The 71,438-nt window shown below is 41.1% G+C and overlaps 5 protein-coding genes across 5 annotated transcripts; all 5 read left to right on the top strand.

Moving 5' to 3' along the window:
- Positions 1–3,680: 3,680 nt before the first annotated feature.
- On the top strand, positions 3,681–9,936 carry LOC139341439 (high-affinity choline transporter 1-like). The gene is made up of 8 exons (XM_070977982.1): positions 3,681–3,864; positions 6,429–6,545; positions 7,156–7,311; positions 7,517–7,665; positions 7,770–7,913; positions 8,261–8,414; positions 8,934–9,151; positions 9,376–9,936. Exons 1-8 carry the CDS (start codon positions 3,681–3,683, stop codon positions 9,934–9,936), a joined length of 1,683 nt encoding a protein of 560 aa, XP_070834083.1.
- A 2,740-nt stretch (positions 9,937–12,676) lies between these two features.
- On the top strand, positions 12,677–19,928 carry LOC139341578 (high-affinity choline transporter 1-like). Its single transcript, XM_070978138.1, has 8 exons — positions 12,677–12,860; positions 13,796–13,912; positions 15,219–15,374; positions 16,275–16,423; positions 16,546–16,689; positions 17,030–17,183; positions 18,926–19,143; positions 19,368–19,928. Exons 1-8 carry the CDS (start codon positions 12,677–12,679, stop codon positions 19,926–19,928), a joined length of 1,683 nt encoding a protein of 560 aa, XP_070834239.1.
- Positions 19,929–25,125: 5,197 nt separating this feature from the next.
- LOC139341420 (high-affinity choline transporter 1-like) lies at positions 25,126–31,644 on the top strand. Its single transcript, XM_070977956.1, has 8 exons — positions 25,126–25,309; positions 26,669–26,785; positions 28,197–28,352; positions 28,564–28,712; positions 28,824–28,967; positions 29,291–29,444; positions 30,642–30,859; positions 31,084–31,644. Exons 1-8 carry the CDS (start codon positions 25,126–25,128, stop codon positions 31,642–31,644), a joined length of 1,683 nt encoding a protein of 560 aa, XP_070834057.1.
- Positions 31,645–35,857: 4,213 nt separating this feature from the next.
- On the top strand, positions 35,858–54,221 carry LOC139341474 (high-affinity choline transporter 1-like). Its single transcript, XM_070978023.1, has 8 exons — positions 35,858–36,055; positions 43,763–43,879; positions 45,722–45,877; positions 46,764–46,912; positions 47,024–47,167; positions 47,490–47,643; positions 53,219–53,436; positions 53,661–54,221. Exons 1-8 carry the CDS (start codon positions 35,872–35,874, stop codon positions 54,219–54,221), a joined length of 1,683 nt encoding a protein of 560 aa, XP_070834124.1. The 5' UTR covers positions 35,858–35,871.
- A 4,383-nt stretch (positions 54,222–58,604) lies between these two features.
- LOC139341162 (high-affinity choline transporter 1-like) lies at positions 58,605–66,082 on the top strand. Its single transcript, XM_070977532.1, has 8 exons — positions 58,605–58,788; positions 59,948–60,064; positions 61,519–61,674; positions 61,873–62,021; positions 62,133–62,276; positions 62,599–62,752; positions 65,080–65,297; positions 65,522–66,082. Exons 1-8 carry the CDS (start codon positions 58,605–58,607, stop codon positions 66,080–66,082), a joined length of 1,683 nt encoding a protein of 560 aa, XP_070833633.1.
- Positions 66,083–71,438: the final 5,356 nt, after the last annotated feature.

The raw sequence follows: 71,438 nt of genomic DNA, 5'->3' as shown, positions 1-71,438 counted from the left end.
AACTACATCATCTGTAACTGGTCCCAGTGGGCCTCAGGGCATGTCGGACTGCTGACTCCTTCAAGTAGACTGAGATATCTCCCTCTGCAGAGAAACACAGTACATCCAGTACTTCTCCAGCTGTTGCATTTGTGATTTTATAGAGCACCTTTATTTTCGCTGCTTGTGATTTTTTGAGTTTTTATTCTGTTTTATCGTTCATTTAAGCTACATGCTCATTTTGTCAAAATCATGTCTATTCTGGCTTAAAATTCTGCAAGACTCACTTCCATTTTACAAAAAGCCATGTTATCTCTTTCAGCTTTAATGGTCACTGTCTTGTTTGCCCTCTGCTCCATCCTCCTCTGCTTCCTCACTATTTGACCATAAGATTTTGAAGGAACATAACATATAAAAGTGGTAAAAAAAAAAAAAAACAGAAACGGCAAATGCTTCCATAATGACCAACTATGCCCAATGTTGTCATCACCAAACACAATAAAGCTTTTAGTTTGACTGGGCAGATTCAAATTCTGTTTATTTGAACCATTTGGAAACAGATATTCTGTATTAGCCCATTCAACTTGACAGGTGCTTGCTGTGATATGGTTTGACCCACTTTCTGTCGTTACTGGGAAGACATTTAGCCAAAACAAAACAGGATTTCAAAAGAGAGAGGACATTTTACAGACCTCAAGGCAACATTTAGCATGAGAGCAACATAATATAAAAACAATGGAAAGTTTCTCCTCTCTTTCCTGCTTGTCTTCCTCTGCCTTTTCTTCTTCTCAAATCTTTCACTGGGCTGTTCAAGGATTGAGTGGAAAGGTACAGAGCGGTGGACGGTTGACTCTGTTTTCAAAAATTATCCTTGTGTGCTAGCCACTACATTTCACAGATAAAACAATGTGATGATACAGACACCTTCTGACCTTTTAACAGAGCAACTTTTTGAGCATTAGACAGGAATAACCTCACCAGCTGTTAGTTTTACTGACTCTTATTCTGGATTCATATGTTGGTTGCTGCTCTGTGAGAATCATGTGAAATATGAATTTGTGGATATAAAATGGAAATACAGCATTCTGGATATATCTCTTCATTCTTGGTTCTCGTCGGAGCCTGGCAGATGGAAAGTTACAGAAGGAAAATAAATGTGTACACTGCCAAGTAAAGTCAAGACACTGTACCTTAAACTGAGAGAAGACTGGAATTAGACATTGTGATGACCCATGTTTTACCAGTCCCGACTCATTGATGTTGAGGATGATATGAAAATTTCAGTACAAAAACAATTTTAATCATGAATCATTTCATGTGAGTGTTTTTTGCCACGTCAGTGTTTACAATCTTGAAAAAAAAAGGTTGTACACGCATGCACACAGAACGTTCACAAATCCAAATAATTTAATTAATTAATTAATTAATAAGAATGGAGTGTGAAATTATATGGATGTAGTCAGTTTTGTGAAGCATGTATTGATGAATGTCAGCGTATGTGTGAGTGCAAAACCCAGTCAAAGCTAAAAAGAAGACATGCTGATGCTAACAGAGCACAGACTGGGACAGCAGCCCTTTTGTGCAGTTGGCACCCTCTCAGCTCTCACTCAAGGGTTTGTTTGTTGTTCTGCGATGATTTCTGGGGTTCATTTTCAGAAAGAATTTGAAAGGATGTTGTGTGTGTTAAACTATCCACAAAATACAATATCTATCAGAAATGTTAATTAATATCATTGTCATTACATATCAAATTCCATAATATTAATTGCAAATGATACTTATAATAAAGCAGTGACCATATAAATCATTATGAGTTAGATACCAACATTCATGTGACATCAGTTTATATTTAGGTGTCTTAGGTGTCCACCTAGTGGCAAAAAGTATGTATTACAGCAATGACCTTGACTGCAGGGGTGTCAGCAGAGATGCATCATGATTGACTCTTTGAACAGTGTGAGAGACGACATAATTTGACAGTGTATCCTTAGTCATTGTTAATATGGAAAATGTAACTCACCAATACAGCACGATAACCCTCATATGCATTATACATTTCCAAAAAAGTTGGGACGCTGTGTGAAACACAACTGAAAACAGTACAAAGACAATATGTTGTCTTATCATATTAATGTTTGAGCTCATCAACTTCAGAGATTTTAGTAAATATACACTTAATCTGAACTTCCACTCGTGGAAAAATGGCTGCAACAAAGTTGATGGATGGATTCAACACGAATAAACCCAAATATTCACTTGTGTTTACGTGTCTCTGGATTGTAGCATCTTTGAAGTTGCAGACAAATTTCAGACCAGTCTTGAAAGTGCAACATGCAAAATCATCCAGTTTAAAAAGAACTAAAATCACTCCAAGCGACAAAAAGCCACATCACAGAACAATGGAGCGACAGTTCATTCAATGCTTCATAACGGAGAGCTCTCACACTTTAGCTACTGAAACACTGGATATCTGTAATGCTTCCTGATGCATTGATGAATCATGATCAAATTAAATGCAAAGTGAAATTTTAAAGTAAAGTGCAAGAACTGTGCAGAGAAATGGAAGGAAAACACCACAGTGAGCAATCTCACTATTTCTGCTGTCAGTTGTTTCCTTGTAAATTCAGTCTCTCTCTCTCGATGACGCTGTGTTTGTAAAAGTGTTGAGAGCTTGTTCAAAAGTAGAATTTAATTATTCCAGAATGATGAAGGATGTGAAGTGTGCGGTGTTAAAAAGACTCATGTTGCTGTGTCTGGGATGATGAAATGATTTTTGGGAGTATGCTGAGATGATTGAGACTCCATGAATCACGTTTCACTGACTGATCTGTATCATGTTTAGTATTGCTGTTTTTGAACATCTTCATTTATTTTTAGAGTATTGTAAAAGTGTAATCAAATCTCTCTCCCCTCCTAGCTTGTATCTCTCTCTCGTTCTCTCTATTTCTCGGTCAGAAATTTAGTGTACTGATCAGTAGTATACAATATATTAAACCACAATTCAACTGTCAGAACAAGGCAATCAAAAGGAACAAACACAAACTATTTAATAACAAGTGCAACCACTAGAGGGTCATGGAGGCTAAGGAGACACACAAACACACGCACAAACTCACGCATACACTCATAAATGCTATAAAACACAGATTTTGCAAATCTATTATCTATGTATCAAAATCTACATTTATTATTATTCTTATTACTATTATTGTATATATTTTAAAACATTTGATATCTGATACAATTTACAATTACAATCTACAATTTGTCGATTGGTAGACACTTTTAATCACAGTGACATACATATGAGATTTTCATACAACACAAGCAAGGATCTAGACGGGAGAGAACAACAAGAATAAGTGCCCTAATGCAACTTTCTGGTCCAACTGGACATAAGTGCTACCAAAACTGGGACAGTTGTGGAAGGATCAAAAATACCTGATCAAGCTTATTTGCCTTAAAGCTGAAATTATATTGTTTCTCCTGGGTTCAATTCTTAAATGCCAACATAAATCAGGCAACACAAACCTGAAACCAGCTATTTTCACCAGAGGGCATCTCTGTATCTTTAAAGTGGAGGAGGTTTTTGTTTTTCCTGTCTGTCTGGAATTCCATGGATCTTTTCAAAAACACTCAGCCAGTTAGTCGTTTAGTCAGTCAGACATCAGCAAGAGGAGAAGCCAGTCAACCAGTCCATCATGGCCGTCAACATCCCAGGAGTGATAGCTATGGTGTTTTTCTACCTGCTGATCCTCGGGACCGGTGTCTGGGCATCTTTCAAGTCCAAAAGGGAACAGAAGAAAAGTGCAGCCACTGGGATGGATATGGCCGTACTGGGAAACCGGGGCATCGGCTTGGTGGTGGGAGTCTTCACAATGACAGGTGAGGAGAGCACAGCTGACAAAACTAGGAAGGAAACTGTATCACTGGGAACTCCAAATAATTGTATCATTAGGAAGTTGTATGATTCGGATGAAAACACCGAAGAATTCTTCCTCAAACAGCCCGCAAAAGCCTCATGAAATATTAGATTTAGATCACATTACATTACATTTCAATTCAATTCATCTCAATTCATTCATTTACCTTAAAAAAGACAGTGGTGTGTTTGTGTTTTAACCCCCATAGCACCACATCAGAATGTTTTTTTCTGAGGCAGCTTTGGGCTTTTCCTGACACAGACAGTACCCACAGTGAGGTTAAATCTGTTGGTAGATGCTCAAGGGCAGACTGGAACAGGCTTATCTCAGCTAATAAATACAAGTGGGGAATCTGTGTCCATCTGGAAATTGGGAGACTCTCTTATGCTTGTTTGTAAGGACTGCTGCACAAGTCCTTACAAACACCAGAAAAATGGACCATATCACACCAGTCCTCAGATCACTACATTGGCTTCCTGTGAGTCAAAGAATAGACATTAAAATCTTACTGTTGGTCTACAAATCATTAAATGGTCTAGGACCAAAATATATTCTAGATTTATTAACTCCATATGCGGTATCCAGACCCCTCAGGTCATCAGGGACAGAACCAAACAAAGAGAAGCAGCTTTCAGTTATTATGCTCCTCACCTGTGGAACACACCTGAGGTCTGCACCACCTGTCAGCTCATTTAAATCAGGGTTGAAAACATTATTATTTGCTACAGCTTTTACTTAAAGTAAATGTATTTGCTCAATGGTTTTAATCATTCTAAATGCTAAATTATTGTCTTTTACTGGCTTCTGTTTTTAATTTTCCTTTAATTGCATTTTTTATTTTTCTATTCTCTTCTACTCTCATTCTTTCTTTGAAATGTATGATTTTAATGTATTTTTATGCTTCTGTAAAGAACTTTGAATTGCCTAGTGTATGAATTGTGCTATACAAATAAATTTGCCTTGCCTTACCTTGCTTCAAAGGCGCTGGCACAAGCAATCAAGCAAGAGCTGTAGCTCTTGAATGAAAGGTGCTGTACAAATAAAGTTTACTGTTATTGGGATGAAGAAATCGCAGCTTTCATCAATAGTTTTTACTCAAACAGCTCACAAAAGCTGAATGAAATAAAGGCTGTCAAATATTTGAGATAATTGGTTTTCAATTATTATGAGGAATGTGCAAATAAGGTTACAACTGAGGTTGTTTAGTGTACCAAAGCAGTTTAAAAACTCAAGAAAGACATGAACTTCACAAACAATAATTATTTGAGTTTTCTTGCAGAGTTAGATAAAATCTTTACAATTATTTTTTTGTTCACATAGACACGATGTAAATGACTCGAGAATTGGCTACATTTGCATGGACACTAATAATGTAATTATAATACAATTCAGGCCTTAATGCGAGTATGGTGGAGCCCATGTAAATACCATAATTCGATTATGTTAATGCAATTGAGCTCATAATCAGTTTAAGCTTAATCACATTAAGATACCTGGGGTACTGCGATTTTACTCTTATTATGAAATAATGTATCCAGCTAAATTGCTTTTCTTTCCCTCTGATCACATTGCACATGTACAGGAAGTAACACGCATCACAACTGTCATGTGAAGGACTGAAAAAACTTCCTCAGCCTTATCACGGATAACGGAAGTATAACTTGGTGCCGACGGATGTTGAAACTAATGGTACCCACAATTCCACACAAAGCCAAATAACAACAAGTAGCATCTAAATAGGATTTCAAAGAACTGCCAAATCATGTAAACACCTTAATCGGAGTAATGCCTCAATGGCATTATTGGTGTCCATGTAAATGTAGTCACTCGTTCTAATTGCACTACAAGGAAATGCTGAATGTTAATGAGACAGAAAAATATGAAAAACAAATGTTTGTCATGTCATGCAAAACAGCTGCGCTGAAGCTTCAGATAAACTTGAGACAAGCAGCATGATAATATTTAAAGTAAAAACTCCAATCGTACACAATACCAACTAACTTAGTCTTCAAGCCCTTTTTCAATTCAGGCTCTTTTAGTTCTCAAGAGAGCCTTTGACACATGGCAGGAACCAGAGGAGCCTCACTCTGACTGGGTGAACAGAGGGATTGCCAAGAAAACAACAGTTTAGCAACTCTTTGTAAATCTATGCATGTTAACTGCAAATTTTGTACAAGCCCAATATGGAAGATACACTGTGTGCAAAATGATAAAAATATGCCAGTTGATGCAGTGACCTTTCTTCACCCCCACTGTTGGGTATTACATCACACAGATCATTTCAAATGTCTGAAACAAAACATGTAATAACCACTTTTGTTTGGTTTTACTAATTATCTTCTTTGAAACATTAATTTGGACAACAGAATTTTTTAAACTGACAATAGGCCATGTTTGGGACATCATGAGCTGGTCCTCATGAAAGTTTATTCATGATGGTGAATTATCACCCAAGCTTTTGTCTTCTGTCCAAATAGCTGCTGTCTGTCCACTCAATGACTTGCTGTGTGTTCATCCATCCTGCAGCTACGTGGGTCGGAGGAGGCCTCATTGTGGGCACAGCTGAGATGGTGTACACGCCCTCCATGGGACTAACCTGGACAGTCATGATGTTGATGGCATACAGCTCATGTTTTATTATCAGTAAGAGCTTCAAGTTACATCTGACAGGATACTGTATGTCTGCATGTGTAATTAAAAAACATAGCCTGATAATCTCAAAAAACAGGAATTACTGCACATTAGAAAGGATTAATAATGATCTGAGCTACCTCACATATATATATATATGTTGACATGACGTGCTCCAAGTCACCAGTTCGCCAATTTTATTCACCTGTTTAAACAGTGAAGCTGCTTATTTGCAGAATATAATAAGCCACTGTTGCTCAAAGGCTGAAGAGCTCCAGTATGGCTGCTATACCAAAAAGAAAATGAATCTTCACACCTTTGATCCAGATTTTAACCTCCAACAATCCACTTTGAAATTTTAAAGGGACCTAAGCGAGTGGAAGTGAAGAAATGTTTTAACGGGAGGCCATCTGAAACTTAGCTGTGTCCAGCAAACATCAGCAAATTATTGTTGCTGCACATACTGACCCGCAAAATTGTCTGCAAATATCCGTTATGTCACCAATATACATGGGAGTCAAATTGTACTGTGGAGGATGAAGTATGCCACTTTACCGGACATATTCTTTTTCACCTTTTTTAAATCATTTTTCTAACATGATCTGTCCTTATTTCAATCAAGCTGGATTGGTGTTTGCGAAGCCAATGAGAGAGAAAAACTATGTGACGATGCTGGACCCTTTCCATATCAAGTACGGAAAAGTATTAGTAGCTGGACTGAGCGTGGCTTCAGTCATTATTGATGTGGTCACAGCAGCCGCAACACTAATTGCTTTAGGTAAAGTATATATGAATGCACTTTATATACATATATTGCATAGACATATTGCATAGTGTTTACACTTTCTTCATCAGTTCAGAGTAACAAATCTATACATGGATGCAAATTTCTACACTGTCGATATGACTTAACTACAATGAATGTGAACTGGTAATACTGAAAGACTGGCCATAAAAATTCACTGAAAAAATGTGTTTGACAGGAGGAACCATGAGTGTGGTCCTGGATTTGCCCTTTGCTATATGCATGTGGATCTCTGCTGCGGTCGCCATTATCTACACGCTGCTGGGAGGCCTCTACTCTGTGGCCTACACAGATATTATACAGCTTGTCCTCGTATTCGTCAGCTTGGTGAGTTTGGCTTTTTGAGGGAACTTACACAAGGTATGAAAATCTGCAAAGGATGCTTAAAGTTGTGTGTGTGTTTATCATTTACATTTTATTTGTCTCTGCAGTGGCTCTGTGTTCCCTTTATTATGATGAGTCCTTACACCATGGACATTAGCCAGACACTGATGAACAACACCTTACACGCTCCCTGGATTGGTCAACCTGAGCTGGAAAAGTCCTGGATCATGATTGATAACTTCTTATTCTTTGTAAGGAAGCAACAATACAGCCTACATCAAACACAGTTCAGTCTAGTTTTGATGGATATCTTCAGAATGATGATAGAAAACATAAAGACTTAAATAATAGACTGTTTTTCATTGTAACTAAAGAATCAGAGTGGCTGTAATTAAAGACTATTGTCTGAAACAGCATGTCTGTACATGTCAAAGTTAAATTAACTCTCCGATGACTGTAATTTAATGTTTAAGAGACAATCTCTTTCATTTGAATGAATGCTTCAGTGGTTATAGTGTAGCAGGCAGACGTTTTGCCACATTTACCTGATGCGGACACCACGCTTGTGATTGAATTAACTGTCTGATTTATACTGAAGGCTCTGGGATCTCTGGGATACCAGAGTCTCCATCAGAGGACCTTGTCAGCTTCTTCCACAACAACAGCCAAGGTCACATGCTTTGTTGCAGCTTTCATCTTACCGTTATTTGTGATACCTGGAATACTGCTCGGGGCAGCCACTGCATCCACAGGTATTTACAGCTTCTGTATACTGGGATAAACTGTGGAAAAATTCTGTGTATGTTTTGATCAACGCGGTTGAGTTAAACGGTTGAATTAAGTTCAAGGACTGCCGCCCATCTAGAAGGTCTGTGTACAGCCTTTATGGCAGCCACTGTTCCATCCACTCAAGTGTCTTTGAGCAAGGCTCTGAATCAGTAGTTCTGATGTCTGATGACTGATCTCTTTGTGGAGGGCCAAGAATTTGCTCAGTCAACCAGTAATCAACAAATCAACAATTAGCAGTTCTAACCAAAATAAAGAAACTTGCCAGATTAATGGTTATCTGCAGAATTCCAAACATGTTTACGCTCACCTGAAAATAAAAACAAGAATCAATAGTATTTTTTAATGGTAATAGGATTTATATGGCATTTTCTATTTTTTATAGTCTGTAGAAAAATACATATACATAGTTGTTTTTCTATTCTGAATCCTGTATACTTTTACTTTTATTTTGACCTCTTTATGCCACTGTGTCCATGCCTCAGACTGGAACCAGACTACCTATGGTTCTCCATCTCCATATGAACGTGGGGAAGCAGCTCTCGTTCTGCCCATCGCCCTGCAGCACCTCACTCCACCCTTCATCTCCATTATTGCAACTGGATGTGTGGCCGCCGCTGTGATGTCATCAGCTGACTCTACTTTGCTTGCTGGAGCTTCTGTCTTCACTGCTAACATCTACAAGAGCATCCTGAGACCTCAGGTGAGACAATGTACTTGTTAGTCAAACTGCTGTTTGCTATTGTGAAGGTTGATGTTTATTTTGAAAGAAAGGCAATGGAGTGCAGGAAAGTATCAATGGTATAAAGTGGCATGATGGAGAAACAAAGTAGGAGGAAGAGTGAAGAAGACTAGAGAGAGGTATCTGAGAGCAGGATAGTCTCAGTCTGTTAACCTCTTCTTCTTCCTCTCTTATCTCTTCTTCAGGCATCAGACAGAGAGAGTCAGTGGGTGATCCGTGCTTCTGTGGTGGTCGTGGGCTTGGTTGGTACATCACTAACCAGCATGAAAAACAGTGTCATACTGTTCTGGTTCCTTGGTGCTGAAACAACCTACATTATCATCTTCCCTCAACTCGTCTGTGTCCTCTTCTTCGACATCTCCAATGGTTACGGGGCTATTATGGGCTGCCTGGTGGGAGTTGCGTTAAGACTGCTCAGTGGAGACCCATCTCTAGGGTTAGCACCAGTCATACACTTCCCAGGATGCACTCTTGAGGACGGGGTTTATGTCCAGTACTCTCCAGTTAGGACCATCTCCATGCTGTCTGCCATTGCTGCCATCTTGTCGTTCTCCTACCTGGCTTATGTGCTCTTCAACAAAGGCATGCTTCCTGAGAAGTGGGATGTGTTCAAAGTGAAAGCCCACCAATCACCACAACAACTGACACCAACAGATGCTGCCACAGGACAGAATGAGAATGAGACATTGAACAGAGACAACTCTGAGATCGAGGCATCAGAGCCAATGATGAGCACAAAATGTTAGTGTTCCTGTGTGTACAGTAGAATCTGTTGTCTCAAATTAAAATAAAGACCAGTAAATATTAGTGTATAGCTCAAAGTTCAACACACTAATTTCTATATCCAGAACATAAATGTATTATGTGTATAATATCAATGTATAATATGTTTAATTCATCAAAGTCACTCTCACAGCACATTCATACAGATTCAGATTTTTCTCTCTCTGATTGGCTTCTCTGTGGTTTATTGTACATGCACATTAATTATTCTATGTTCTGAAAAGGTCTCAAAAACAGTAAGTGCACAAGATACAATGCAAATACACAATACAACAATACAGTCAAAGTAATATTTGACTTTTGTTTGCATTCAGGTTTCCTGTTTTTATGATGGTGGTTTTATGAGGTAATTCTTTTTTTTGTATTGGGTTTTTTGGTTGCAGTACTGCACTTGACCAATGTGACAATGTTGGGATTACAAATTAAAATTTAAGAATATGTTCCCAATTCAGTGTGTTGTGAATCAGTGTTCGTTGTTATGGTGTTGTGATATCTTTTTTTTTTTTTTTTTTTTTAATTTGAACCAAAATTGTGGTCTTCGATATTTATTCATTATTTTATTCAAACCATAGGTCTCTATGCCCATTGTGAGACCATAAAGCTCAAAGCCAAGCCATCCAATGGAAAAAAAAAGTCATTTCAGACTCTTGAATCTGAGACTGTGTCATTCTTTCGGTCACAGGTAAGGGTTCAAATGTAGGTCTGATTGATAAATTGAAAGCCCAGCTCCCTCTGAGCTCAGCTCTCTCTGCACCACAGTGATATTCACACAACCATATTACTGCTGAAACACATCTACTGAAGAGGTAAATCAATGCTGTCAATACTCAGTAATATCCAAAAGACTCTGAGATACATGAACTCCTTCACTTGGGGCAATAACTGACTCCCAACAATGGCCTGAGTACTGAAGGTGCCGACTCTCATCCTGACTGCTTCACAGTCGACTGCAAACTGCTCCTGTGCACAATGAAGGTCACGATCTGACAAACAACACAACCACATCATCTGCAACTGATCCCAATAGACCTCAGGGCATGTCGGATGACTCCTTCAAGAAGACTGAGATATCATCATTCAACCAGACAGGTGCTTGCTGTGACATGGTTTTTAACACGAGAGCAACAGAATATAAAAACAATGGAAAGTTTCTCCTCTCTTTCCTGCTTGTCTTCCTCTCACATGCTGCCTTTTCTTCTTCTCAAATCTTTCACTGGGCTGTTCAAGCTTTGAGTGGAAAGGTACAGAGGGGTGGATGGTTGACTCTGTTTTCAAAAATTATCCTTGGGTGCTAGCCACTACATTTCACAGATAAAACAATGTGATGATGCAGACACCTTCTGACCTTTTAACAGAGCAACTTTTGGAGCATTAGACAGGAATAACCTCACCAGCTGTTAGTTCTTCTTATTTTGGATTCATATGTTGGTTGCTGTTCTGTGTGAATAGTGCAAACTATGAATTTGTGTATATAAAATGGAATTATAAGATTCTGGATATATCTCATCACTCTGAGCTGTGCACACTGTCAAGTAAAAGCAAAACACTGTACCTTAAACTGTACAGAGTTACTGATTGACACCCAAGGTGGCAGAAACTAAGCACAGAACTAAGGGAGCCATTTAAACAAAACGGTTTATTTCCAACAACAGAAAATAGTGATACAGGAGTATAAATAACTCCAAAAGAAAAACAAAGTGTCAAAACACAAAAAAGCCCTACTCTGTGGCAAGCAGGTAGTAAAAAATACAAAACTAGGAACAAACAGGCAACTAGGAACTAGGCTAGGAACAAACACTCTGAAGACAAAAGGCTGGAGAGTCTACTATAAAGCTGAGAGCAATCTGGCAACGAGACTTCTCCGGCATGCCGTTGGGGAGGGATGAGGAGTAGAACAGTTTCAGGTGCGCCGTCTGCCCCGCTGAACAGCCTGGCCACACCTCCACTGTCAGGCTGAAGGGGGAAACTCAAAAGCAAAATTAGTCCAAGCCAAAAAAACAAAGAAACACAAAACAAAGTAACAAACTGCGCTACTTAACAGACGACCCATGTTTTACCAGTCCTGGCACATTGATGACAATGTGAAAATTTCAGTACAAAAACAATTTTAATCCAAGAAAGAAAAGAGCTCTGTGGTTTTAATTGAGTGTTTCTGCCACATTTGTGTCACAGACATGCATGAAAAAACAAACTTGATTTGAAACTTGATTAAAAAGAAGAGACACACAATTGTTGTTTATTTAAACTGAAGAAAATCCAATTAAAGCTGCAGTAGGCAACAATTGTTGGATTCCTGTATGTTAAAGCATTTGGTCTCGACCTGCTCTCCATGGAAAGTGTCATGAGACAACCTTTGTTGTGATGTGGTGTTATTTCAATACACTGAACTGAACTGAAGTGGATTTTATCGTTAAATTCAAGCTTATTCGTGATAAAGCTGAAATTATATTGTTTCTCCAGTTTTCAAAAACCAATAAAACATGAGGCAACATAAAAATGCAGGATGGCCTCTGTCTGCTTGTCAACTCACTGAACCTGAAGCCAGCTATTTTCACCAGAGGGCATCAACGTATCTTTAACGTGGAGGAGGTTTTTCTTTCCTGTCTGTCTGGAATTTCATTGCTCTTTTCAAAAACACTCAGCCAGTTAGTCGTTTAGTCAGTCAGACATCAGCAAGAGGAGAAGCCAGTCCACTAGTCCATCATGGCCGTCAACATCCCAGGAGTGATCGTCATGGTGTTTTTCTACCTGCTGGTCCTCGGGACCGGCATCTGGGCTTCTTTCAAGTCCAAAAGGGAACAGAAGAAAAGTGCAGCCACTGGAATGGATATGGCCCTGCTGGGAAACCGCAGCATTAACTGGGTGGTGGGAGTCTTCACGATGACAGGTGAGGAGAGCACAGTTGACAAAACTAGGACAGAAACTTTATCACTGGGAACTCCAAATAGTCATGATCGCATCATTAGGAAGTCGTATGATTAGGATGAAAACACTGTGCAGAATTGTTCCTCAAACAGCCCACAAAAGCCTTATGAAATTTACACTTAAAAATATTGGAGTTTAATCACTGGTTGTCGTATTATGAGGAATGTGCAAACCAGTATAGAGTTGATGTTGTTTAATGTGTGAAAGCAGAGTTAAAAAACACAAAAATTGTAGAAATAGAAATAGTGGTTTTATTTTCTTGGGTGATGCATTGTCTTTATTTTCATCCTCCCTGATTATTTTTACTGTTATTATCAAGGGGTTTTTGTTCTCCATCTCATTTTACATTAATTTTCTATCTTTGTTTTTGCGTTCATTTGATGTCTTCTATGTGAAACACTTGGTGAAACTCGTTCGACATTCTTTTTAACTTTAGGTTCTTACTGTTATTCAGTGTGTTTAGATTTCATGTTTTTCATTCGCCTTAACCCTCACACTACCACAACAAAGTGATTCTTGCCATTGCATCTTCAGTCTGTGGTCAACAGAGATAATACACACAGTGAAAAGTTTTTTGATTGAGAAGAATCTGGGCTCAGCGCCTGATGGTTAGCAGTCCAGCCAACGCTCCTGCCTTATTCTCCATCTTTTTTTAACACTGATTCTAAGATTTTCTGCACCACTTTTATTATTAGTTTTACTAATTATCTTCTTTGAAACATTAATTTGGACAACAGAATTTTCTAAACTGACAATAGGCTATGTTTGGGACATCATGAGCTGGTCCTCATGAAAGTTTATTCATGATGATGAATTATCATCCAAGCTTTTGTCTTCTGTCCAAATAGCTGCTGTCTGTCCACTCAGTGACTTGCTGTGTGTTCATCCATCCTGCAGCTACGTGGGTCGGAGGAGCCTTCATTGTTGGCACAGTTGAGATGGTGTACACGCCCTCCATGGGACTAACCTGGACAATCATGATGTTGATTGCATACAGCTCATCTTACATTATCAGTAAGAGTTTCAAATTACATCTGAGAGGAAACTGTATGTCTGCATGTGTAATAAAAAAAAAAAAAAATTGCCTGATAATCTCAAAAAACAGGAATTAATGCACATTAGAAAGGATTAATAATGATCTGAGCTACCTAACTTGACAATGAAAAAAAAAAAAATCACAATATCGTTGACATGATGTGCTCCAAGTCACCAGTTCGCCAATTTTATTCACCTGTTTAAACAGTGAAGCTGCTTATTTGCAGAATAAGCCACTGTTGCTCAAAGGCTGAAGAGCTCCAGTATGGCTGCTATACCAAAAAGAAAATGAATCTTCACACCTTTGATCCAGATTTTAACCTCCACAACAATCCACTTTGAATTTTTAAAGGGACCTAAGCCAGTGGAAGTGAAGGAATGTTTTAAGTCATCTGAAACTTAGCTGTGTCCAGCAAACATCAGCTAATTATTATTGCTGCACATACTAACCCACAAAATTGCATATATCCGTTATGTTACCATTAAACATGGGAGTCAAAATGTACTGTGGAGGATGGAGTATGCCACTTTCACTCATGGTTATGTAGCGCAAGAGGATCAGACCAAAATACAGATATATATACAGTAATTTCTGGACTATTGAGCGCACCTGAATATAAGCCGCACCAACTAAATTTAGAAAGAAAAAAAAGATCTGTACATATATAGGCCGCACTTGTCTATAAGCCGCAGGTACCCAAGTTGTAACATGAGATATTTACACAGAAAGACGGTACATGGAAAGATTTTTTAAATTTTTAATTACCGTAAATAAATGTTTTTTTTCCAGCAGTAGCACAGCTGTAAAACGACAGTAAAACTGCAATAACACAGCAGTAAAATGACAGCAAACGTGCAGTAAAAGTGCAGTAACACGGCAGTAAAACAACTGTAAAAGTGCAGTGACACGGCTGGTTAAAAAACATAACCAACCTACCAGCCGTAGCCTGTTAGCCTACCAGAAAAATCATTGGTCGCTATCTTCATCTTCCTCCTGTGCACTGAAACCACTGAAGTCGTCTTCTTCAGTATCCGAATTGAACAGCCTCAGAATGGCTGGAAAACTAGCATCTTCCTCGGTGCATTATCTCTTCCACCTGTCTGTCTTGCTCTTGCGTTTCCTGCGCCCCCTGGAGGCCATTAGCCCGTAAAAATCTATAGATTAGTCGCTTTGTTGTTTAGGCCGGGTTCACGCAGGGTCAGCTTTTTACTGGATATATTCTTTTTCAACTTCACTTGAATATTTTTCTAATTGTGACGCGATCTCTCCTTTTTTTCAATCAAGTTGGATTGGTGTTTGCCAAGCCAATGAGAGAGAAGAACTATGTGACGATGATGGACCCTTTCCATATCAAGTACGGAAAAGTTCTATCAGCTGGACTGAGCCTGGCTTCAGTTATTAATGATGTGGTCACAGCAGCCGCAACACTACTTGGTTTAGGTACAGTATATATGAATTTTATATACATACATTACATATGCATATATGTTACTGTGTGTTTACCAGTGGTGGGCCGTGCATTTCACTCATAGGCCTTCAGTGGTGTCCCTTCTGAATTAATCCACCTCTTAATACCATCATTATGACGCCATGGCTATAGAAAGCATCAATATTATACAGAAACGCAGTATAACAGGGCCTTGCATCACAGACACATATCTCATGTTCCGTGAATGAATGCCATTACGAAAGCAAGAAACCCAATTAACACAATTCAACAAGTCTCCTTTCGCTGCAGCCACAGCTGCACCACATAGTCAAAGCATCAATATTAACCTAATAAAATGACCAACATTTCAAAAAATGTCAATAAAATTCATTATACTCACCAAAACTTTCGATTATGTATACACAAACTTCATCCTCCCTTCTTTCCTCAAGAAGAGTTCAGTTACTCTTTCTGACCATCCAATCAAAGGACATGAAAATGCTGACATCATTGTACGCCTGCCAAATGGCTCCGGTGTTGCCAACTTGAAATCTGATTGGTTGAAGCAACAGTTTCATTGGCATTTATTTGAAGCTACAGGCACTGTTGATTCTGAAGGCCTCAAGGCAGATTTGTTTAACCCTGGCCAAAAATGATGGCTGACATATGACTGGATAAAAGCTCTGACATCAACACACACTACTGGAAGCAGTGCAACCAAGAGAAAAGCTATGAAATGAAGAGAAAAGACCATTGGAAAGAATTTCATATGTAGCACTTTCTTTGTATCAGCTATATGAGATACAGCGCCCTGGATTCTTTAACTTTAAATTAACTGTAAAATGATTTCTAATATTGCTCCCTTAAGTTTATATGCCCTGTACTAAAACCTACCTGAACTCATTTGACAGGAGGAACCATGAGTGTGGTCCTGGATTTGCCCTTTGCTATGTGCACGTGGATCTCTGCTGTGGTCGTCATTATCTACACGCTGCTGGGAGGCCTCTACTCTGTGGCCTACACAGATGTTATACAGCTTGTCCTGGTATTCATCAGCTTGGTGAGTTAGCTGTCATTTTCTGTTTTTGTTTGAAGGAACTTACACAAGGTATCAAAATCTCCAAAGGATGCTTTTCAAAGTTGTGTGTGTGTTTATCATTTACATTTTATTTGTCTCTGTAGTGGCTCTGTGTTCCCTTTGTTATGATGAGTCCTTCCACCATGGACATTAGCCAGACACTGATGAACAACACCTTACACGCTCCCTGGATTGGTCAACCAGAGCTGAAAAAGACCTGGATCATGATTGATAACTTCTTATTCTTTGTAAGGAAGCAACAATACAGCCTATAGCAAACACAGTTCAGTATGGGTTTAATAGTTATCTCAAAATGATGATAAATTACATAAAGGTATAAATAGCTGAGTAGTTAAATTGCTTGTCATTGTAATGAAAAAATCGGAGCGGTTGTAGAGAGGTTATCTGAAAAAGCATGTCTGAGGATAAATTAACTTTCCAATGACTGGAATTTAACATTTACGAGACAATCCCTTTCATGTGAATGAATGCTTCAGTGATAATAGCAGGCAGACATTGTGCCACATTTACCTGATGTGAACACCACACTTGTAGGTGAATTAACCAACTGTCTGATTTATACTGAAGGCTCTAGGGTCTGTGGGAAACCAGTGTCTCCATCAGAGGACCTTGTCAGCTTCTTCCACAACAACAGCCAAGGTCACATGTGTTGTCGCAGCTTTCACCTTACAAATGTTTGGGATACCTCTCATACTGCTGGGGGCAGCCACTGCATCCACAGGTATTAACAGCTTCTACATACTGGGGTAAGGTGTGAAAATGGTGTGTATGTTTTGATCAACACATGAATGAGTTAAAAAGATGAATTAGGTTCAAGGACCACCATCCATCAAGAAGTTCTGTCAAGCATCCTTGAGCAAGGCTCTGAATCAGTAGTTCTGATGTCTCTACTGATCTCTTTGTGGAGGGCCAAGAATATACTCTGAGAGATCAGTAAACCAATAATCAACAAATCAGCAATTGGCTGTTCTAACCAAAATGAAACTTGCCAGATTAATGGTTATCTGCAGAATTGAAAACACATTTACGCTCACCTGAAAACAAAAATGAGAATTTGTGGAAGTAATATGGCACTCAATGGTTTTTGATTATATCTGTTATTTTCTACACGAGGAATGAAGACAACAAAAATTATGAAATAACATATATGGAATCATGAAGTAAACAAAAAAGTGTGAACAAGGGAAAATGGATTTTCTATTTTTGATTCTTCAGAGTAGACATCTTGTGCTTTCATGACAGCTTTGCACAATATTGTAATTATCTTCACAAGCTTCATGCATTTATCAACCTGATTGCTTTTCCAACAGTCTTGAGCATTTTTTGGTTGTTTCGCCTTCACTCTGTAGCTGAACAGGTAGACTTTCATAACCTGGAGGAGTGTTCCATGTCACTGTACACAGAAACACAGATGATGGTCCCACAAAGCACAAAACAGATGGCATGGTGCTGCAGAATGCTGTTGTAGCCATGCTAGTTAAGTGTATCTTGAATAAATTGCCAAGAGATTCACCAGCAAAGCATCCCCACACCATCAAACCTCTTCCTCCATGCTCGGAGAACATGCAGATACCATTTGCTCACCTTTTTCTTGGCTCAAGCAGTTCTCTTCTTCTTGTTGGTCTCCCTCTGTAGTGGTTTCTTTGTAGCTATTCAGCCATGGAGACCTGTATCACACAGTCTCCTTTGAACAGTTGATGTTGAGATGTGAAACATTTGTGGGCATACTAATCTGAGGTGCCATTAATTGATGATTTATGAGACTGGTAACTGTGAAGAACTTGTCCTCTGCAGCAGAGGGAACTCTTAGTCTTTCTTTCCTGGGGCAAACCTTCGGAGAACCACTTTCCTCAGAACGATTGATGATTTTTGCCAAATGTTGAAAGCAATGAATTTATTCATTTTGTTGCATTTGCATAAGGTTAAGAGAGAACTTATATTTTCTACATGGTTAAATAGACAAAATCAGCACCATAATATAAAGTAGTGTCATCTGCATATAGATTAATTTGATGCATGGTAGTGACGAAACACGATATTAAATGTAAATAGGAGAGAGCCCAAAATGAAATCCTGTGGTCCAGCCTGAGTAATGGCCATAATTAGTTAATAGTTAATGAGCTGACATCGACAATGCTGACATGCTGATGTTTAGCAAATAGTTTTTACTATGTTCAACCACACCACTTTTTTTGAAAAATGGATCATGGTGTTTGTGTTATGTTCATGTTTGCTTTACTCATCAGTTAATATTTTGAATATTCTTAGAATCCATGGATCAGAGTGGAGGCCCAAATATCAAGGGTAGCTTATACATTAGTGGCAATCATGGCCCACTGTACTCCTTATATCTTATCACACAGTACTTAGTTCACACCTTATACAGTAGACCCATCTTAAAATCAGTCAGACAGATAATGGGAGCATTTTTCAGTCTTTCCTTCTTTTGTGTCCATGCCTCAGACTGGAACCAGACTACCTATGGTTCTCCATCTCCATATGAACGTGGGGAAGCAGCTTCTGTTCTGCCCATCGCCCTGCAGCACCTCACCCCACCCTTCATCTCCATTATCGCAACTGGATGTGTGGCCGCTGCTGTGATGTCATCAGCTGACTCTACTTTGCTTGCTGGAGCTTCTGTCTTCACTGCTAACATCTACAAGACCATCCTGAGACCTCAGGTGAGACAATGTACTTGTTTGTCAAACTGCTGTTTGCTATTGTGAAGGTTGTTGTTTATTTTGAAAGAAAGGCAATGGAGTGCAAGAAAGTATCAATGGTATAAAGTGGCATGATGGAGAAACAAAGTAGGAAGAAGAGTGAAGAAGATTAGAGAGAGGTATCTGAAAGCAGGATAGTCTCAGTCTGTTAACCTCTTCTTCTTCCTGTCTTACCTCTTCTTCAGGCATCAGACAGAGAGAGTCAGTGGGTGATCCGTGCTTCTGTGGTGGTCGCGGGCTTGGTTGGTACATCACTAACCAGCATGAAAAACAGCATCATACTGTTCTGGTTCCTTGGTGCTGAAACCACCTACATCATCCTCTTGCCTCATCTCGTCTGTGTCCTCTTCTTTAACATCTCCAATGGTTACGGGGCTATTATGGGCTGCCTGGTGGGAGTTGCGTTAAGACTGCTCAGTGGAGACCCATCTCTAGGGTTAGCACCAGTCATACACTTCCCAGGATGCACTCTTGAGGACGGGGTTTATGTCCAGTACTCTCCAGTTAGGACCATCTCCATGCTGTCTGCCATTGCTGCCATCTTGTCGTTTTCCTACCTGGCTTCTGTGCTCTTCAACAAAGGCATGCTTCCTGAGAAGTGGGATGTGTTCAAAGTGAAAGCCCAACAATCACCACAACCACTGACACCAACAGATGCTGCCACAGGACAGAATGAGAATGAGACCTTGAACAGAAACAACTCTGAGATCGAGGCATCAGAGCCAATGATGAGCACAAAATGTTAGTGTTCCTGTGTGTACAGTAGTATCTGTTGTCTCAAATTAAAACATAGACCAGTAAATGTTAGTACATCACACAAATTTATATATCCAAAACAAAATGCAAAATGTATTATGAAAAGGGTATAATATGTTTCAAGGTGGTGCCAGATTCAGATTTTTCTCTCTCTGATTGGCTTCTCTATTGTGTGGTTCATTGTACATGCTCATTCATTCTCTTAGTTCGAAAAGGTCTCAAAAACACTAAATACACAAGATACAATACAAATGCACAATACAACAAAAGAGCAATAGTTGACTTTTGTTTGCGTTCAGGTTTCCTGTTTTTATGATTGTGGTTTTGTGAGGTAATTCCTTTTTTTGCAATGGGTTTTTTGGTTGCAGTACTGCACTTGACCAATGTGACAACGTTGGTATTACAAATTAAAATTAAGCATACATTCCCAGATCAGTGTGTTTTGTATCAGTCAGTTGTTATAGTGTTGTGATATAAAAAAGATTTTAACCATTTCAGAACATATTTTATTATCTGAAGGGGGAATTTGAACCCAAAGTGTGATCTTTGATATTTATTCATTGTTTTATTCAAACCATAGGTCTCTATGCACATTGTGAGACCAGAAAGCTCAAAGTGAAACTGTCAGATTTGACTGTATAATTTTTGAAATCTCAACATACAGTCAGAGATTTGTGGGATTTGAATTGGCAATTGAAGCCAACCAGCCCTTGATTTATCCACCCATCGATCCATCCATTTGTTCTTCCATCTATTGTTACATTCATTCATCCATCCACCCATTTATTGTGGCAGCAGGCCAAGCAAGTTAGACCAGTCACCCAGGAGGAATCCTGATCAGCTGCCCAAACCACCTCATACCTCAACTGACTCCTTTCAACGTGAAGGAACAGTAGCTCTACTCTGAGCTCCCTCTGGATGTCTGAGTTCCTTCATCTATCTCTGGAGCTGCCATCCTATGGAGAAAACCCTTTTCAGACTCTTGTGTCTGAGACTGAGTCATTCATTGCGGGGGCAACAGCTTCAGCAGGGGACCCCAAACTTCCCTTTCCTGGGCCACATTAACCAGCTCTGACTGGGGAATCCCGAGGCGTTCCCAGGCCAGTGTGGAGATAGAATCTCTCCACCTAGTCCTGGGTCTTCCCCGTGGTCTCCTCCCAGCTGGACATGCCTGGAACACCTCCCTGGGGAGGCGCCCAGAGGGCATCCTTCCCAGATACCCAAACCACCTCAACTGGCTCCTTTCAACACAAAGGAGAAAAAGAAGAAGAAGAAGAACAATTCCTTTAGTCGTCACAATTGTTTTACATACAACATGCAGAGTTGAGGGGGAAACTGCACACGACATGCATTTGTGAAATTCTTTCCCGCTTTTTGACCCATCCATGGTCAGTCCTTCCTCCACGGCAGACCAGGAGCGGTGGGCTGCCAGTCGACCGGCGCCCGGGGTGCATGTTTTTGGTGGAGGTATTTTAATGGAGGATACCCCAGGTGAACATGGGGAGAACATGCAAACAGAAAGGCCCTTATTTTTCCTCGAGCAGCAGGCACCAAAGGCATGGTGGAGGACACGCCCCCAGTGCCCACAGCGGGATTTGAACCAGGGACCTTCCAGCTGTGTGGCGACAGTGTTACCACCGAGCCGCCGTGCCACCGGATGACTGAGCTTCTCACCCTATCTCTAAGGGAGCCACCAGCCACCCTCCTGAGGAAACCTATTTCAGCTGCTTGTACCCACGATCTAGTTCTTTTGGTCATGATCCAGCCCTCATGACCATAGGTGAGAGTCGGAACGAAGATTGACTGGTAGATCAAGAGCTTTGCCTTCAGGCTCAGCTCTCTTTTCGTCACAACGGTGCGGTAGAGCGAACACAATACCACCCCCGGTGCTCCAATTCTCTGACCAATCTCACATTCCACTGTCCCCTCACTTGTGAACAAGACCCCGAGGTACTTAAACTCCTTCAAATGGGGCAAGGATTCATTCCCTACCTGGAGTAGGCAATCCTTCGGTTTCCTGCTGAGAACCATGGCCTCAGATTTGGAGGTGCTGATCCTCATCCCAGCCGATTCACACTCGGCTGCGAACCTATCCAGTGAGTGCTGGAGGTCACAGGCCAATGATGCCAACAGGACCACATCATCTGCAAAAAGCCGTGATGAGACCCTCAGCACACCGAACTGCAGACCCTCCTCCCCCCGACTACACCTTGATATCCTGTCCATGAATATCACGAACAGGATTGGTGACAAGGCACAGCCCTGACAGAGGCCAACCCCCACCGGAAACAAGTCCGACTTACTGCCGAGTGCCCGAACACAGCTCTTGCTTTGGGCATAACCTCCAGACTTGACTATTGCCATAGCATCCTCTATGGCCTCCCCTCCACTGTTCTTCAAAAACAATATGTCCAAAACTGGGCTGCCCAATTATTCACACACTCCCCCTCCAGAGAACACATCACTCCCATCCTCAACTTCACTGGTTTCCCATAAAACAATGCATCATCATCATTCAAGATCCTCCTCATCACCAACAAAGCCCTCAACAACCTTGCACCCTCCTACTTAACTGATCTCCTCCATCGTCACTCCCCCAGTCGCTACCTCTGTTCTGCTGACACCAACCTCCTTACCCCCATCATCAGGACCAAATACCGCACCCTGGGGGACAGAGCCATTGCTGCCCCTGCTCTCTGGATTTCCCTGCCGCTGGCCATCCATGACTCTGACTCACTCCCATCATTCAAAAAACAGCTTAAATTCCATCTTTACAGGACTGCCGACAAAATCTAACAATTTCATTTTTCCACTGCGGTCTTTCCACCCTCTCTCTCTCTTAATGTTTTGTCTATTGTCTACTGTCATAGTAATGTGTTTTGTTTGATGTTTGTTTAATGTCGTTGTCTAAATGTTTTTCTCATATTGTAAAGGGGCTTTGAGTATGTAGAAAAGCGCTATATAAAACCAATGAATTATTATTATTATTATTCTTAAGGGTTGTCACAGTCAACTGTAAACTACTCCAGCGCACAATGAAGGTCACGATCTGACAAAGCCTACAGAACTACATCATCTGTAACTGGTCCCAGTGGACCTCAGGACATGTCGGACTGCTGCCTCCTTCAAGAGATATCTTCTTCTGCAGAGAAACACAGTACATCCAGTACTTCTCAGGCCTTTTATGGGGCACCTTTAAGTTTGTTGTTTGTGTTGTCTCTGTTATGTTGTAGTGATGGATTTTTTTGAGTTTTCATTATGTTTTACATGTTTTAAGCAATGTGCTCAGATTGCCCAAAATGGATTTCTTTTCTGGATTTAAATTCTGTAAAACTGACTTCCATTTCAATGACAGCGGTGTTACCTCCTTCAGCTTTAGCGGCCACCATCTTTTCCCCCCATCTGCAAAATCTTCTGCTGCTTCACCACTGTTAAAGAATCAGATTGAACATACACATACACAAGTGGTCATAAAACATAACGGCAAATGCTTCCATAATGACCAACTATGCCCAATGTTGTCCTCATCAACCACAATAAAGATTTTAGTTTAACAGGGCAGACTCTTATTCTCAGTTTGTTTTAACCATTTGGAAACAGATATTCTGTATTAGCCTGTTCAACCTGACAGGTGCCTGCTGTGATATGGTTTGACCTGCTTTCTGTCGCCACTGGGAAGACATTTAGCCAAAATAAAACAGGATTTAAAAAGAGAGAGGACATTTTACAGACCTTTAGGCAACATTTCGGATGAGAGAAACAGAATATAAAAACAATGGAAAGTTTCTCCTCTCTTTCCTGCTTGTCTTCCTCTCACATGCTCCCTTTCCTTCTTCTCAAATCTTTCATTGGACTGTTCAAGCTTTGAGTGGAAAGTTACAGAGCGGTGGATGGTTGACTGTTTTCAAAAATTATCCTTGTGTGCTAGCCACTACATTTCACAGATAAAATAATGTGATGATACAGACACCTTCTGGCGTTTTAACAGAGCAACTTTTGGAGCATTAGACAGGATTAACCTCACCAGCTGTTAGTTTTACTGACTTTATCAGATGTTTTTCTTATTTTGGATTCATATGTTGGTTGCTGTTCTGTGAGAATAGTGTGAAATATGAATTTATGTACAGAAAATTGAATTATAACATTCTGGATATATCTCTTCATTCTTGGTTCTCGTTGGAGCCTGATGAATGGAAAGTTGCAGAAGGGAAAGAAATTGCATCTTTGGTTGATAAATGGCCATTCAGTGGATGTTTTGGTGTCAGAGGTTGGTGGGGGGTCAGTGGGGACAGGTGAGAGGGTGAGGGGGGTGTGAATAGCGAGTACTAACCCTAACCCTGCACCCTTCCTTCTGAGAAAATCGTCATTGTTAAGAAGAAGAATCAGAGGGACAATCCCCTTCATTTGTCACACACATTACATACACGCACACATGCCATGCAATTGGTGAAATTTGTCCTCCGCATTTGACCCATCCTGGTCATCATTCCTCTGCGGCAGACCAGGACCAATGGGCTGCCATCCGACTGGCGCCTGGGGACCCAGTTTCCTTTGTCACCATTGGTCAGGTGGTGATCTTCTTGCATGTTTTTAGTGGGTTTTTTTTTAAGGAGGATACCCCAGGTGAACACGGGAAGAACATGCAAACTCCACACAGAAAGGCCCTTTTTCCTCGAGCAGCAGGCACCAAAGTAATGGTGGAGGACACGCCTCCGGCGCCCACAGTGGGAATCAAACCCAGGTCCTTCTAGCTGTGAGGCGACAGTGTTGGCACCGTGCCACCTAAACGAAGTGTCTCAGTCTGCTCTACATGGAAAGTGTCATGAGACAACCTTTGTTGTGATGTGGTGTTATTTAAATACATTGAACTGAAATGAATTTTATGGTTAAATTCAAGCTTATATGTCATAAAGCTGAAATTATATTGTTTCTCCTGTGACCAGGTTTTAAAAACCAACAAAACGTTAGACAACATAAAAATGCAGGATGGTTTCTGTTTGCTTGTCATGTTACTGAACCTGAAACCAGCTATTTTCACCAGAGGGCATCAACTATCATCGAAGTGGTGGAGATTTTTTTCTTTCCTGTCTGTCTGGAATTTCATGGCTCTTTTCAAAAACACTCAGCCAGTTAGTCGTTTACTCAGTCAGACATCAGCAAGAGGAGAAGCCAGTCCTCTAGTCCATCATGGCCGTCAACATCCCAGGAGTGATCGTCATGGTGTTTTTCTACCTGCTGGTCCTCGGGACCGGCATCTGGGCTTCTTTCAAGTCCAAAAGGGAACAGAAGAAAAGTGCAGCCACTGGAATGGATATGGCCCTGCTGGGAAACCGCAGCATTAGCTGGGTGGTGGGAGTCTTCACAATGACGGGTGAGGAGAGCACAGTTGACAAAACTAGGATGGAAACTGTATCACTGGGAACTCCAAATAGTCATGATTGTATCATTGGGAAGTTGTATGATTTTGATGAAAACACCGTGTAGGATTCTTGCTCAAACAGTCCACAAAAGCCTCATGAAATGTAGGCTATGAAATATTAAATTACAATTACAATTAGTCATTTGGCAGATGCTTTTATCCAAAGCGACGTACATTTGAATTCACACACCGATGGCACAGCATTGGCGCTTTCTGGGGTTCAGTATCTTGGCCAAGAGTACTTTGGCATGTGGACTGCCAAGGCCAGGGATCGAACTAATATTAGAGTTTAATCAGTGGTTGTAAAGTATTATGAAGAATCTGCAAACAAGGATAGAGCGGATGTTGTTTAGTGTACTTATATTCAGTGGTTTTATTTTCTTGTGTTATGCATTGTCTTTATTTTCATCCTCACAGATTACATTTACTATTATTATCAAGGGGTTTTTATTCTATTTTCTTATATGTCTTCTATGTGAAGCACTTGGTGCATGTGTTTTCCTTGTTGAAACTCACTTTACGCTCTTTTTAACGTTATGTTGTTGCTATGATTCAGTGGGTTGACATTTCTATCTCATGTTTTTCATTCACCTTTTAAATGAGCATGATGTGTGTTGTTAACCCTCACAGTTCTTGCTGTTGCAGCTTCAGACTGTGGACAACACAGACAACACCCACAGTGAGGTCAAACGCGTTGGAAGATCTTCAGGGGGAGGCTGACATTGTTTTTTTCCAGCTAATCAAGACTTGTGGTGAATCTGCATCCATCTGGAAATTGGGAGACTCTGTTATGTTTGTTGGTTTTGGTGTTCACCCATTAACTGTCAAATTCTTGACTGCCATCGTATGAGGGATGAAGATCACTCTTTTAAAAACCCTTTTTCAAAGAATTGCCAAATTTTGTACCATAATCAAGGCTGGACAGCCAACTGGGCAACGTGGCCAACTGTCACAGACTCTCAAGAGACCTAAGACACCAGTTTTACTGACAGGTGACAGTTTGTCATTATTTAATCCACTGCAAATTCTGTCCAAGCCCAATGTTTTAACTCATGCAGTGACCACTCTTCTGGGTTTTACATCACACAGATCACTTCACATGCGTGAAAGAAAACATCCAATAACCATTTTTGTTTGGTTTTACTAACAGAATTTTCTAAAGTGATAGTGTGGCATGATCATGACATCATGAGACGATCCCTTGTGAAAGTTTATTAATGATGATGAATTATCACCCAAACTTTTGTCTTCTGTCCAAATAGCTGCTGTCTGTCCACTCAATGACTTGCTGTGTGTTCATCCATCCTGCAGCTACGTGGGTCGGAGGAGGCTTCATTGTTGGCACAGTTGAGATGGTGTACACGCCCTCCATGGGACTAACCTGGACAATCATGATGTTGATGGCATACAGCTCATCTTTTATTATCGGTAAGAGCTTCAAATTACATCTGAGAGGATACTGTATGTCTATATGTGTAATTAAAAAACATAGCCTGATAATCTCAAAAACAGGAAACAAACAACATTAATAAAAAATAAATAAATAAATCACATTAAGGTGGAGGTGACGTGTTCCTGACTCAACAGTTTGTCAATTTTATTCACCTGTTCAAACAGTGAAGCTGCTTATTTGCAGAATATAATGAGCCACTGTTGCTCAAAGGCTGAAGAGCTCCACTTTGGCTGCTGTACCAAAAAGAAAATTAATCCTCACACCTTTGATCCAGATTTTAACCTAAAAAAAATTGTGCACTTTGCATTTGTAAAGGGATGTAAATGAGTGGAAGTGAGGATTTTTTTTTCACAGATAGAGGGAAGATATCTGCAACTTAGCTGTGTCTAGTAAACATCAGCAAATTATTATTGCGACACATACTGAGCTCCAAAATCGATTGCATGTATCTCTCCATCACTATGGAGGATGAAATGTGCCGCTTTCATAGCTGGTTCTGTACAGCAAGAGGGACAGGACACACACATAGACAGAGGAGGCAGCAGGATGACAGAAGTGATTTCATGATGGTCTTGCTCACACACAGGTATGGGTTGGCAGACAGGCAGGTACTGTAGGTCCAAACTGACAAGGGATGAACAAAATGGGCCATTGAAATACCTGAAAGACTGGTGAGGAAAGTTGGAACTGATGAGAAGGTGGGCAGGGAAGGTCAGGTAACTGCAGAGCTGATGAGAGAAGTGGAAACAGGTGAGTAGATGGGTGGGATGTTCAGGTGAAAGGAGGGAAGGTCCGAGGGCATCTCAGTGATCGAATAGCAGAGAATGAGATAAAGTGGAATTGGCAGCAATAATTTCACAATTGAAAAAAGAAAAAGAATCATTTTTGGCCGACATATCTTTTAATTTACACATCAACGAAATCGATGAGAACACATCAATGAATGAAATACCAAAAAATGAAAGAAGTGGAGAAGATGGTAATGCACTGGAAGAGTCCAACATAGAGCTGAACAGGAGATAAAACAGCTCCCCATGTCCTGAGAAGGATGAGAACTTTTAAAGCACCACAAATAACAATGGCTGTTATAAAACACCCGATGAAGATGAAGTCATAGAAAAACAAGATACATTTCACACATGGAAATGAAAGAGCAGGGGGAGTAAATAGTCAGTTAGAATAGTTTGAATTAGAATAAGTTCTATCTCAAACCAGACATCTTATGATAAGCGTGGAAGGATTATATATAGTATATACAAAGGAGTGGAAGAAATATTGTCTTGTACAGAATGGCTCAATTTCTTTACGAGCTATTTCAGAATACATAGGAACAAATGTTAGTGTTGGTGTTGTCTGTGTTTAATCCCTGTCCTTTTTTAAATCAAGCTGGCTTGGTGTTTGTCAAGCCATTGAGAGAAAGAAACTGCACGACGATGCTGGACCCTTTCCATATCAAGTACGGAAAAGTCCTAACAGCTGGACTGAGCCTGGCTTCACTTATTATGGATGTGGTCTGGGTGCCCTCAACCCTTCTTGGTTTAGGTACAGTATATATGAATGCACTTCACATACATATATTGCATACATGTAACTCTGTATTTACGCTTCCTCTATCAGTTCAAAACAACTAATGTATACATGGATGTAAATTGCTTCCTTCACAGCATCGACATTACTAACTATAAATAATATGAACTGGTAATACTAACACAAAACTGGTCACAAAATGTCCCTGATCGAATGTGTTTGACAGGAGGAACCATGAGTGTGGTCCTGGATTTGCCCTTTGCTATGTGCACGTGGATCTCCGCTGCAGTCACCATTATCTACACGCTGCTGGGAGGCCTCTACTCTGTGGCCTACACAGATGTTATACAGCTTGTCCTCATATTCGTCAGCTTGGTGAGTTTTGCTTTTTGTTTGAAGGAACTTACACAAAGAACCAAGCTCTCCAAAGGATGCCTTTTAAAGTTGTGTGTGTGTTTATCATGTACATTTTATTTGTCTCTGCAGTGGCTCTGTGTTCCCTTTGTTATGATGAGTCCTTCCACCATGGACATTAGCCAGACACTGATGAACAACACCTTACACGCTCCCTGGATTGGTCAACCAGAGCTGAAAAAGACCTGGATCATGATTGATACCTTCTTATTCTTTGTAAGGAAGCAACAATACAGCCTACATCAAACACAGTTCAGTCTAGTTTTGATGGATATCTTAAGAATGATGATAAAAAAACATAAAGATTTAAATAATAGACAGTTTTTCATTGTAATTTAAGAATCAGAATGGCTGGCGATTATCTGAAACAGCATGTCAAGGTTAACTATCTGATGACTGTACTGTAAAGTTGAAGAGACGATCTCTTTCATTTGAATGAATGCTTCAGTGATAATAGCAGACTGACATTTTGCCACATTTACCTGATGTGGATGCCACATGCATGATTAAATTAATCAACTGTCTGTTTTCCACTTCAGACTCTGGGATCTCTGGCATTCCAGTGTCTCCATCAGAGGACCTTGTCAGCTTCTTCCACAAAAACAGCAAAGCTCACATGCTTTGTTGCAGCTTTCATCTTTCTTGTGTTTGGGATACCTCTTATACTGCTGGGGGCAGCATCTGCATCCACAGGTATTAACAGCTTCTACATACTCTCAAGCATCTGCAAACCAGTAATTAACATATCAATAATTGGTAATTATAATTAAAAGAGAAATGTCCCCGAATAAGTGTTATCTGTAGAAATTCAATAACATCAAGTTCAGGTGCTTAAACCTTAACCTTAGAAACACCCACATCGGCATAAAACCTGGTCACATGGAGATTTATGTAAATTAATTGACCAATATTAAAGACATCCAAATGATGAAATAAGACATATGGAATTTTGTATTTCACCAAAAAAAAAAAAAAAGTGTAATCACGGAAATATATTTTCCATTTTGGATTCTTCAAAATAGCCATCTTTTGTCTTGTTTGGGAATTGTTTGGGAATGGGAAGGTACGTCCAAACTTTTGACCAATACTGTTAGACTCTAAATGTTGAATTTTGTTCTATTTGCATAAGGCTAACAGAGAAGTTATAGTTTCTACATGGTCAAAAATCAGCAACACCATATAAGATAATATCATCTGCATAAAGGTCAACCTGATGCATGACAGATGAAACACTGTGTTAAATGTAAATAGGAGAGGGCCCAAAATGAATCCCTGTGGCCATAATTATGAGTGTGAGTCCCAACCCTAATGTGCTGATATCTGTCTGCTGAATAGCTTTTAAACCAGCTGCAGGCAGTCCTCCCTCAGATAATAATAATGCCAAGAGTCTGCAGCCATGTAAGACATGCCATCCATAGGCACAGTGCTGCTTATGGAAAAAAAGAGTTACAAGTTCACATTGACAATGCTGACATGCTGATGTTCAGCAGGTAATGTTTCCTATATTCAACACCTTAGTGTTAGCATGTTGACATTTCACAACACCACTTTAAAAAAAATAAAAAATGGATCATGGTATTTGTGTTATGTTCATGTTTGCTTCACTTATTGATCAATATTTCACGCTCATCAGCACAATACTCTTGGTTTCCATGTATGAGTGGAGACCCAGTTATTAAGGGTAGCTTATACATTAATGGCAATTTTGTGAAAGGTGATTTGAATGATAGACCTTGGTAAAAATGTCAACTTGGCCCACTGTGCTCCTTATATCTTATCACACAGTGCTTTGTTCACACCTTAGTATAAACATTAAGCCCATCTTGAAATCCGTCAGACAGGTAATGGGAGCATTGTTCAGCCTGTCCTTCTTTTGTGTCCATGCCTCAGACTGGAACCAGACTACCTATGGTTCTCCATCTCCATATGAACGTGGGGAAGCAGCTTTCGTTCTGCCCATTGCCCTGCAGCACCTCACTCCACCCTTCATCTCCATTATTGGTATTGGATGTGTGGCTGCCGCCGTGATGTCATCAGCTGACTCTGCTTTGCTTTCTGCAGCTTCTGTCTTCACTGCTAACATCTACAAGAGTATCCTGAGACCTCAGGTGAGACAATGTACTTGTTTGTCAAACTGCTGTTTGCTATTGTGAAGGTTGATGTTTATTTTGAAAGAAAGGCAATGGAGTGCAAGAAAGTATCAATGGTATAAAGTGGCATGATGGAGAAACAAAGTAGGAGGAAGAGTGAAGAAGATTAGAGAGAGGTATCTGAAAGGAGGATAGTCTCAGTCTGTTAACATCTTCTTCTTCCTCTCTTATCTCTTCTTCAGGCATCAGACAGAGAGAGTCAGTGGGTGATCCGTGCTTCTGTGGTGGTCGTGGGCTTGGTAGCTACATCACTAACCAGCATGAAAAACAGCATCATACTGTTCTGGTTCCTTAGTGCTGAAATGGCCTACATCATCATCTTCCCTCAATTCCTCTGTGTCCTCTTCTTCAACATCTCCAATGGTTACGGGGCTATTATGGGCTGCCTGGTGGGGGTTGTATTAAGACTGCTCAGTGGAGACCCATCTCTAGGGTTAGCACCAGTCATACACTTCCCAGGATGCACTCTTGAGGACGGGGTTTATGTCCAGTACTCTCCAGTTAGGACCATCTCCATGCTGTCTGCCATTGCTGCCATCTTGTCGTTCTCCTACCTGGCTTCTGTGCTCTTCAACAAAGGCATGCTTCCTGAGAAGTGGGATGTGTTCAAAGTGAAAGCCCACCAATCACCACAACCACTGACACCAACAGGTGCTGCCACAGGACAGAATGAGAATGAGACCTTGAACAGAAACGACTCTGAGATCGAGGCATCAGAGCCAATGATGAGCACAAAATGTTAGTGTTCCTGTGTGTACAGTAGAATCTGTTGTTTCAAATTAAAATAAAGACCAGTAAATATTCGTGCATAGCTCAATGTTCATCACACTAATTTCTATATCCAGAACATAAATGTATTATGTGTATAATATCAATGTATAATATGTTTAATTCATCAAAGTCACTCTCACAGCACATTCATACAGATTCAGATTTTTCTCTCTCTGATTGGCTTCTCTATTGTGTGGTTTATTGTACATGCACATTAATTATTCTATGTTCTGAAAAGGTCTCAAAAACAGTAAGTGCACAAGATACAATGCAAATACACAATACAACAATACAGTCAAAGTGATATTTGACTTTTGTTTGCATTCAGGTTTCCTGTTTTTATGATGGTGGTTTTATGAGGTAATTCTTTTTTTTGTATTGGGTTTTTTGTTTGCAGTACTGCACTTGACCAATGTGACAATGTTGGTATTACAAATTAAAAGTTAAGTATATGTTCTCAATTCAGTGTGTTGTGAATCAGTGTTCGTTATTGTAGTATTGTGATATCATAAAAAATAGAAGATTTTAACTGGTACATTCAGAACATATCGTTTTATCTAAAGAGGGGAATTTGAACCAAAAGTGTGGTCTTTGATATTTATTCATTGTTTTATTCAAACCATAGGTCTCTATGCCCATCGTGAGACTAGAAAGTTCAAAGTGAAACTGCCGGATTTGACTGTATAATTTTTGAAATCTCAACATACAGTCAGAGATTTGTGGGATTTGACTTGGCAATTGAAGCCAACCAGCCCTCGATTTATCCACCCATCGACCTATACAGTACATTTGTTCTTCCATCTATTGTTACATTCATCCATCCACCAATTCATTGTGGCAGCAGACCAAGCAAGTTAGTCCAGTCACCCAGGAGGAATCCTGATCAGCTGCCCAAACCACCTCATACCTCAACTGACTCCTTTCAACGTGAAGGAACAGTATCCTACAGCCAACAGCCATCCTATGGAGAAAACTCTTTTCAGACTCTTGTAACTGAGACTGTGTTGTTCTTTCGGTCACTATTCAAAGCTCATGCCCACAGGTAAGGGTTCAAATCTAAACTAATTGGTAAATTGAAAACCCAGCTCCCTCTGAGCTCAGCACCCTGCTCACCACAGAGATCTACACTCAACCATATTCCTGCTGATGAGGACACCTATAAATGTCTGTAGTGAAGCGGCAGACAAGTGTTGTCAATGCTCCATTTTATCCAAAAAGACCCTCAGATACATGAACTCCTTCACTTGGGGCAACAGCTGACTCCCAACAATGACCTGAGAACTGGAGGTGCCGACTCTCATCCTGACTGCTTCACAGTCGACTGTAAACTGCTCCAGCGCACAATGAAGGTCACGATCTGACAAAGCCTACAGAACTACATCATCTGTAACTGGTCCCAGTGGACCTCAGGGAATGTCGGACTGCTGCCTCCTTCAAGAGGTATCTTCTTCTGCAGAGAAACACAGTACATCCAGTACTTCTCAGGCCTTTTATGGGGCACCTTTAAGTTTGTTGTTTGTGTTGTCTCTGTTATGTTGTAGTGATGGATTTTTTTGAGTTTTCATTATGTTTTATATGTTTTAAGCAATGTGCTCAGATTGCCCACAATGGATTTCTTTTCTGGATTTAAATTCTGTAAAACTGACTTCCATTTTAATGACAGCGGTGTTACTTTCTTCAGCTTTCGTGGCCACCATCGTTTTTCCCCATCTGCAACATCTTCTGCTGCTTCATCACTGTTAAAGAATCAGATTGAACCTACACATATGTGACAGGGCTGGAGTTGATGGGGATTTTATATGCATGTTTTAATATTGTGCTGCATGTTTTTATTTAACTTACTGTGTTTTAATTTGCAGTGTTTGGAAACTGCATGCTTTTACTGGGTCGTGATTTTAATGTGTGCAGTGGCTACCCTCGCATGCAATGTTTCCTATTGCCCCTGAACGCAGCATACTGATCAAGCCCCGGGGCAGCAATCAGCAGATCAGCACCAGGTGCGGTGTATTAGACAGGACGAGAAGAAAAGTAGAAGCAGCCAGCAGAGGAGGAGGACAGGGCGGCCACACGCAGCCAGCTTGGAGGACAGCGAACCAGCAGAGCATATTGCCCAGACAACAGACACACCGGTGCCCGAAGCGCAGCAGCCTGTACCCGTCCGGTGAGAACACTCCAGCCTGGGCCAGTAGATTGACTACCGCCCGGGAAGATTGACAACCGGAGTAGCAGAGGAGGTGCTGCGGGGAGCGGACGGTCGGAGGCTGTTCCCGGAGCAGGAAGGAATCGGCCGCTGGAGACTCATGGTCGCTGGCGTGGCGCGTGGGAAGCGGCTCCGTCAGAGGACTCGGCGGTCAGAGGACGAGGGGTACTGTTGGGTTTAATGGACCTGTTTGGCATCATCTATTTTGTGTACATTATTGTGACTTTTGTTTTAATAAATTAGATAACCATCCCTTGACTTGCTTTTAACTCTGCTCACCCCTGATTTTTAAAGAACCTGTGAACCTTTTAGAGTCCTAGAGTTCTGCTAACCTCTAGGTGGCGTTGTCGGGTTTTAATTGCTTTTAATTACTTTAAATCTCTTAATTGGGTTTGGTTTATATTTATATTAGTTTTTAAAGGGCAATTTGCCCAGATTGTCCCCGGCCACGTGGCAAGTGTTTGGTGCTAAGTTTTAATTACTTTTAAGCATTCTTACATTTCTTAATTGGGTTCAATTTATATTGGAGTTGAAGGGTATTCTGTCCGACTCCCCCCGGCCACGTGACACATACACAAGTGGTCATAAAACATAACGGCAAATGCTTCCATAATGACCAACTATGCCCAATGTTGTCCTCATCAACCACAATAAAGATTTAAGTTTAACAGGGCAGACTCTTATTCTTAGTTTATTTTAACCATTTGGAAACAGATATTCTGTATTAGCCTGTTCAACCTGACAGGTGCTTGCTGTGATATGGTTTGACCTGCTTTCTGTCGTCACTGGGAAGACATTTAGCCAAAATAAAACAGGATTTAAAAAGAGAGAGGACATTTTACAGACCTTGAGGCAACATTTAGCATGAGAGCAACAGAATATAAAAACAATGGAAAGTTTCTCCTTTCTTTCCTGCTTGTCTTCCTTCTCAAATCTTTCACTGGGCTGTTCAAGCTTTGAGTGGAAAGTTACAGAGCGGTGGATGGTCGATGGTTCAAAAATTATCCTTCGGTGCTAGCCACTACATTTCACAGATAAAACAATGTAATGATACAGACACCTTCTGACCTTTTAACAGAGCAACTTTTTTAACATTGGACACTATTTTGGATTCATATGTTGGCTGCTGTTCTGTGTGAATAGTGTAAAATAAAAATTTATGTACAGAAAATGGAATTACAACATTCTGGATATATCTCTGACAGATGGAAAGTTACAGAAAGAAAAGAAATTAGACATTGTCATGACCCATGTTTTACCAGTCCTGGCTGACATGAAGACATGTTGACTGACAGTGACAGTGAGTAATGACCATACAAGTTAAAAACTTTTTTGGTGTCAGAGGTTGGTATGCGATTATGGCGAGGGGTCAGTGGGAACAGGTGATGGGGGGTGGGGGGGCCTGCAGCCAAGGATTCCTGAATATAGATCTCCAACACATCTCTTCCTGGGTGTGACCTGTGATAGAGACTCTTCCTTCCTTCTTACAAAATCTTCATTGTTAACAATGCAACTGCAAAGAGTTTGAATTTCACACCCATGACATGACTTGATCAAAAAAAAAAACAGAGACACACGATTGTTGTTTATTTAACCCAAAGAAAATCCAATTAAAGCTGCAGGAGGCAATAATTGTTGGATTTCTTTACATTAAAGCAGTTGGTCTCAACCTGCTCTACATAGAAAGTGTCATGAGACAACCTTTGTTGTGATGTGGTATTTGTCATAAAGCTGAAAATGTATTGTTTCTCCAGTTTTTAAAAAACAACAAAACATTAGACAACATAAAAATGCAGGATGGCCTCTGTCTGCTTGTCAAGTCACTGAACTTGAAGCCAGCTATTTTCACCAGAGGGCATCAACGTATCTTTTAAATGATGGAGGTTTTTGTTTTTCCTGTCTGTCTGGAATTCCATAGCTCTCTTCAGAAACACTCAGCCAGTTAGTCGTTTACTCAGTCAGACGTCAGCAAGAGGAGAAGCCAGTCCACTAGTCCATCATGGCTGTCAACATCCCAGGAGTGATCGTCATGGTGTTTTTCTACCTGCTGGTCCTCGGGACCGGCATCTGGGCTTCTTTCAAGTCCAAAAGGGAACAGAAGAAAAGTGCAGCCACTGGAATGGATATGGCCCTGCTGGGAAACCGCAGCATTAGCTGGGTGGTGGGAGTCTTCACAATGACAGGTGAGGAGAGTGCAATTGACAAAACTAGGACAAGGAAAGGACTAGGACTAGGGAACTGTGTCACTAGGAACTCCAAATAGTCATGATTGTATCACTGGGAAGTTGTATGATTTTGATGAAAACACCGTGTAGAATTCTTGCTCAAACAGTCCACAAAAGCCTCATGAAATGTAGGCTATGAAATATTAAATTACAATTATAATTAGTCATTTGGCAGATGCTTTTATCCAAAGCGACGTACATATGAATTCACACCCCGATGGCATAGCATCGGGGGCAGTTTTCTGGAATTCAGTATCTTGGCCAAGAATACTTTGGCATGTGGACTGCCGAGGCCAGGGATCGAACTAACGTTAGAGTTTAATCAGTATTTGTAGAGTATTATGAGGAATGTGCAAACAAGGATAGAGCTGATGTTGTTTAGTGTACGTAAGGAGAGTTAAAAAAAAACACAAAATAATGTTGAAATAGAAATATTCAGTGGTTTTATTTTCTTGTATTATGCATTGTCTTTATTTTCATCCTCAGATTATATTTACTATGATTATCAAGGGGTTTTTATTCTGTTATTTTATTCTATGTCTTCTATAACATTGTGACACCGAAAAAACAAGGAGGACACCAAAAATAGTATGCATGGCTGTTTACTGGCACATGGTATGCAGCACAGACCGAGAGAGAGTTACATGACATGACGAATGCCCTGAAGCTTACATGACGTGATACTTCTGTATATAGAATTCCTGCCAGATAACCCACACCCAGAGCCTAGAGCTCCCTCTAGATAATACAAAAAGTCTCAGGGTACTACATCCCTCCCCTCTCAGGTCTGCAGACAACACTCACTGCAAGAGAGGATAAGACAGTTAATCAACATGGTACATAAAATACATTTCGGTTAACTTTGTAAGTTGAACTCAACCTCAGTTTAACTCTTTAAATGTAACGCAAATTTCGGGGGTTATTTTACATTTCAAACTTTAACAGAACTCTGAGTGCAATACACATAAATTTGTATCTAACTACTTAGAATAACTTTTAGCAACAAAATGTAATCAGTAATAGTATTCTCTTACGAGTTGATAATCCTTTTTTTTTAAGGGTGGTGTTGACTGTTCCTGCAAAACTGGTAGGGGCTCACTCCCCAGCATGGGTAGGTCACTCTCAGAGTCTTCCACATGGGTTGGAGAGTCAGAGGCCTGGACCTCAGGGGACTGAACTTGGTCTGGCATCACAGGAGATGGGATGCTCATAGCCAGAGATGTACTGGGATCTATATCAGGAACACCACTTAGCTCTCTCTTCCTGATTTGGTCAACATGTCTCCTCACGACATGTCGTTTTCGGATGAGGACTGTACATGACAATTGTCCGTGCAGCTCTCAATTGTTCCAGGGATCCATTTGGGACCACATCCATAGTTTTTTGTAAAAACTGAATTCCCAGGTGAAAAACTTCTGAGCTGGGTGCGTGTGTCATGATTAACTTTTTGTTTCCACTGTTTCTTTTCCACCTTAGACTTCAAGTCTGGGAATAACAGGTCAAAGACAGACCTGGGCCTCCGTGACATGAGCATTTCAGCTGGAGACAAGCCTGTAGTAGAGTGTGGAGTGATTCTGTAACTAAACAGAAATCTGGACACTTTTGCTTCCAAGCTCTCATTTCGTCCTTGCATCCTCTTCATCCCCTCCTTAAAGGTCTGAACTGCTCCTTCAGCCAATTCGTTTGATGAAGGATGGAAATGGGCTGATGTTACATGCTTTATCCCATTATTAGACATGAAATCAGCAAACTCAGCACTTGTAAAGCAGGTAGCATTATCACTCACCAACATCTGTGGCAATCCATGGACACTGAAACTGTGTCTGAGCTTTTCAGTGGTTCCACAGGAGGTTGCTGTAGTCACCGGATATACATCCATCCATTTAGAATGGGAATCCACCAGCACCAGAAACATCTTGCCCAAGACTGGACCTGCATAATCCACATGGAGTCGAGTCCAGGGCTTCTCTGGCCTTTCCCAGAGATGTAAGGGTGTTGTAAGGAGACATGCTATTCTGTTGACATGCATCACACTGGTTCACTTCCCTCTCAACATCCTAATCCATCTGTGGCCACCAGACATATAACCGGGCCAGCCCCTTCATCCTAGACATCCCTGGGTGGGACTGATGCAGCAACTTTAACAGCCTTTTTTTGTCCTCTCTGAGGAATAATGACTCGAGCTCCCCACAGAACACATCCGTCTCGCACACTTCACGAGTGAAGTACGGCCTGAATTCAGGCGCCACTGCAGAAGGCCATCCTTTTAACATATACTCATGGACCTGTGACAATGTTACATCTGTAGCGGTCCAATGTTTTACTTGTTCTGTGGTCACTGGTGCATCATCCATTCCCTCCAGCATCAGCACCAGATCCTCCTCTTCCTCAGCAGGGAATGTTTCGGGCAGGGGAAGCCTACTGAGGGCATCTGCATTTATATGCTGCCTTCCAGGCCTGTATACAAAGTGATACTCATAAGCTCTGAGCCATACCACTAGCTGAACACGCAGAGACACCATCTGAGGAAGAGGTTTAGTTTCATTGAACAGGGAGATCAGGGGCTTGTGGTCAGTTACAATTGTAAATTTCTGGTCATAGAGGTAGTTGTGGAACTTTTTAATTCCAAAGATCACATCCAAACCTTCTTTATCCAGCTGTGAGTATTTTTTCTCAGCGGGTGCCAAGGTGCAAGATACAAAACCAATTGGTTTTCTGTTCCATCTTCCATTCTGTGGGATAACACTGCCCCCACGCCATATAGTGAGGCATCACAGGCTAATATTAAAGCCCTCTCTCCAGAATAATGCACCAAGAACTTAGCTGACTTCAATAAGTCTTTGGACCTCCTGAAGGCTTCTGCTTGATGAGCCCCCCAGCTCCAAACCACATCTTTCCTCAGCAGATGATGTAAAGGGGCCAGCAATGTGGAGAGATTAGGAAGGAAACACATAGGAATAATTCAACAAGCCCAGGTAGGCCTTGAGCTCTGTCACTGAAGTTGGTGTGGGAGCATCAACAACAGCTTTTACCTTGGCTTCCACAGTGTGAACTCCATTAGCATCCACTGTATGTCCCAAATACTGAACTTCATCAGCCAGCAACGTGCATGTACTTCTCTTTAATCTGAGACCAGCATCTTCTAACCTGGTCAAAACCTCATCCAGCATCCAGAGGTGCATTTCTCTGGTGGACTCAGTAACCAGGATATCATCCAGATACACAGCAACTTGAGGTATTCCCTGGAGAACCCCCTCTCTGAAATATTGCTGGATCTGAAGACACACCAAATGGTAGTCTATGTAAACATTCCACGGTGAGTATTTACAGTTAAGTACTTCTTAGACTGATCATCCATTTGGATCTGTTGATATGCATGACTCATATCCAGTTTTGTGAACTGTTTCCCACCAGCTAACACGGCCATCTAATCCTCTACTTTGGGTATGGGGTACTGTTCCGGGGTGGAAACTCTATTGACAGTCAACTTGTAATCTCCACACAATCTACTGTCACCATCTGGTTTGAGCAAAGGAACCACAGGAGCTGACCGGAGTAATGATGTTCACTCTTAACAATCTGTCAATCTCAGCATTAACTTTAGGCTTCATAGCATAGGGGACAGATCGGGGTCTATAAAAACAAGGCACAGCATTATCAGGTACATGAATAGTAGCTTTAAACCCTTTCAAAATTCCCAGCTCCTCTTTAAATACTCCCTCATGCTTTTGTAGCACTTGCTCCGGGCTCAGGGACTGTGAGTGGTTTGCAGTGTGCACTTGCTCAAGATTCAGGGACTGTGGGTAGTGTGCCAGGTGCTTTATTTCAGCCCAGTCCAGTTTAATATGCTTCAGCCACCATCTTCCCAGTAAGTTTGGACCTGTACCTTTAACTACTATGATGGGCAATAATTTTTCTTGCTGTTTGTAGTTCACTTTCACAGATGTTTTCCCACCTTTATCTTTTGCTTTGTATATGTTCTTAACTTCAAGAGAGTTTTCTTCAATTCAATTTTTCACTTTGTGTCGGAATGTTTTCATATTTGATATAGTGAGTCCACATCCACCCCCTCCTCTTCATCCTCGCCCAGGACACTATATACTGAGAATAGCTGTTCCTCTGAGAGAACAATAATGCACTTTTCTGTCCTGTGTAAAGTGTCTTCTACTGTCTCTGGGTCTTCTGTCAGTTCTCTTTTCAGCAGTTGGCTTTTTCTTATCGCTCGAGCATTGTGTCTGGTCATTCCACACACATGACATTGTTCTTTTTTGAACCGACAGGCCTCAGGTGCATGGTTACCCTTGCAGCGATAACAATCTTTATCCTTTTCTGCTCTCCCCTGGCTCTCTCTCTTCTTCCCCATGCTCTCTACTCCATCAGCCCTGACTGCATTACAGGCCATGACTCCTGCTTTTGCCTGCAAATCCTGCATGTTTTTGTTAGCAGAGTCCATTGCTTGGGCTAGAGATAGGGCACTTTCAAATGTGAGATTGATCTCTGACAATAACCTTCTCTGGATGCGGTCATCATCTATTCCACATACCAACCTGTCCCGTAACATTTGTGACCAGCCACAAGAAAACCAGCAACAAGTCTCCCAGGGGGCATTTTGAGTTATTTACGCATTCTGAAAGTGTAGTTTCTAAGCTTTCCAACGATGTCTAACATATGGAAATCTGAAAATATTTGAGGAAGATGTGGTCATTTGAATGTAGGCACTCCTCAAACTAGTTTTTTTTTTGAGAAATCCAGCCTGAAAGTTTCTCACCTAGGGGAGCCAGGTAACAGTGCTGCTCATTGCATCTCATTTACATAAGTCCAACTCCCTAACCATTGTTCAAACTATTGTAGTAGTTTGAACAATGGTTATCAAATAACCATTGTTAAAAAAAATGGAAATTCAAAAAGTCCCTGAATAAAAACAAAAAATAGGAAAGGTAATATGCTTAAGAGTTAGAAGGAGCAAATGTAGATTCTTATTTCTAATATTAAATAAAATAAAGTAAATTCTGTCACTTTGTGGTGCAGTGGGATGGATCAGTCTGTTGCTGAATGAGCTGTCAAGTCAAGTCAACTTTATTGTCAATGCTGCTATATGTACAGGACATTAACAGAGGCCGGCACTGGATGATCATAAACTCCACGACAGTGTCTACAAATCACCACAGTGTCTTGACACCAAGCACCCCTGATGTAAACGCAGACCCCGCTGCCACGGTGTTAGTCGTAGCATGTTAGCCGGTCCAGCTGGATGGCAGAATCCGGTATGCTGTTATTGAACCATGTTTCCGTAAAGATGAAAGCACAGCACTCTCTTACGGTCTGCTGGGTCGATTTCAGAGGGTGTATATAGTCCAGTCTGTCCAAGGAGCATACATTGGCGAGTACGATAGATGGTATAGCTAGCTTGTGTGGATTCGCCACTAGCCTAGCCCGGATAACCCCGTGCTTTCCCCGCTTCCGCCTATTCTCACACCGCCTGGGGTGCTTCCTCTGCGGGTGCGCTGCAGTAGTAGGGGTCAGTGTCGAAATGGGCCACCGGAGAAGGCCGAGGTCGAGTAAGTCCTTAGCATGTTCCGGGTTTAATCGGCAGATTGCTGTATTGCCGATGTGAAAGAGAGTCCCACGGCTGTATGTGCACATTGGGACAAACAAGCTTGACGAAAACATAAAATCACTCGAACACACCAACGAAGACAAACATGTAGACACCACATTATCAAGACAGAGAGGAGCCGCTGCGTCTGCACACGCCGCCATCACTACTACTACTACTCTTCGTCGTATTCTTCATCGTCTTCATCTTCAGCTAAGGTCAACTGTAGATTAGGGATGTTCTCCAGTGTAATGCAGTCGCTCTCGTCGATTTCTTCCGTTTCATCTTCTAGTTCGGGTTCAGAATCAGAAGTGAGATCGTTGTCTGCATAACCAGAAGCTGCATAAGTAGCCATGTGGTTCCCTTTTTATGTGCAGCTGATTGGCCGAAAGAAGAACAGAAGCACGTGAATATTAAAGAAAAAAAATCGATTTTTCTTTGTTTACATGACTTACGCTGGGCCGACTTGTTGCTGTTTTTCTTGTGGTGGGTCACATTTATGAAAGTGTCTCCATAATTACATTCTTGTGCCAGTTTCCTTAACTCAGCCACATATTCAGCCACACATTCCGTGGGTCTTCTCATACGTGAATCAAATTTAAACCTCTGGACAATTTCACTTGGTTTGGGGTTAAAGTGGCTCTTTAATAAAGTTACCAACTGTGCAAAAGTCTTCTCTCCAGGTTTTGCAGGACTTAGGAGGTTTGTCATCAAACTGCAAGTTTGTGCTCCCACCACACTGAGTAATACAGACTTCTTTTTATCCCCTTCAGTGATATCATTTGCAGTAAAGAAGTGCTCCATTATTTAACAGTATTCCTCCCAAGCTTGCACTTTTGAATCAAATGGTGGCAGGGATCCTATTGTTGCCATCTCACCTGCATGTCTCTTCTCCCCTTCCCCCAAGGCCTTTTTTCACCTGGAGTCCAATCCTCCAATCAAACAATCCAGTCCCTCCTCAGTGGCCAGAGAGAAGAGCAAAAACACAAAAACACTTCTCCAAATTATCTTCGTCGCTAATATAACATTGTGACCCCGAAAAAACAAGGAAGACGCAGGACACCAAAAAATAGATTGCTTGGCTGTTTACTGGCACATGGTATGCAGCACAGACCGAGAGAGAGTCACATGACATGATACTTCTGTATATAGACTTCCTGCCAGGTAACCCACACCTGGAGCCTAGATCTCCCTCTAGATAATACAAAAAGTCTCAGGATACTACATCTTCAATGTGAAGCACTTGGTGCATGTGTTTTCCTTGTTGAAACTCACTTTACGCTCTTTTTAACGTTATGTTGTTGCTATGATTCAGTGGGTTGACATTTCTATCTCATTTTTTTCATTCACCTTTTAAATGAGCATGATGTGTGTTGTTAACCCTCACAGTTCTTGCTGTTGCAGCTTCAGACTGTGGACAACACAGATAACACCCACAGTGAGGTCAAACGCGTTGGAAGATCTTCAGGGGGAGGCTGACATTGTTTTTTTCCAGCTAATCAAGACTTGTGGTGAATCTGCATCCATCTGGAAATTGGGAGACTCTGTTATGTTTGTTGGTTTTGGTATTCACCCATTAACTGTCAAATTCTTGACTGCCATCGTATGAAGGATGAAGATCACTCTTTTAAAAACCCTTTTTCAAAGAATTGCCAAATTTTGTACCATAATCAAGGCTGGACAGCCAACTGGGCAACGTGGCCAACTGTCACAGACTCTCAAGAGACCTAAGACACCAGTTTTACTGACAGGTGACAGTTTGTCATTATTTAATCCACTGCAAATTCTGTCCAAGCCCAATGTTTTAACTCATGCAGTGACCACTCTTCTGGGTTTTACATCACACAGATCACTTCACATGCGTGAAAGAAAACATCCAATAACCATTTTTGTTTGGTTTTACTAACAGAATTTTCTAAAGTGATAGTGTGGCATGATCATGACATCATGAGACGATCCTTGTGAAAGTTTATTAATGATGATGAATTATCACCCAAACTTTTGTCTTCTGTCCAAATAGCTGCTGTCTGTCCACTCAATGACTTGCTGTGTGTTCATCCATCCTGCAGCTACGTGGGTCGGAGGAGGCTTCATTGTTGGCACAGTTGAGATGGTGTACACGCCCTCCATGGGACTAACCTGGACAATCATGATGTTGATGGCATACAGCTCGTCTTTTATTATTGGTAAGAGCTTCAAATTACATCTGAGAGGATACTGTATGTCTGCATGTGTAACAAAAAGATAGAGCCTGATTATCTCAAAAAAAGGAATCAGTGCACATTAGAAAGGATTAATAATGACCTGAGCTACCTCATAACTGAACATTCATTCATTCATCTTCTATGCCGACTATCCCTTTCGGGGTTGCGGGCGGGCTGGAGCCTATCCCAGCTGTCAACGGGCGAGAGGCAGGGTACACCCTGGACCAGTTGCCAGTTGATCGCCGGGCAACATATAAAACAGACAACCATTCACACTCACACTCAAACCTAAGGGCAATTTTAGAGTCACTAATTAACCTAATGAGCATGTTTTTGGTCTGTGGGAGGAAGCCGGAGTGCCTGGAGAGAACCCACGCATGCACAGGAAGAACATGCAAACTTCACAGAGAAAGGCCCTGTCCAACCTGGGGATAGAACCGGCGACCTTCTTGCTGTGAGGCACGCGCACTACCTGCTGCACCACCATGCTGCCCCTAACTGAACATTAAGGAACAAAAAAAAAAAAGAAAAAAAAATCACATTAACATGGACGTGACGTGTTCCTGACTCAACAGTTCGCCAATTTTATTCACCTGTTTAAACAGTGAAGCTGCTTATTCGCAGAATATAATGAGCCACTGTTGCTCAAAGGCTGAAGAGCTCCAATATGGCTGTTATACCAAAAAGAAAATGAATCCTCACACCTTTGATCCAGATTTTAACCTAAAAAAAATTGTGCACTTTGCATTTGTAAAGGGATGTAAATGAGTAGAAGTGAGGGATTTTTTTCACAGATAGAGGGACGATATCTGCAACTTAGCTGTGTCTAGTAAACATCAGCAAATTATTATTGCGACACATACTGAGCTCCAAAATTGATTGCATGTATCTCTCCATCACTATGGAGGATGAAATGTGCCACTTTCATAGCTGGTTCTGTACAGCAAGAGGGACAGGACACACACATAGACAGAGGAGGCAGCAGGATGACAGAAGTGATTTCATGATGGTCTTGCTCACACACAGGTATGGGTTGGCAGACAGGCAGGTACTGCAGGTCCAAACTGACAAGGGATGAACAAAATGGGCCATTGAAATACCTGAAAGACTGGTGAGGAAAGTTGGAACTGATGCGAAGGTGGGCAGGGAAGGTCAGGTAACTGCAGAGCTGATGAGAGAAGTGGAAACAGGTGAGTAGATGGGTGGGACGTTCAGGTGAAAGGAGGGAAGGTCCGAGGGCATCTCAGTGATTGAATAGCAGAGAATGAGATAAAGTGGAATTGGCAGCAATAATTTCACAGTTGAAAAAAAAAATAAAAAATTTTGGCTGACATATCTTTTAATTTACACATCAACAAAATGGATGAGAACACATCAATGAATGAAATACCAAAAAATGAAAGAAGTGGAGAAGATGGTTATGCACTGGAGGAGTCCAACATAGAGCTGAACAGGAGATAAAACAGCTCCCCATGTCCCGAGAAGGATGAGAACTTTTAAAGCACCACAAATAACAACGGCTGTTATAAAACACCCGATGAAGATTAAGTCATAGAAAAACAAGATACATTTCACACATAGAAATGAAAGAGCAGGGGGAGTAAATAGTCAGTTAGAATAGTTTGAATTAGAATAAGTTCTATCTCAAACCAGACATCTTATGATAAGCGTGGAAGGATTATATATAGTATATACAAAGGAGTGGAAGAAATATTGTCTTGTACAGAATGGCTCAATTTCTTTACGAGCTATTTCAGAATACATAGGAACAAATGTTAGTGTTGGTGTTGTCTGTGTTTAATCCCTGTCCTTTTTTAAATCAAGCTGGCTTGGTGTTTGTCAAGCCATTGAGAGAAAGAAACTGCACGACGATGCTGGACCCTTTCCATATCAAGTACGGAAAAGTCCTAACAGCTGGACTGAGCCTGGTTTCACTTATTATGGATGTGGTCTGGGTGCCTACAACACTACTTGGTTTAGGTACAGTACATACAAATGCACTTTATATCCATTTATTGCATACATGTAACTGTATTTACACTTCCTCTCAGGCATGGCGTTAGGGGTGGGCCTGGCGGGCCTGGGCTGAACAGGAGATAAAACAAAATGTATTATGTTGAATACAGTAACACATCATTTTCCATCTATGTAGAAGGGTTGTATTTAGGAAATCATATCATTGCTTTTTTTATATACCTGCAGATGCATTTCCCATTGAAACTAGAACTTGTAGAAAATATAGACAATACGGGAGGTAGAGCTCCATAGTCCTGTCTGACTTGACTGTCTTCAGATTACCTTCACAGACGGTTAAGGTCATGAATGAACAGTGCAATGCACCGCTCTCTCCTGTTAAAAGTCACTGTAGCTCACCCAGTACTCTGATTGCTCTGTTTCTCCCGATAAAATGTCTGTTTTCGTAATGAATTGATGTATTGATCCATAGCGAAAATACAGATAACAAGATAAGCCGCGTGTGCCACTTGTAACAAAATGTCGTGGTGAAATAATAAGCTACGGCAATGAAAATGTTTTTTTTTTTTTTTTTTAAGGTTTTGAACATGTCATAATCGGCTAGACGTACTAGTCACCCTCCACAGTCATTTTTTGTTTAAGTGAGACTACCAGTTTGAAACAGTGTTAACTTTTGTAATTAAGAGGCCCATCCAAAGTAACTGTGGCCCACCCAAAATTGAAATCCTGGCACCATGCCTGCTTCCTCTATCAGTTCATAACAATTAATGTATACATGGATATAAATTCCTTCCTTCACAGCATCGACATTACTAACTATAAATAATATGAACTGGTAATACTGACAGAAAGACATGGTCACAAAATGTCCCTGATCGAATGTGTTTGACAGGAGGAACCATGAGTGTGGTCCTGGATTTGCCCTTTGCTATGTGCACGTGGATCTCCGCTGCAGTCACCATTATCTACACGCTGCTGGGAGGCCTCTACTCTGTGGCCTACACAGATGTTATACAGCTTGTCCTCATATTTGTCAGCTTGGTGAGTTTGGCTTTTTGTTCGAAGGAACTTACACAAGACACCAAGCTCTCCAAAGGATGCTTTTTAAAGTTGTGTGTGTGTTTATCATTTACATTTTATTTGTCTCTGCAGTGGCTCTGTGTTCCCTTTGTTATGATGAGTCCGTCCACCATGGACATTAGCCAGACACTGATGAACAACACCTTACACGCTCCCTGGATTGGTCAACCAGAGCTGAAAAAGACCTGGATCATGATTGATACCTTCTTATTCTTTGTAAGGAAGCAACAATACAGCCTACAGCAAACATAGTTCAGTCTAGTTTTGATGGATATCTTCAGAATGATGATAAAAAACATAAAGATTTAAATAATAGACTGTTTTTCATTGTAATTTAAGAATCAGAATGGCTGGCGATTATCTGAAACAGCATGTCAAGGTTAACTATCTGATGACTGTACTGTAAAGTTGAAGAGATGATCTCTTTCATTTGAATGGATGCTTCAGTGATAATAGCAGGCGAACATTTTGCCACATTTACCTGATGTGGACGCCACATGCATGATTAAATTAATCAACTGTCTGTTTTCCGCTTCAGGCTCTGGGATCTCTGACATTCCAGTGTCTCCATCAGAGGACCTTGTCAGCTTCTTCCACAAAAACAGCAAAGCTCACATGCTTTGTTGCAGCTATCATCTTTCTTGTCTTTGGGATACCTCTTATACTGCTAGGGGCAGCCACTGCATCCACAGGTATTAACAGCTTCTACATACTCTCAAGCATCAGCAAACCAGTAATTAACATATCAATAATTGGTAATTATAATAAAAAATTAAGAAATGCCTCAGGTTATTTGTCATCTGTAGTAATTCAATAACATCAAGTTCAGCTGCTTAAACCTTAAGATGCAGAAAAAAAATGGTTAGAAACACCCACATCGACATAAAACCTGGTCACATGGAGATTTATGTTAATTTATTGACCAATATTGAAGACATCCAAATGATGAAATAATACATATGGAATTATGTAGTTCACCAAAAAAAAGTGTAATCTAGGGAATAGATTTTCCATTTTGGATTCTTCAAAGTAGCCATCTTTTGTCTTCATCACATCTTTTCACACTATTGGCATTATCTTAACAAGCTTCATGAGGTCCTCCTCTGGAACACTTTTCCAACAGTCTTGAAGGTGTTCCCACATATCCTGAGTACTTTTAGTTGCTTTTCCTTCACTCTGTAATGGAACTCATCCCATACCATCTCAACTGGGTTTGGGTCAGGTGATTGTGGAGACTGTGATTGTGATTGTGGAGGTCATCTGATACTCTATCACTCTCCTGCTTGAACAGGTTGCCCTTTCATAGACTGGAGGACTGTTCTGGGTTATTGTCCTGCTGAAAAACAGATGATAAGCCCACACAGCATGAGACAGATGGTGTGGCAGCCGTGCTGGTTTAGTGGTCCTTGAATTCTAAAGTTTGGTTTCATGAGCAATGCGTCCCCACACCATCGCACTTACTCCTCCATGCTTGGAGGACATGCTGTTCCCATCCACTCACCTTTTCATTGCCCAAGTAGTTCTCCTCTTGTTATTGGTCTCCCTCTTTCGTGGTTTTCTTGCAGCAATTTGATCATGAAGACAGTCCCTTTCAAACAGTTAATGTTGAGATGTGTCTGCTACTTGAACTCTGTGAAGCATTTATGTGCACACTAATCTGAGGTGCCATTCATTGACAATTTCTGAAACTGGAAACCAACAAACTTGTCTCATGCAGCAGAGGGAACGTATGGTGGTTCTTATGAGAGCCAGTTTCCATTTGATGTTTTTTTTTTTCTAATTGCATTTGAAGATACTGTTCTGAAATTGTGCTGACTGACCGACCTTTGTATCTTAAAGTATTGATAGACTGTCCTTCCTCTTTACTAAGTTGGCTGCTTCTTAACAAAAAATGGATTAAGGCACGAGTCAATTCTGAATATTTACTGTGTACCAACACTACACTGACACAACACAACTGATAGTCTCAAATGCATTAAGAGGAAAATAAATTCCATCCATTAACCTTTGAAAATCACACCTGTGAACTGAAAATTATTCCAGAGAATCACCTCATGAAGTTGGACTGCCAATCATGTGCAAGCGGTCATCAAAGCATTAGGTGGTTCCAAAGAATCCAGAATATAAAGCATATTTAGCTTTGTTTGCACTTAATTACTTACACCATAATCTCACATGTTCTTGCAATGTTTTGATGTCTAATCTTAATCTACAATGTGGAAAATGGTAAAAATAAAGAAAAAATGTTTGGGAACGGGAAGGAACGGGAAGGAGTGTCCAAACTTTTGACCAATACTGTTAGACTCAAAATGTTGAATTTTGTTGTGTTTGCATAAGGCTAACAGAGACGTTATAATTTCTACATGGTCAAAATCAGCACCACCATATAAGATAATATCATCTGCATAAAGGTCAAGCTGATGCATGACAGATGAAACACTGTGTTATCTATCTGATCTTTGGAAGATGGAGCAACACCACTTTAAGTTTTTAGTCCAGTCAGTGTACAATGTTCTCCCGAGCCCTGCCAGCCTGTTCACCTGGGGCCTGGTGGATTCACCAGCTTGCCAACTGTGCCAGAAAAGGGGATCTCTAGAGCACATCCTCAGCTGCTGCTCAAAGGCCCTGGGGGACGGAAGGTATTGCTGGTGTCATGACCAAGTGCTGCGGACAGTAGCAGACACCATCTGCACTGGCATCAATAAGAGCAAGCGGCTTCACCCCACCAAGCATACCATCACCTTCATTCAAGCAGGCGAGAAGCCCCAGCCCCCAAAGAAGATCCAGGGAGGCCTGCTCGCATCAGCAAGGGACTGGCAACTACTGGTCGACCTGGGGAAGCAGTTGAGATTCCCGGACATCATTGCAGGCCAGACTTGGTCTTGATGTCCGTGGCAAGCAAGCAGGTGGTGCTGATGGAGCTAACGGTACCCTGAGAAGATCGGATGGAGGAAGATCAGGAATGGAAGAAGGCCAAGTATGCTGACCTGGTGGCAGAGTGTCGGAGGAATGGGTGGAAGGCCCGCTGCGAGCCCATTGAAGTGGGTTGCAGGGGATTTGCAGGGCAGTCTCTACATCGGGTCCTGGGACTCTTAGGGATCTGTGGACTGCAAAGACAAAGAGCCATGAAGAACATCACGGAAGCTGCGGAAAGGGCTTCCCACTGGCTCTGGTTGAGGAGGGGGGACGCATGGCGTAGTGCGCTACCTGGACACAAGTTGGGGCCTGATCACCCCCGGCTGGGTCACCCGGGCGAGGGTGTCTGATGTAAGACCCGAAACACCCCGTGACCCCGGTTACATCACTGAAGATGTGTCCAGGTTGCACCACCAGGTGTATCTTAGTACTGTTAAATGTAAATAGGAGAGGGCCCAAAATTAATCCCTGTGGCCATAATAATGTGTATAATAATAGTGTGAGTCCCAACCCTAATGTGCTGATATCTGTCTACTGAAAAGCTTTTAAACCAGCTGCAGGCAGTCCAAGAGTCTGCAGCCATGTGAGACATGCCGTACATAGGCTCAGCGCTCAATTCAATTCAATTCAATTCAATTCAATTCAATTCAATTCAATTCAATTCAATTCAATTTTATTTGTCTAGCGCCAAATCACCAAAAGTTGTCTCAGGACACTTTCCATATAGAGCTGGTACAGGCCGAGCTCTTTTATCTACAGAGACCCAACAGTTTCCTCATGAGCAAGCACTTGGCGCAGCGGTGAGAAAAACTTCCTTTTAACAGGCAGAAACCTCAAGCAGAACCAGACTCTGGGTGGGCGGCCATCTGCTTCGACCGGTTAGGTGAGAGAGAGGGGGGGGGGGGGGGGGAGCAAGAGAGAGACAGACAGAAATGCAGTCAGAGAGAGAGAGAGAGACAGACAGACAGACAGACAGACAGACAGACAGACAGACAGACAGACAGACAGAGAGAGACAGACAGACATGCAGTCACAGTAACAATGACAGTGGATGTGATCACAGCAGTAGCAGTTGCAGTGGATGTCAGGCAGGGCCAAGGCAGGAGACGCAGCTGCAATCCACAATCCAGATTCAGCCACTGTCCACGGGAACCGAAACGACAAAGTACAGAGACTGCGGGGGAGGAGATAAGTTAGTAACACGCCGTGGTAGGACATGAAAGCATGCAGATGAAGAGGGACAGAAGGACAGAGGAGCTCGGTGTATCTTTGGAGGCCCCCCGACAGTCTAATGCTATAGCAGCATAACTAGGGGCTGGTCCAGGACCAGCCTGAGCCAGCCCTAACTATAAGCTTTATCAAAAAGGAAAGTTTTAAGCCTACTCTTAAATGTAGAGACAGTGTCTGCCTCCCGGACAAAGACTTGAAGATGGTTCCACAGGAGAGGAGCTTGATAGCTAAATGCTCTGACTCCTGCTCTGCTTTTTGAGACTTTAGGAACCATAAGTAGATCTGCATTCTGGGATGCAGTGTTCGAGTGGGGCAATAAGGTACTATGAGCTCTTTAAGATAAGAAGGTGCCTGGCCATTTATGGCTTTGTAAGTAAGGAGGAGAATTTTAAACTCTATTCTAAACTTTACAGGGAGCCAGTGCAAAGTGGCGAGTATTGGAGAAATATGATCTCTCTTCCTGGTTTTTGTCAGAACACGTGCTGCAGCGTTCTGGAGCAACTGGAGAATATTCAGCAACAAATTTGGGCAGCCTGATAGTAAGGAATTGCAATAATCCAGCCTGGAGGTTACGAACGCATGGACTAGTTTTTCTGCATCATTTTGAGACAAAATATGCCTGATTTTTGCAATATTACGTAGGTGAAAAAGGGCAGTCCTTGAAATTTGTTTTACATGGGAGTGAAAGGACATGCTTGGTCAAAGATAACTCCCAGATTCTTTACAGTGGTGCTGGAGGCCAGCGCAATGCCATCCATAACTGCTGTCATCAGAAAGTGACTTTCTAAGATGTTTAGGGCCTACTACTATAACTTCAGTTTTGTCCGAGTTTAGCATCAGAAAATTGCAGGTCATCCAGGTCTTTATGTCCTGAAGACATGCTTGTAGTCTAGTTAACTGACTGGTTTCTTCTGGCTTCATTGATAAATATAGCTGGGTATCATCTGCATAGCAATGAAAATTTATTGAGTGCTTCCTGATAATCTTACCTAAAGGAAGCATATATAAGGTGAATAGAATTGGTCCAAGCACAGAACCCTGCAGAACTCCATAGCTGACTTTAGTGAGCACAGAGGAGTCGTCATTAACGTGTACAAACTGAGAGGGATCTGACAAGTAGGATTTAAACCAGCTTAGCGCAGTTCCCTTAATGCCAATGAAGTGTTCTAGTCTCTGCAATGGGACACCATGGTCAATGGTGTCAAATGTAGCACTAAGATCCAATAAGACTAGTGCAATTGCAATTAGAAGGTCATTTGTAACTTTAACCAGTGCTGTCTCTGTGCTGTGATGCACTCTAAATCCTGACTGGAAATCCTCAAATAAACTATTTTTGTGTAGAAAGTTGCACAGCTGATTAACACTGCTTTCTCATGAGTTTTTGAGAGAAAGGGAAGGTTGGATATCGGCCTATAGTTGGCTATAGACCCTGGATCAAGAGTAGGCTTTTTAAGTCGAGCTTTATTATAGCTACTTTAAAAGACATTTCATTTCATAACTTTTCACAACACCACTTTTTTTTTTCTTTTTTTTTTTTGACAAATGGATCATGGCGTTTGTGTTATGTTCATGTTTGCTTCACTCATTGACAAATATTTCACGCTCTTCAGTACAATATCAGAATCAGAATCAGAAAAGCTTTATTGCCAAGTACGATTTTACACATTTGAGGAATTTGCTTTGGTGAGGTTAGTGCATGACACATCTATTAAAAAGAAGCTATTAGAAAAGTAAAAGATATAACAGTAAAAAATATAACAATAAGTAAAAAATATAACAATAGTAGAAAATATAACAATATAAATATATATACACGTCTGGGTTTTTTTTTTGTTTTGTTTTGTTTTGTTTTTTTTACAGAAGCACAGTCTGTTTTTTCAAAAGGAGGGATTCCATGTGTGAGTGGAGACCCAGTTATTAAGGGTAGCTTATACATTAGTGGCAATCGTGTAAAAGGTGATTTGAATGATAGACCTTCATAAAACATCAACTTGGCTCACTGTGCTCCTTATACTAAGGTGTTAACAAAGCACTGTGTGATACAGGGGCCCATCTTAAAATCAGTCAGACAGATAACAGGAGCATTGTTCAGTCTGTCCGTCTTTTGTGTCCATGCCTCAGACTGGAACCAGACTACCTATGGTTCTCCATCTCCATATGAACGTGGGGAAGCAGCTCTCGTTCTGCCCATCGCCCTGCAGCACCTCACTCCACCCCTCATCTCCATTATTGGTATTGGATGTGTGGCTGCTGCCGTGATGTCATCAGCTGACTCTGCTTTGCTTTCTGCAGCTTCTGTCTTCACTGCTAACATCTACAAGACCATCCTGAGACCTCAGGTGAGACAATGTGCTTGTTAGTCAAACTGCTGTTTGCTATTGTGAAGGTTGATGTTTAATTTGAAAGAAAGGCAATGGAGTACAGGAAAGTATCAATGGTATAAAGTGGCATGATGGAGAAACAAAGTAGGAGGAAGAGTGAAGAAGATTAGAGAGAGGTATCTGAAAGCAGGATAGTCTCAGTCTGTTAACCTCTTCTTCTTCCTCTCTTATCTTTTCTTCAGGCATCAGACAGAGAGAGTCAGTGGGTGATCCGTGCTTCTGTGGTGGTCGCGGGCTTGGTTGGTACATCACTAACCAGCATGAAAAACAGCATCATACTGTTCTGGTTCCTTAGTGGTGAAGTGGCCTACATCATCATCTTCCCTCAATTCATCTGTGTCCTCTTCTTCAACATTTCCAATGGTTACGGGGCTATTCTGGGCTGCCTGGTGGGAGTTGTATTAAGACTGCTCAGTGGAGACCCATCTCTAGGGTTAGCACCAGTTGTACACTTCCCAGGATGCACTCTTGAGGACGGGATTTATGTCCAGTACTCTCCAGTTAGGACCATCTCCATGCTGTCTGCCATTGCTGCCATCTTGTCGTTCTCCTACCTGGCTTCTGTGCTCTTCAACAAAGGCATGCTTCCTGAGAAGTGGGATGTGTTCAAAGTGAAAGCCCACCAATCAGCACAACCACTGACACCAACAGATGCTGCCACAGGACAGAATGAGAATGAGACATTGAACAGAAACGACTCTGAGATCGACGCATCAGAGCCAATGATGAGCACAAAATGTTAGTGTTCCTGTGTGTACAGTAGTATCTGTTGTCTCAAAAGAAAATATAGACCAGTACTTTTTAGTGCATCACACAAATTTATATATCCAAAACATAAATGTATCATGAAAAGGATATAATATGTTTCAAGGTGGTGCCAGATTCAGATTTTTCTCTCTCTGATTGGCTTCTCTATTGTGTGCTTCATTGTACATGCACATTCATTTTCTTTGTTCTGAAAAGGTCTCAAAAACACTACATACACAAGATATAATTCAAATGCACAATACAACAATACAATAAGAATAATATTTTACCATTGTTTTGCGTTCAGGTTTTTTTGTATTGGGTTTTTTGGTTGCAGTACTGCACTTGACCAATGTGACAATGTCAGTTTTAAAAATTAAAGTTCAGAATATGTTCCCAGATCAGTGTGTTGTGAATTAGTGTTAGTTGCTATAGTGTTGTGATATCATAAAAAATATTCAAAATTTAAACCGTTACATACATAACATATCTTGTTATCTAAAGAGGGGAATTTGACCCAAAAGTGAGATCTTTGATATTTATTCATTGTTTTATTCAAACCATAGGTCTCTATGCCCATCGTGAGACCAGAAAGCTCAAAGTGAAACTGCTGGCTTTGACTGACCTATTATATAATTTTTGACATCTCAACATACAGTACAGTCAGAGATTTGTGGGATTTGACTTGGCAATTGAAGCCAACCAGCCCTTGATTTATCCATCCATCCATCCATCCATCCATCCATCCATCCATCCATCCATCCATCCAGCAGGCATGGCAGCAGGCCAAGCAAGTTAGTCCAGTCACCCAGGAGGAATCCTGATCAGCTACCCAAACCACCTCTTACCTCAACTGACTCCTTTCAACGTGAAGGAACAGTAGCTCTACTCTGAGCTCCCTCTGGATGTCTGAGTTCCTTCATCTATCTCTGGAGCTGAGCCAAGCCATCCTATGGAGAAAACTCTTTTCAGACTCTTGTATCCAAGATTGTTTCAGTCTTTCGGTCACTATTCAAATCTCATGCCCACAGGTAAGGATTGTCACAGCTGACTGTAAACTGCTCCAGCGCACAATGAAGGTCACAATCTGACAAAGCCTACAGAACTACATCATCTGTAACTGGTCCCAGTGGACCTCAGGGCATGTTGGACTGCTGCCTCCTTCAAGAGATATCTTCTTCTGCAGAGAAACACAGTACATCCAGTACTTCTCAGGCCTTTTATGGGGCACCTTTAAGTTTGTTGTTTGTGGTGTCTCTGTTATGTTGTAGTGATGCATTTCTTGAGTTTTTTTATTTACTTTTTTTTAAATATGTTTTAAAGAAATGTGCTCCTGAAGATTGCCCAAAATGTACCTTTTCTGGATTTAAATTCTGCAAAACTGACTTCCATTTCAATGACAGCAGTGTTGCCTCCTTCAGCTTTAGCGGCCACCATCTTTTTTCCCCCATCTACAACATCTTCTGCTGCTTCACCACTGTTAAAGAATCAACATACACATACACAAGTGGTCATAAAACATAACGGAAAATGCTTCCATAATGACCAACTATGCCCAATGTTGTCCTCATCAACCACAATAAAGATTTTAGTTTAACAGGGCAGACTCTTATTCTCAGTTTGTTTTAACCATTTGGAAACAGATATTCTGTATTAGCCTGTTCAACCTGACAGGTGCCTGCTGTGATATGGTTTGACCTGCTTTCTGTCACCACTGGGAAGACATTTAGCCAAAATAAAACAGGATTTCAAAAGAGAGAGGACATTTTACAGACCTTGAGGCAACATTTCAGATAAGAGAAACAGAATATAAAAACAATGGAAAGTTTCTCCTCTCTTTCCTGCTTGTCTTCCTCTCACATGCTCCCTTTTCTTCTTCTCAAATCTTTCATTGGACTGTTCAAGCTTTGAGTGGAAAGTTACAGAGTGGTGGATGGTCGACTGTTTTCAAAAATTATCCTTGTGTGCTAGCCCCTACATTTCACAGATAAAACAATGTGATGATACAGACACCTTCTGGCGTTTTAACAGAGCAACTTTTGGAGCAGTAGACAGGATTAACCTCACCAGCTGTTAGTTTTACTGACTTAATCAGATGTTTTTCTTATTTTGGATTCATATGTTGGTTGCTGTTCTGTGAGAATAGCATGAAATCCGAATTTATGTACAGAAAATGGAATTGCAACATTCTTGATATATCTCTTCATTCCTCCATCACCAACTGGTACACTGCTGCCACCGCCAAGGACAAGGGCAGACTGCAGCGTGTCATTCGGTCATCAGAGAAGGTGATTGGCTGCAATCTCCCATCTCTCCAGGACCTGTACACCTCCAGGACCCTGAGGCGTGCAGGAAAGATTGTGTCTGACCCGTCCCACCCTGGACATAAACTCTTTCAGACACTCCCCTCTGGCAGGAGGCTGCAGTCCATCAGGACCAAAACCTCACGCCACAAGAGCAGTTTTTTCCCCTCTGCTGTCAGTCTTATTAACAAGAACCCCCCCGACACTCTTCACAGTCAACCTCTGACTCTACTTGTCATTGACATTGCCATAACTCTATGCGTTACATTAACGCTCTGCTTGGACTTCCTTTCGAAAAAAACAGACTGTGCCTCTGTAAAAAAAAAAAACAAAAAAAAAAAAACTGACTTGTGTACATATATTTATATTGTTAGATTTTTTACTTACTGTTACAGTTTCTAATATTGTTATATATTTTACTTATTTTTATATTATTTACTTACTGTTATATTTTTTACTGTTCTGATAGCTTCTTTTTAATAGATGTGTCATGCACCAACCTCACCAAAGCAAATTCCTCCTATGTGTAAAACCGTACTTGGCAATAAAGCTTTTTCTGATTCTGATTCTGATTTACCAGCCTGGCTGACATGAAGACATGTGTTAGGCTGGCAAGCCACCAAATAACTGGACCCAGTAATGCAGACCCAGAGGCAAGACTTAAATGAATCAAACAATAATTTATTAACAAACGAGAAACAGAAAACACGCTCACCGAGTGGATACGAAATAAACAAAAGGCACACTCAAAAGGAGTGGAGAATAACAAACAAAAGACGCACTTGAACCGAGTGGATACAAACAAAAGGAGCTCAGACGAAGCGGGTATGAGGCACGTGTGGAAGCGGCAGGAGACACTGAAAAGAAAACACAGCACACGGTAAGTGGCTGGATCGTAGACAGAATAACAAAACACACTTTCTCTGAGAAGAAAAAGAACGAGAGACTTAGTACTTACAACCAGAAGACCGAACACACTCATGGGAGGACGAGAGAATAATCCGGCGACTGGGAGACGACTGCATGCTCTTTAAATACTCCAAACCATGAGGAAATGTGCTCCAGGTGAGCACCTGGAGGCGGAGCCAGCTGCAGGTACAGGGATGCCCAGCCGCGGGAACAAGGGTGACAGACAGACACACACATAGGGAAAAGGGAGAGTAGACACAAAAGGAGAGACAGGAAGGTAGGATCCTAACAACATGTTGATTGACAGTGACAGTGAATGATGAACACACAAGTTAAAAACTGTGCATCTTTGGTGGATAAATGGCCATTCAGTGGATGTTTTGGTGTCAGAGGTTGGTATCAGATCCTGATTGGTTGCGAGGAGTCAGTGGAGACAGGTGAGGGGGGTGGGGGGGGGGGGGGTGAATAGTGAGTACAAAAACCCTGCATCTACTGGTGATGAGGAGGGCCAGATAATACCTGCAGCCAAGGATTCCTGAATATCGATCTCCACCACATGTCTTCATGGGCGTGACTGGTGATAGAGACTCTTCCTTCCTTCTGTCTGAGAAAATCTTCATTGTTCATGTTATAACTGTAAAGAGTTTGAATTTCACTCTCATGACATGACTTGATTAAAAAGAACAGAGACACATGATTGTTGTTTATTTACACTGAAGAAAATCCAATTAAAGCTGCAGTAGGCAAAAAATTGTTGGATTCCTGTACATTAAAGCATTTGGTCTCAGCCTGCTCTCCATGGAAAGTATCATGAGACAACCTTTGTTGTGATGTGGTGTTATTTAAATACACTGAACTGAAATGAATTTTATGGTTAAATTCAAATTTATATGTCATAAAGCTGAAATTTTATTGTTTCTCCAGTTTTTAAAAACCAATGAAACATTAGGCAACATAAAAATGCAGGAAGGCCTCTGTCTGCTTGTCAAGTCACTGAGGCTGAAACCAGCTATTTTCACCAGAGGGCATCAACGTATCATCAAAGTAGAGGAGGTTTTTCTTTCCTGTCCATCAGGAATTTCATGGCTCCTTTCAAAAGCATTCAGCCAGTTAGTCGTTTACTCAGTCAGACGTCAGCAAGAGGAGAAGCCAGTCCACTAGTCCATCATGGCCGTCAACATCCCAGGAGTGATCGTCATGGTGTTTTTCTACCTGCTGGTCCTCGGGACCGGTATCTGGGCTTCTTTCAAGTCCAAAAGGGAACAGAAGAAAAGTGCAGCCACTGGAATGGATATGGCCCTGCTGGGAAACCGCAGCATTAGCTGGGTGGTGGGAGTCTTCACAATGACAGGTGAGGAGAGCACAGTTGACAGAACTAGGATGGAAACTGTGTCACTAGGAACTCCAAATAGTCATGATTGTGCCATTGGGAAGTTGTATAATTTGGATAAAAACACTGCACAGAATTCTTGCTCAAACAGTCCACAAAAGCCTCATGAAATGTAGGCTAGGAAATATTATAATTACAATTAGTCATTTGGCAGATGCTTTTATCCAAAGCGACGTACATATGAATTCACACCCCAATGGCACAGCATCGGCCGTTTTCTGAGGTTCAGTATCTTGGCCAAGAGTACTTTGGCATGTGGACTGCCGAGGCCAGGGATCGAACTAATATTAGAGTTTAATCAGTGGTTGTAAAGTATTATGAAGAATGTGCAAACAAGGATAGAGCTGATGTTGTTCAGTGTACTTATGCAGAGTTAAAAAAAACGAAATCGAAATAGAGATATTCAATTGTTTTATTTTCGTGTTATTCATTGTCTTTATTTTCATCCTCATGGATTATATTTACTATTATTATCAAGAGGTTTTTATTCTATTATTTTATTCTATGTCTTCTATGTGAAGCACTTGGTGCATGTGTTTTCCTTGTTGAAACTCACTTCACGCTCTTTTTAACGTTATGTTGTTGCTATTATTCAGTGGGTTTGCATTTCAAACTCATGTTTTTCATTCACCTTTTAAATGAGCATGGTTTGTGTTAATGTTGAATCTTATTGTTGGGAATGTTCTTGTCGACTTCCTGCTGTGGGTGGAGCTGCACCGGTGTGCAATTTCAATAAATGGCCAGGTCACTCTGGGGAGAGCTGCTCCTGCATGCCACGTGATTGAAGGCTGCGTGTCGTTTTTCCTCCATCTACTGCCACCATTTCTAGCCCTTTGGAAATGACATCTCCATCAGTTAAACCTCACAGTACCGCAACAAAGTGGTTTTTGCTGTTGCAGCTTCAGGCTGTGGCCAACACAGATAACACCCACAGTGAGGTCAAACGCTTTGGTTTGGTTTGACTAACAGAAGTGATAGTGTGGCATGATCATGCCATCATGAGACGATCCTTGTGAAAGTTTATTAATGATGATGAATTATCACCCAAACTTTTGTCTTCTGTCCAAATAGCTGCTGTCTGTCCACTCAGTGACTTGCTGTGTGTTCATCCATCCTGCAGCTACGTGGGTCGGAGGAGCCTTCATTGTTGGCACAGTTGAGATGGTGTACACGCCCTCCATGGGACTAACCTGGACAATCATGATGTTGATGGCATACAGCTCGTCTTTTATTATCGGTAAGAGCTCCAAATTACATCTGAGAGGATACTTAGGTCTGCATGTGTAATTAAAAAACATAGCCTGATAATCTCAAAAACAGGAATCACTGCACATTAGAAAGGATTAATAATGACCTGAGCTACCTCATGACTGAACATTAATGAAAAAAAAATCACATTAATGGGACGTGACGTGTTCCTGACTCCACAGTTTGCCAATTTTATTCACCTGTTCAAACAGTGAAGCTGCTTATTTGCAGAATATAATGAGACACTGTTGCTCAAAGGCTGAAGAGCTCCACTTTGGCTGCTATACCAAAAAGAAAATGAATCCTCACACCTTTGATCCAGATTTTAACCTAAAAAAAATTGTGCACTTTGCATTTGTAAAGGGATGTAAATGAGTGGAAGTGAGGAATTTTTTTCACAGATAGAGGGAAGATATCTGCAACTTAGCTGTGTCTAGTAAACATCAGCAAATTATTATTGCGACACATACTGAGCTCCAAAATCGATTGCATGTATCTCTCCATCACTATGGAGGATGAAATGTGCCACTTTCATAGCTGGTTCTGTACAGCAAGAGGGACAGGACACACACATAGACAGAGGAGGCAGCAGGATGATTTCATGATGGTCTTGCTCACACACAGGTATGGGTTGGCAGACAGGCAGGTACTGCAGGTCCAAACTGACAAGGGATGAACAAAATGGGCCGTTGAAATACCTGAAAGACTGGTGAGGAAAGTTGGAACTGATGAGAAGGTGGGCAGGGAAGGTCAGGTAACTGCAGGGCTGATGAGAGAAGTGGAAACAGGTGAGTAGATGGGTGGGGCGTTCAGGTGAAAGGAGGGAAAGTCCGGGGGCATCTCAGTGATCAACCCACAGGCAGGAATGATTTCCTGCGACGTTCAGTCTTGCGTTTTGGTGGGATGAGTCTCTCACTGAAAGTACTCCTGTGCCCAACCAGCACATCATGAAGTGGGTGTGAGACGTTGTCCAAGATAGTCCTTAGCTTAGTCAGCGTCTTCCTCTCTGACACCACCGTGAGAGAGTCACACTCCAGGGGTCACCGGTGCCTTGGTTCTCCTCAGGTCCACTACCAGTTCCTTAGTCTTTGCCGTGTTTAGTTGCAGATGGAAAGTTGTCCACAGCAGCCCTGTACTCATCCTCATCGCCCTTGCTGATACATCCAACTATCGCAGAGTCATCAAGGTTCTAATTGAAACCAGACATCTTATAATAAGCTTGGAAGGATTATATACATTATATACAAAGGAGTGTAAGAACTATTGTCTTAGAAAAAGCGGCTCAATTTCTTTACGAGCTATTTCAGAATACATAGGAATAAATATTACTGGGACCACTACAGGAAATTGCAGATGTACATTTAACATCCAGGAATTAACACTATAGATACCTCTGCTGATCGGTTGAATCTGTGTTTAATCCCTGTCCTTTTTTAAATCAAGCTGGCTTGGTGTTTGCCAAGCCATTGAGAGAAAGAAACTGCACGACGATGCTGGACCCTTTCCATATCAAGTATGGAAAAGTCCTAACAGCTGGACTGAGCCTGGCTTCACTTATTATGGATGTGGTCTGGGTGCCCGCAACACTACTTGGTTTAGGTACAGTATATATGAATACACTTTATATACATTTATTGCATATGTGTAAATCTGTATTTACACTTCCTCTATCAGTTCAACAATTAATGTATACATGGATGTAAATTCCTTCCTTCACAGCATCGACATTACTAACTATAAATAATATGAACACAAAGACATGGTCACAAAATGTCCCTGATCGAATGCGTTTGACAGGAGGAACCATGAGTGTGGTCCTGGATTTGCCCTTTGCTATGTGCACGTGGATCTCTGCGGCAGTCACCATTATCTACACGCTGCTGGGAGGCCTCTACTCTGTGGCCTACACAGATGTTATACAGCTTGTCCTCATATTTGTCAGCTTGGTGAGTTTGGCTTTTTGTTCGAAGGAACTTACACAAGACACCAAGCTCTCCAAAGGATGCTTTTTAAAGTTGTGTGTGTGTTTATCATTTACATTTTATTTGTCTCTGCAGTGGCTCTGTGTTCCCTTTGTTATGATGAGTCCTTCCACCATGGACATTAGCCAGACACTGATGAACAACACCTTACACGCTCCCTGGATTGGTCAACCAGAGCTGAAAAAGACCTGGATCATGATTGATAACTTCTTATTCTTTGTAAGGAAGCAGCAATACAGCCGACAGCAAACATAGTTCAGTCTAGTTTTGATGGATATCTTCAGAATGATGATAAAAAACATAAAGATTTAAATAATAGACTGTTTTTCATTGTAATTTAAGAATCAGAATGGCTGGCGATTATCTGAAACAGCATGTCAAGGTTAACTATCTGATGACTGTACTGTTAAGTTGAAGAGACGATCTCTTTCATTTGAATGAATGCTTCAGTGATAATAGCAGGCAGACATTTTGCCACATTTACCTGATGTGGACGCCACATGCATGATTAAATTAATCAACTGTCTGTTTTCCACTTCAGGCTCTGGGATCTCTGGGATACCAGTGTCTCCATCAGAGGACCTTGTCAGCTTCTTCCACAAAAGCAGCCAAGCTCACATGCTTTGTTGCAGCTATCATCTATATTACTTTTGGGATACCTCTTATACTGCTGGGGGCAGCATCTGCATCCACAGGTATTAACAGCTTCTACATACTCTCAAGCATCAGCAATAATTAACATATCAATAATTGGTAATTATAATAAAAAATTAAGAAATGCCCCAGGTTATTTGTCATCTGTAGTAATTCAGTAACATCAAGTTCAGCTGCTTAAACCTTAAGATGCAGAAAAAATGGTTAGAAACACCCACATCGACATAAAACCTGGTCACATGGAGATTTATGTTAATTTATTGACCAATATTGAAGACATCCAAATGATGAAATAACACTTATGGAATTATGTAGTTCACCAAAAAAAGTGTAATCTAGGGAATAGATTTTCCATTTAGATTCTTCAAAGTAGCTTTTCACTCTATTGGCATTATCTTAACAAGCTTCATGAGGTCCTCCTCTGGAACGCTTTTCCAACAGTCTTGAAGGTGTTCCCACATATCCTGAGTACTTTTAGTTGCTTTTCCTTCACTCTGTAATGGAACTCATCCCATACCATCTCAACTGGGTTTGGGTCAGGTGATTGTGGAGACTGTGATTGTGATTGTGGAGGTCATCTGATACTCTATCACTCTCCTGCTTGAACAGGTTGCCCTTTCATAGACTGGAGGACTGTTCTGGGTTATTGTCCTGCTGAAAAACAGATGATAAGCCCACACAGCATGAGACAGATGGGATGACATTTTGCTGCAAAATGCTGTGGCAGCTGTGCTGGTTTAGTGGTCCTTGAATTCTAAAGTTTGGTTTCATGAGCAATGCGTCCCCACACCATCGCACTTACTCCTCCATGCTTGGAGGACATGCTGTTCCCATCCACTCACCTTTTCATTGCCCAAGTAGTTCTCTTCTTGTTATTGGTCTCCCTCTTTCGTGGTTTTCTTGCAGCAATTTGATCATGAAGACAGTCCCTTTCAAACAGTTAATGTTGAGATGTGTCTGCTACTTGAACTCTGTGAAGCATTTATGTGCACACTAATCTGAGGTGCCATTCATTGACAATTTCTGAAACTGGAAACCAACAAACTTGTCTCATGCAGCAGAGGGAACTTATGGTGGTTCTTATGAGAGCCAGTTTCCATTTGATATATTTTTTTTTTCTAATTGTGTTTGAAGATACTGTTCTGAAATTGTGCTGACTGACCGACCTTTGTATCTTAAAGTATTGATAGACTGTCCTTCCTCTTTACTAAGTTGGCTGCTTCTTAACAAAAAATGGATTAAGGCACGAGTCAATTCTGAATATTTACTGTGTACCAACACTACACTGACACAACGCAACTGATAGTCTCAAATGCATTAAGAGGAAAATAAATTCCATTCATTAACCTTTGAAAATCACACCTGTGAACTGAAAATTATTCCAGAGAATCACCTCATGAAGTTGGACTGCCAATCATGTGCAAGGTTTGCACTTAATTACTTACACCATAATCTCACATGTTCTTGCAATGTTTTGATGTCTAATCTTAATCTACAATGTGGAAAATGGTAAAAATAAAGAAAAAATGTTTGGGAACAGGAAGGTGTGTCCAAACTTTCAACCAATGCTGTTAGACTCAAAATGTTGAATTTTGTTGTGTTTGCATAAGGCTAACAGAGAAGTTATAGTTTCTACATGGTCAAAATCAGCACCACCATATAAGATAATATCATCTGCATAAAGGTCAACCTGATGCATGACAGATGAAACACTGTGTTAAATGTAAATAGGAGAGGGCCCAAAATGAATCCCTGTGGCCATAATTATGAGTGTGAGTCCCAACCCTAATGTGCTAATATCTGTCTGCTGAATAGCTTTTAAACCAGCTGCAGGCAGTCTTCCCTCAGATAATAATAATGCCAAGAGTCTGCAGCCATGTAAGACATGCCATCCATAGGCACAGTGCTGCTTATGGAAAAAAAGAGTTACAAGTTCACATTGACAATGCTGACATGCTGATGTTCAGCAGGTAATGTTTCCTATATTCAACACCTTAGTGTTAGCATGTTGACATTTCACAACACCACTTAAAAAAAAAAAAAAAAAATGGATCATGGTATTTGTGTTATGTTCATGTTTGCTTCCCTTATTGATCAATCATATTATTGATCATCATATTCTTGGATTCCATGTATGAGTGGAGACCCAGTTATTAAGGGTAGCTTATACATTAATGGCAATTTTGTGAAAGGTGATTTGAATGATAGACCTTGGTAAAAATGTCAACTTGGCCCACTGTGCTCCTTATATCTTATCACACAGTGCTTTGTTCACACCTTAGTATAAATATTAAGCCCATCTTAAAATCAGTCAGACAGGTAATGGGAGCATTTTTCAGTCTTTCCTTCTTTTGTGTCCATGCCTCAGACTGGAACCAGACTACCTATGGTTCTCCATCTCCATATGAACGTGGGGAAGCAGCTCTCGTTCTGCCCATTGCCCTGCAGCACCTCACTCCACCCTTCATCTCCATTATTGGTATTGGATGTGTGGCTGCTGCCGTGATGTCATCAGCTGACTCTGCTTTGCTTTCTGCTGCTTCTGTCTTCACTGCTAACATCTACAAGAGCATCCTGAGACCTCAGGTGAGACAATGTACTTGTTAGTCAAACTGCTGTTTGCTATTGTGAAGGTTGATGTTTATTTTGAAAGAAAGGCAATGGAGTGCAGGAAAGTATCAATGGTATAAAGTGGCATGATGGAGAAACAAAGTAAGAGGAAGAGTGAAGAAGACTAGAGAGAGGTATCTGAAAGCAGGATTGTCTCAGTCTGTTAACCTCTTCTTCTTCCTCTCTTATCTTTTCTTCAGGCATCAGACAGAGAGAGTCAGTGGGTGATCCGTGCTTCTGTGGTGGTCGCAGGCTTGGTAGCTACATCACTAACCAGCATGAAAACCAGCATCATACTGTTTTGGTTCCTTAGTGCTGAAATGGCCTACATCATCATCTTCCCTCAACTGGTCTGTGTCCTCTTCTTCAACATCTCCAATGGTTACGGGGCTATTATGGGCTGCCTGGTGGGGGTTGTATTAAGACTGCTCAGTGGAGACCCATCTCTAGGGTTAGCACCAGTCATACACTTCCCAGGATGCACTCTTGAGGATGGGGTTTATGTCCAGTACTCTCCAGTTAGGACCATCTCCATGCTGTCTGCCATTGCTGCCATCTTGTCGTTCTCCTACCTGGCTTCTGTGCTCTTCAACAAAGGCATGCTTTCTGAGAAGTGGGATGTGTTCAAAGTGAAAGCCCACCAATCAACACAACCACTGACACCAACAGATGCTGCCACAGGACAGAATGAGAATGAGACCTTGAACAGAAACGACTCTGAGATCGAGGCATCAGAGCCAATGATGAGCACAAAATGTTAGTGTTCCTGTGTGTACAGTAGAATATGTTGTCTCAAATTATAATAAAGACCAGTAAATGTTAGTGCATTGCTCAAAGTTCAACACACAAAGTTCTATATTCAAAATATAAATGTAGTTCTGAAAAGGTCTCAAAAACACTAAATACACAAGATACAATACATATGCACAATACATTTCCATTTTCTATACCGCGTATCCCTTTCGGGGTTGCGGGGGGTGCTGGAGCCTATCCCAGCCATCAACGTGCAAGAGGCGGGGTACACCCTGGACCGGTCGCCAGTCGATCGCAGTATGCACAATACAATAAAAGAGTAAACTTTGACTTGTTTGCATGTTCGTTTGCATTCAGGTTTCCTGTTTTTCTGATTGTGGTTTTATGAGGTAATTCTTTGTTTTTTTTGTATTGGGTTTTTTGGTTGCAGTACTGCACTTGACCAATGTGACAAAGTTGGTATTACAAATTAAAAATTAAGAATACGTTCTCAGATCAGTGTTTTGTCAATCAATGTTAGTTGTTATGGTGTTGTGGTGTCATGAAAAATATTCAAGAGTTACATTCAGAACATATTTTATTATCTAAAGGGGGATTTGAACCAAAAGTGTGATCTTTGATATTTAGTCATTGTTTTATTCAAACCATAGGTCTCTATGCACATTGTGAGACATATACTCAGAGATTTGTGGGATTTCAATAGGCAATTGAAGCCAACCAGCCCTCGATTTATCCATCCATCCATCCATCCATCCATCCATCCATCCATCCATTTGTTCTTCCATCTATTGTTACATTCATCCATTCACCCATTCATTGTGGCAGCAGGCCAAGCAAGTTAGTCCAGTCACCCAGGAGGAATCCTGATCAGCTGCCCAAACCACCTCATACCTCAACTGACTCATTTCAACGTGAAGGAACAGTAGCTCTACTCTGAGCTCCCTCTGGATGTCTGAGTTCCTTCATCTATCTCTGGAGCTGAGCCAAGCCATCCTATGGAGAAAACTCTTTTCAGACTCTTGTAACTGAGACTGTGTTGTTCTTTCGGTCACTATTCAAAGCTCATGCCCACAGGTAAGGGTTCAAATCTAGACTAATTGGTAAATTGAAAACCCAGCTCCCTCTGAGCTCAGCACCCTGCTCACCACAGAGATCTACACTCAACCATATTCCTGCTGATGAGGACACCTATAAATGTCTGTAGTGAAGCGGCAGACAAGTGTTGTCAATGCTCCATTTTATCCAAAAAGACCCTCAGATACATGAACTCCTTCACTTGGGGCAACAGCTGACTCCCAACAATGACCTGAGAACTGGAGGTGCCGACTCTCATCCTGACTGCTTCACAGTCGACTGTAAACTGCTCCAGCGCACAATGAAGGTCACGATCTGACAAAGCCTACAGAACTACATCATCTGTAACTGGTCCCAGTGGACCTCAGAGCATGTTGGACTGCTGCCTCCTTCAAGAGATATCTTCTTCTGCAGAGAAACACAGTACATCCAGTACTTCTCAGGCCTTTTATGGGGCACCTTTAAGTTTGTTGTTTGTGTTGTCTCTGTTATGTTGTATTGATGGATTTTTTTTTAGTTTTCACTATGTTTTATATGTTTTTAAGCAATGTGCTCAGATTGCCCAAAATGTACCTTTTCTGTTTTTTTTTTTGACAGCAGTTACCTGCTTCATTAAGACTGAATATAGTATATAATATTGAATAAGATTGAACATGCACATTGCTTGTATACAACATACACAAATGCTTCCATAATGACCAACTATGCCCAATGTTGTCCTCATCAACCGCAATAAAGCTTTTACTTTAGCAGTGCAGACTCTTATTCTCAGTTTATTTTAACCATTTTGAAACAGATATTCTGTATTAGCCTGTTCAACTAGGCAGGTGCTTGCTGTGGTATGATTTGACCTGCTTTCTGTTGCCACTCAGAAGATATTTATCCAAAATAAAACAGGATTTCAAAAAGAGAGGACATTTTACAGACCTTGAGGCAACATTTCAGATGAGAGTAACAGAATAGAAAAATGGTCCGTGTATATTTTGGCAATTGGATTTTCCGTTCTGAAACAGGTATTAAAAAACAAAAAATGAGTGGTTATTTAAGTTTCGTTTTAAAATACAAAAATTAAAATTGAAATACAAGGCGTTTTTCCTTTTCATGATCAAAAAGGGATATACGAAATTTTGAAAATGCTTTGATTTTCATTTTCTATTTAGAATAACAAAAAATAAAACCAGTAAGAGACAGAAACGAAAAAAGGTCTGTTTTTTCATTTTCTGAGACTGGATGTGGTCATCAGCAATATGTCTGCGGGGGGGCAGTCCTGTTGGATCCTAGATTAGTGATAAACCCAAGCTAAAATGTCTTTGGAACCCTACCATGAAGTTATTTTCGACATGGCAAAAGAGGGCCTGTCATCCGTGAAAATATCTGCACATATTTCGCAAGAAAGTGGGGGTGGAAGAGGATTTTCTGAAAGAAATGTGAGGAAATTTTGCGCTGACCATGGCTGCAGCTTAATGGGACTCCCCGACACACATTTGGAGTTAGAGGTGGCAAAAGCTATAACTGAGATATGCATCTTCTCTTCACGATTTGTTTCTTTCTGTGTGTGTGTGTGTGTGTGTGTGTGTGTGTGTGTGTGTGTGTGTGTGTGTGTGTGTGAGAAGTGAAAGCGTGTGAGAGCGAACGTGTTTTTGCATACATACACATACACACTATGTCCGCATGTCTTCAAGGATTATGCACGATTATAATCACAAATAGTTGATAAATCACAATAAAGAGCCTCAGCCTACCATCACTTCTAAGTAATCATCAGGGGTGGAAGTAATTAATTACAAATACTCAAATTACTGTAATTAAGTAGTTTTTACCTGTACTTTTATGAGTAGATTTTCAAGTCTATACTTTGACTTGTACTTAAGTGTTCATTTCACCATGTAATCTGCTTAGTTCCTTTTAAAATCATAGTTGAATGAATCACGGAATTAAATTGTCTCTAATTAATTTATAAAAAATGTGAGGTGGTGGGAGAGTATCATACACTCATGACTCCGGTCAGAGAAGAGCGTTTTCAGTGACATTTTAGATCTTTACTACTTATCTGTGACTTGCTACTGATAGCAGCATTAACTAAGAGCATTTAAGAATTGAGAGGGAGATCAGCTCCTCTGTGTTAACACAATGCAGCTGTTGCAGTCACCATGTTAACTGTCTGTTCGGTACACAGGGTAAGCTAACTGAGTTAGCCAGTTAGCTTATCACTATCATATTATCGTTAGCCTCAGAGAGCGACACCCTGCTTTAAAGCTAGTAGCTGGCTATACCTTGATAAATGTTACTTTATGTACTGTATTCTTTTTTTACCTGAAAGCACTCATGTCTTCTTCCCTAAGACCCACTCGCTTGTTGTTGTGAAACACGACGTACTGATCCATATCGGTCGGGTTTAAACAGCCGCAGCACCGTACTCTGTTTGACTCCACACTTGCTGATGACCACATCCAGTTTCAGAAAATGAAAAAAACGGACCTTTTTTCATTGGTGACAGTTGAGTTGGGTGAGACTGCTGAGGTAATAGGTGAGTTTGGCGAGAATCAGAATCAGAATCAGATATACTTTATTGATCCCGGGGGAAACTGTTTTTGTTACAGTGCTCCTTAAAAGAATAGAAGAAATACAAGAGATGAAGAAGAGATAGAAGAGATATAGAAGAGAAAGGGGAGATAAACAGACATGTAATTGCAATTAAAAGAGAAAGAGACCCTATATATATATATATATATATATAGTCTAGAATTCTGTTTTTATACAATGACAAAAGATTTAGAAAATTTTAAAAACATCTGGTGTTACAACAACATCGTCTGCACTGTAGTTGAAGATCAACTCAAATTTGCAAAAAATTTTTAATTTTCTGGTTGGTTGAATGTTTCGTTGATGTATCTTTTTATTTTTATTAATGATTTTTGTAACTTAAGAACTTAAGCACTTTCCGAATGACATATGTGTAAATTGATGTTGTGAATGTGATTTAAGTGTGTTTGTGTGAGGGCCACTACCTCAGGCCAAATTGAAAGCACCGCCCCTTGTGGGTGGGGCTGAGAGCTTCCTGCTCTTATAAACACAGGTGCAGCTAATTATTCCCTCTCTTTGTCTGTCTGAAGCGGGGTGAATGGTGTGGCAGTTTCCTTGGTGTGCAGGTATGGGGGATTTGGGGAGAGAGGAATGCATTTGTTATGTTATATGTAGTCTCATGTATTAACTAACACTTTTAGGAGAGGAGGGTTGGCATTCGTCCCATTTGTGCTACAGAGAGCCAGTCAATCTTTCCGGTGCTGACTGCACGCAGGGCCTCAAATTGACCGAGGTAAACTAAACTGGTAAGGTAGGGGGGTTAATCCCCTCCAAGGCATTTATATCAGTTGTTATACTGACTTGTCGTTTCCCCTTCCCAGAATAGTGCCAGACTGCTGTTTTGCCTACCTGAATCATCTACACTGCGTGATTTTTTAAAGTCATCTCTACCAGGTGGTGTTGCCTGTGTGTCGGGCCTACCACTTGGGCTTTCATTGTTGGGCAGCAAGATTTTATTGGACTGTTTTAACTTGCCTTTCATGCTTTATTATTTGGATTGTTAGACTGTGTGTTGTGTTGTGTTGGTGTCCATTTAAATTGTGACCCGAACCAACTGAAAGTTAAAAATTGTATTTTGTTGTTGTTGTCTTTCTTTCCTGTAGGTGGTGGGCAACCCTGTGGGGAGACCTTGTAGTGTTAACACCCCTCATTGCATGTGGTGCAGTAAGCTGAGCAGGTGGAGGTCACTTTACTCACCATATTAGTTACCATTGTAGTGTTTGCTGTGTCTTGCAGTGATAGTGCACACGTGGCGGTGTGGTTGGGGCTGTTTGTAGAATCTCCCCACGGTAAGTACCCTGCCTACCCTCTTTATGATTCGGTTTACTCTGTTCTCATTGTTTTAGAATTAGTTTGGAGAGTGTCTTAAAATAAAATTGTCCTTTGTGTCCTTGACCAACTGTCCTTTTTGTCTGCCCAGGGACTCTACATCCTCTGTGTTTTATCCCAAGCTTAATGAATAAATCTGGTTTGAACTGAACGCATGTCTCCAGGCTCTGTGGATCTTTGTATGGTGTCAAAGCTCAGGTAGTTGAGGTTGCTGGTGACCACTGTGGATACATAGGAGGTTTCTATCTCTTCTTTCTCACCCTGAGTTGGGTCACATTTGTAAAAATCAGAAAATCTTCTCAAGTCTTTCACTGGTCCTTTCAAGCTTTGAGTGGAAAGTTACAGAGGGGTGGATGGTTGACTCTGTATTAAACTCAA

This window comes from Chaetodon trifascialis, chromosome 13 (genome assembly GCF_039877785.1).
Source record: "Chaetodon trifascialis isolate fChaTrf1 chromosome 13, fChaTrf1.hap1, whole genome shotgun sequence".
Classification (NCBI taxonomy): Eukaryota; Metazoa; Chordata; class Actinopteri; order Chaetodontiformes; family Chaetodontidae; genus Chaetodon; species Chaetodon trifascialis.
The sequence above is the reverse complement of the archived record's forward strand: the minus strand, read 5'-3'. Positions and strand labels throughout refer to the sequence as shown.

Excerpts from the sequence above, each read along its gene's own strand:
- LOC139341439 (XM_070977982.1), top strand. The coding sequence starts at position 3,681 with ATGGCCGTCAACATCCCAGGAGTGATAGCTATGGTGTTTTTCTACCTG. Across the intron at positions 3,865-6,428 it reads GGGAGTCTTCACAATGACAG|CTACGTGGGTCGGAGGAGGC; the intron begins GTGAGGAGAGCA and ends TCCATCCTGCAG. Across the intron at positions 8,415-8,933 it reads GGCAGCCACTGCATCCACAG|ACTGGAACCAGACTACCTAT; the intron begins GTATTTACAGCT and ends TCCATGCCTCAG.
- LOC139341578 (XM_070978138.1), top strand. The coding sequence starts at position 12,677 with ATGGCCGTCAACATCCCAGGAGTGATCGTCATGGTGTTTTTCTACCTG. Across the intron at positions 12,861-13,795 it reads GGGAGTCTTCACGATGACAG|CTACGTGGGTCGGAGGAGCC; the intron begins GTGAGGAGAGCA and ends TCCATCCTGCAG. Across the intron at positions 17,184-18,925 it reads GGCAGCCACTGCATCCACAG|ACTGGAACCAGACTACCTAT; the intron begins GTATTAACAGCT and ends TCCATGCCTCAG.
- LOC139341420 (XM_070977956.1), top strand. The coding sequence starts at position 25,126 with ATGGCCGTCAACATCCCAGGAGTGATCGTCATGGTGTTTTTCTACCTG. Across the intron at positions 29,445-30,641 it reads GGCAGCATCTGCATCCACAG|ACTGGAACCAGACTACCTAT; the intron begins GTATTAACAGCT and ends TCCATGCCTCAG. Across the intron at positions 30,860-31,083 it reads AGAGTATCCTGAGACCTCAG|GCATCAGACAGAGAGAGTCA; the intron begins GTGAGACAATGT and ends TCTCTTCTTCAG.
- LOC139341474 (XM_070978023.1), top strand. The coding sequence starts at position 35,872 with ATGGCTGTCAACATCCCAGGAGTGATCGTCATGGTGTTTTTCTACCTG. Across the intron at positions 43,880-45,721 it reads CAGCTCGTCTTTTATTATTG|CTGGCTTGGTGTTTGTCAAG; the intron begins GTAAGAGCTTCA and ends TTTTAAATCAAG. Across the intron at positions 47,644-53,218 it reads GGCAGCCACTGCATCCACAG|ACTGGAACCAGACTACCTAT; the intron begins GTATTAACAGCT and ends TCCATGCCTCAG.
- LOC139341162 (XM_070977532.1), top strand. The coding sequence starts at position 58,605 with ATGGCCGTCAACATCCCAGGAGTGATCGTCATGGTGTTTTTCTACCTG. Across the intron at positions 58,789-59,947 it reads GGGAGTCTTCACAATGACAG|CTACGTGGGTCGGAGGAGCC; the intron begins GTGAGGAGAGCA and ends TCCATCCTGCAG. Across the intron at positions 62,277-62,598 it reads TTGATAACTTCTTATTCTTT|GCTCTGGGATCTCTGGGATA; the intron begins GTAAGGAAGCAG and ends TTTCCACTTCAG.